Source organism: Ziziphus jujuba, chromosome 9 (assembly GCF_031755915.1).
Source record: "Ziziphus jujuba cultivar Dongzao chromosome 9, ASM3175591v1".
Classification (NCBI taxonomy): Eukaryota; Viridiplantae; Streptophyta; class Magnoliopsida; order Rosales; family Rhamnaceae; genus Ziziphus; species Ziziphus jujuba.
The window spans coordinates 13,755,435-13,827,523 of record NC_083387.1 but is presented as its reverse complement, the minus strand read 5'-3'; the positions used below and the strand labels follow the sequence as shown (position 1 = coordinate 13,827,523).

At 31.3% G+C, this 72,089-nt stretch overlaps 5 protein-coding genes across 10 annotated transcripts; 1 reads left to right on the top strand and 4 right to left on the bottom strand.

Annotated features, from left to right (window-relative positions):
- Nucleotides 1-23,516: 23,516 nt before the first annotated feature.
- Nucleotides 23,517-27,468, bottom strand: LOC107426839 (uncharacterized). Its single transcript, XM_016037136.4, has 7 exons — nucleotides 27,069-27,468; nucleotides 26,870-26,980; nucleotides 26,591-26,725; nucleotides 26,182-26,286; nucleotides 24,942-25,111; nucleotides 24,731-24,830; nucleotides 23,517-24,231 (listed from the first exon to the last, which is right to left on the bottom strand). Exons 1-7 carry the CDS (start codon nucleotides 27,429-27,431, stop codon nucleotides 23,986-23,988), a joined length of 1,230 nt encoding a protein of 409 aa, XP_015892622.2. The 5' UTR covers nucleotides 27,432-27,468; the 3' UTR covers nucleotides 23,517-23,985.
- Nucleotides 27,469-32,204: 4,736 nt separating this feature from the next.
- On the bottom strand, nucleotides 32,205-33,005 carry LOC132805443 (uncharacterized). The gene is made up of 2 exons (XM_060820506.1): nucleotides 32,710-33,005; nucleotides 32,205-32,591 (listed from the first exon to the last, which is right to left on the bottom strand). Exons 1-2 carry the CDS (start codon nucleotides 32,809-32,811, stop codon nucleotides 32,370-32,372), a joined length of 324 nt encoding a protein of 107 aa, XP_060676489.1. The 5' UTR covers nucleotides 32,812-33,005; the 3' UTR covers nucleotides 32,205-32,369.
- A 129-nt stretch (nucleotides 33,006-33,134) lies between these two features.
- On the bottom strand, nucleotides 33,135-36,293 carry LOC107426828 (probable beta-D-xylosidase 5). Its single transcript, XM_016037125.4, has 5 exons — nucleotides 35,490-36,293; nucleotides 35,227-35,396; nucleotides 34,979-35,076; nucleotides 34,086-34,850; nucleotides 33,135-33,979 (listed from the first exon to the last, which is right to left on the bottom strand). Exons 1-5 carry the CDS (start codon nucleotides 36,177-36,179, stop codon nucleotides 33,306-33,308), a joined length of 2,397 nt encoding a protein of 798 aa, XP_015892611.2. The 5' UTR covers nucleotides 36,180-36,293; the 3' UTR covers nucleotides 33,135-33,305.
- Nucleotides 36,294-45,095: 8,802 nt separating this feature from the next.
- On the top strand, nucleotides 45,096-47,979 carry LOC107434638 (uncharacterized). 2 transcript variants are annotated; one of them, XM_016046122.4, is made up of 4 exons: nucleotides 45,098-46,123; nucleotides 46,482-46,730; nucleotides 46,820-46,911; nucleotides 47,023-47,979. In XM_016046122.4, exons 1-4 carry the CDS (start codon nucleotides 45,137-45,139, stop codon nucleotides 47,825-47,827), a joined length of 2,133 nt encoding a protein of 710 aa, XP_015901608.2. In that variant the 5' UTR covers nucleotides 45,098-45,136; the 3' UTR covers nucleotides 47,828-47,979. The 2 variants fall into 2 exon arrangements, with proteins under 2 accessions (XP_015901609.2, XP_015901608.2); XM_016046123.4 differs by lacking the exon at nucleotides 46,482-46,730 and having other exon boundaries at nucleotides 45,096-46,123.
- A 2,732-nt stretch (nucleotides 47,980-50,711) lies between these two features.
- LOC107434631 (uncharacterized) lies at nucleotides 50,712-57,220 on the bottom strand. 5 transcript variants are annotated; one of them, XM_048481178.2, is made up of 16 exons: nucleotides 56,923-57,220; nucleotides 56,769-56,860; nucleotides 56,354-56,484; nucleotides 55,770-56,097; nucleotides 55,563-55,655; nucleotides 55,382-55,472; nucleotides 54,876-54,942; nucleotides 54,426-54,468; nucleotides 53,654-53,825; nucleotides 53,483-53,581; nucleotides 53,278-53,346; nucleotides 52,835-52,973; nucleotides 52,146-52,344; nucleotides 51,565-51,671; nucleotides 51,399-51,435; nucleotides 50,712-51,182 (listed from the first exon to the last, which is right to left on the bottom strand). In XM_048481178.2, exons 2-16 carry the CDS (start codon nucleotides 56,773-56,775, stop codon nucleotides 51,010-51,012), a joined length of 1,755 nt encoding a protein of 584 aa, XP_048337135.1. In that variant the 5' UTR covers nucleotides 56,776-56,860; nucleotides 56,923-57,220; the 3' UTR covers nucleotides 50,712-51,009. The 5 variants fall into 5 exon arrangements, with proteins under 5 accessions (XP_048337135.1, XP_015901601.2, XP_048337137.1 ...); XM_016046115.4 differs by having other exon boundaries at nucleotides 56,769-56,805; XM_048481180.2 differs by having other exon boundaries at nucleotides 56,943-57,220.
- Nucleotides 57,221-72,089: the final 14,869 nt, after the last annotated feature.

The following is a 72,089-nucleotide window of genomic DNA, read 5'->3' as shown; positions in this document are numbered from 1 at the left end:
AGAATTTTATTCTTTGGCCTTAAGATAATTTTTGCCCCTCAATAGATTGATAGATGTCGAATGTCTCCCAGGATACAACAATTACTTCCTGATAATAGTAGCATTCCAAATTCCTAAAAACAATGAACAACTTTGTGTTTCATTCTCTCTCTGTTTTATGAATGAATGATCCAGAAAACAAAAGCAATGAATATTATTTTTTGTTCTTATGTTTTAGTCGTGGAAAGATAATAAATATTATAGGAAAGATTGCATCTTTATGAAAAAACCCAATGCTTCAAAATATACGAAGTGTTAAAAGTCGCTTCATTTCCAATATTAGGCACCTTTCCACTCTAAAGACATGTTCTTTCACTGGAACACTGTTTCTTATTATTTTATTTATTATTTATTTATTTTAAAACAAAACTCTAGAATTTTAAGTATTATGGCAACCAAGTAAATAAATAATATTTATAATTTCTATTCACAAATTCTACAATCCCCACATGAATAGAAATTAATGCAAGATGACTATACAGACATTAAAGAGAGTTTAACGAAAAGAAACTGCATCAGGATAGATAGCTTTTGGCCTTGAATCTTCCATAGTGAATAGTTATTGAGTTTACTAGTCGATCAATATGCATTATGCTTTGAATTGTCAACTTTTGATGTAAACTGTAACAATAACCAACACACAATTCCTTTTCTACACAAAATTTGTTCTCATTGTTGTGTTCATTTTGGCCTTGAACAACCTGGTCTTCATAAGTGCTTTAGAGAATTATGCCTTTTATAATTCTCATAGAAGCGGCCCCACCTCTAGACTTATATAGGTGATTGTCTATAAGAAATATCCTGCCATATTTCACTTGGTTTTCCAAGATATAGACATCATTAAAAAGCATAGCTTATCCTAATAACACGCTGTAGGCAATATTGTTTCACCTTAGAAATGGGAAGAAGTATTTTCTCTTTTAATACTTCACTGTATTTCTTGTGAATCATACATACTTATGTTGTCCCATTGAACCTAGACCCTGGGATCTCCATTCAGCTAGGTTGGGTTTCTGTTTATGATGATTCATTAGATTTAGTCTCTAATCCTATTCCCCTCGATGACTTAGAAACTTACTCTCTAGACAAACATTTAATAAGTGGATCCGCTAGGTTGTCTTTTGATTTTACATATTCAATATTTATAATTCTATTAGAGAGAATTTATCGAACAGTATTATGTCTTCGACGTATATGTCGAGATTTACCATTATACATATTATTTTGTGCCCTACCAATTGCTGATTGACTATCACAATGAATACATATAGCAGGAACAGGCTTTGACCAATTTGGAATATCTTCTAAAAAATTTCTAAGCCATTTGGCTTCTTCTCTAGCTTTATCTAAAGCTATAAATTCAGATTTCATAGTTCATCTCGCAATACAAGTCTGTTTTGAAGACTTCCATGACACAGCAGCACCTCCAAGTGTAAATACATATCTACTTGTAGACTTTGAGTCTTTTGTGTCTGATATCCGGTTAGCATCACAATATCCTTCTAACATAGCAGAATATCTTGTATAGTGTAACCCATATGTCATTGTATATCTTAACTATTTCAAAACTCTAGTTAACGCTTTCCAATGATCTTTATTTGGGTTACTAGTAAATCTACTTAACTTATTAACAACATAAGTTATATCTGATCGTGTGCAATTTTTGATATACATTAGGCTTCCTATAATTCTGGAGTATTCCAAATGATATACACTTTCACCATGATTTTTAGCTAAGTGTAAAGTTATGTCAATAGGAGTCTTTATTGGACCTCCACCATGCTTATCAAATTTCTTAAGTACATTTTTAATGTAATGAGATTGTGACAGAACTATTCCATCTGATGTCTTAGTAATTTAATACCTAAAATCACATCAGTTCACCTAGATCTTTCATATCAAACTTATTAGTCAACATCTTTTTAACAGTTTTAATAATTTCAATATTGCTACCCATTATTAACATGTCATCTATGTATACCCTTTTTGAGTGCTTTTGTAATATACACATTTATCATACTCATTAATTTTGAAGCCATTTATCATCATTACATTATCAAATTTCTCATGCCATTGTTTTGGTGCTTGTTTTAATCCATACAATGACTTAACCAATTTACACACTTTCTTTTCTTATCCTGGAACTATAAATCCCTCTGGTTGTTCTATATAGATCTTTTCTTCTAGATGTCCATTTAAAAAGGTAGTTTTTACATCCATTTGATGTATTTCAAGATTATACAAAGCTGCTATTGCAATCAAAATTCGAATTGATATAATTCTAGTTACTGGTGAATAAGTATCAAAATAGTCCAAACCTTCCTTTCGCTTATAACCTTTAGCCACTAGTCTAGCTTTGTATTTATTAATGGTACCATATGGTTTTAATGTCCTTTTAAAAATCCACTTATAACCCAATAGTTTAGTACTAGATGGAAGATCTACCAAATCCCATGTATGATTTTGCATTATAGAATCAATTTCATCATCAATTGCTTCCTTCCAAAATGGAGCTTCAAGAGTTAACATTGCTTCTTTGAAGGTTTGAGGTTTATTTTCTAGCAAATAAGTCATAAAATCAGGACCAAATGACTTAAATGTTTTAGTTCTCTTACTACGTCTTGGTTCATCCTCTTTTCCTTCATTTGTGTCTCTTTGAGTTTGACTACTAGTAATCATATCCTCATGAGACCTTTTTAGTGAACTATCTATTTTTCCTATTTTGTAACGAAAAATATCTTTAAAAAAAGATGCGGTTCTCAATTCTATAATGGTGTTGACATGTATGTCAGGAATATCAGATTTATATACCAAAAATCGATATGCACTACTATTTTGTGCATATCCAATGAAAATACAATCAATAGTTTTAGGTCATATTTTAACCTTTTTAGGAAAAGGTACTGCAACTTTAGCAAGACATCCCCACATTTTCATATACTTATATGTAGGTTTTCGACCTTTCCATAACTCATATCGTATTTTATTTAATTTCTTATGAGGTAACTTATTTAGAATTGAATTAGAAGTCAATAAAGTTTCTCCCCACAAATTTTGTGGTAAACCAAACATAAGCAACAAAGTATTCATCATTTCTTTTAAAGTACGATTTTTGCTTTTAGCTACACCATTTTTTTTGTAGTGAATAAGAAGTGGTCGTTTGGTGTATAACACCATGTTCTAAACAGAATTCCTCAAAAGGTGATTCATACTCACTTCCTCTATCACTCTTCAAAGTTTTTATTTTCTTGCTTAGTTGGTTTTCTACCTCATTTTTATAATGTTTAAACATTTCAATTGCTTGATCTTTGCTTCGCAATAAATAAACATAACAATATCTTGTACAATCATCTATAAAAGTAATAAAATACTTTTTTCCACCTCTAGTTTGTATATATTTTAAATCACAAGTATTGGTATGGATTAATTCTAGAGGTTCCGTACTCCTTTGCACATTTTGAAACAGGGTTCTAGTTAATTTAGCTTCTACACATGTTTCACATTTATGATTAGAGTCAATCTCAAATTTAGGTAATAAGTCAATGTTCATTAATTTGCGTAATGCATCATAATTTACATGTCCCAACTAACCATGCCATAAATTAAACGACTCCACAATATAAGTAGAAAATTTAACTTTATTATTATTAATAGGAGGTACAATAGTCATTACATTCATTTTAAATAAACCATCAATCAAATACCCCTTTCTCCACATACATCCCATTTTTAATGAGTACAAATTTATCAGCCATAGAGACTAACTTAAATCCATTTTGCTAAGCAAAGACCCAAAAATTAGATTATTTCTTATTTCAAGTACATGAAGAACATTGTTAAGAGTAAGTTCCTTGCCGAATGTCATCTTCAGAACTATTTTTCCTTGGCCTTCAACCTTGGATGTTGAGGAATTTCCCATATAGAGATGTTCTCCTGTGTCCACACCATGATAAGTAGTAAACATGTTCCTATTGGAACATATTTGTCTGGTAGTACCTATGTCTACCCACCACTCTTTGTTATTACAAACCAAATTCACTTTCGAAATCACAGCAGCATGGTTCATTTCTTCTATGTCAATTGACAATTTATCTTCCTCTGTCATGTGTGCTTGAGATTTGTTCTTCTTGTAGTTACCTTGTGCTTTTTGATATCTACATTCATTTGCACAATGACCTTGCTTGTTGCACACAAAACATTTCCCTTTGAATTTCTTTGCATTCCCTTGGCTATTATTTTGCCCAGAATACATTCTCTTTTACCCATTTTTCTATCCATTCTGATACGAACCTAGGACGACCTGCTCCTAAACCCGTATTATATTAGCCCGGATCTTTAATTAAGTTCAAGTTCTAATGGAATGGACCTCAACCCGTAACCAACCTGTGGTTAGAAACCTTGGTATAATGTAGACGCCACAATAGGGGATGGAAAACCTATTGATAAGTCAAACTAAAACAACCAATTCTCTAATGGTGTTTTAGGTGTTCTCAAAAAACAAAGAGATAAATAATCTCACAAGTATTTTTTTTAATCAAATCAAAGTTGTATTCATATTGATAACTAAGCCTTTAAATAGGCTACAAAGCCACGAAATAAAACCCTAGAACATAAAGAAAACCAGCCACCACACATAAAGAAACCTAGTTGGCTGAAACTATACTTCCTTTCCTAATCTAAGTTTGATTAATTAATTCCTTTATATTAAATTAGAAATTAATTAATTTACAATGGAAAGAATAAAATAAAAACCTTCCTAAAGTTATTTTTCCAGAAAAGAAATAAATAAAAGCCAAAAAGTAATGATAGTTTCCTAAAACAAAAAGTAAAAGCAAATTAAGAAACTAAAAATGCTAGCCTTTTTGATCAAGTTGACTTTGATTAATCTTTGACCAAATTGAGCTCCAAATCAGCTTCTAGATGCTTTTTAGGATGCCAAATAAACTGAATATGAAGGCCCACACGTTGCCCATGCTTGGAAAAATAAGAAAAGGCTAATACAGTAAAATACAGTAAAGCCAGCAAGCAATACAGCAAATTCGGCCAAATTCTTGATGCTGTCCGTACAAGCCCTTTTTGATTGCATTTGAGGCTGATTTAACTTGATTCCATGACCTCTTAGGCATATGTATTGAACCCATAAAGCATTGGAACCATTTCATACTTCCCGGACTCCAAAAATGTACCAAAACCGTCACCCGGGTCCGTATCGGCTTCCACCACTTGGATACTTGGAATAGGCTTTGTATCTTCAAGTATGGACAAGCTCTATTGAGATTGATTACCCCCTGTATAAATACTCCCAGGTTGCCCTTAATTCTCTTAATTTGAGCTCTTGTGATTGGCCTAGTCTTCATCCGTGTCGAGTCAGCACCCCAGCGGGTTATCGGTGGAGTGGGCTCGGGCATAATCACATCACATTCTTAATCACATTGGCTTTGGCTTCCAGGTAATGAGTTTTGATCTTCTTTTCAGAGATTCGATTGTCTTCCTCAATTCTAAGATGAACAATTAGATCTTCAAGACTCATTTCCTTACGTTTATGCTTCAAATAGTTCTTGAAATCTTTCCAAGAAGATGGCAGTTTTTCTATAACAACAGCAACTTGAAAAGATTCATCAAAGTCATCTTTTTAGCATGTATTTAATGATGAATCAATTGTAGTTCCTCTACTTGGTTCATAACAGTTTTACAATCCACCATTTTGAAATCTAAAAACCTTCCAACCATAAATTTCTTCATGCCAGCATCCTCAGTTTTATATTTCTTATCCAAGCATTCCCAAAGTTCTTTGGAAGTCTTAATTGGACTATACACATTATATAGTGTGTTGTCCGAACCATTGAGGATGTAGTTCTTGCATAGAAAATCTCATGTTTCCATGCATCCACGGTTACTACAGTTGTACTATCGGTTTCATTCTCATTAAGGATAGGAGCCTTCTCATTCAAAAATTTTGCCAAATGCAAAGTAGTGAGATAAAAGAGCATTTTTTGTGATAGGAGCCTTCTCATTCAAAAAGTTTGCCAAATGCAGAGTAGTGAGATAAAAGAGCATTTTTTGTTGCCATCTTTTAAAATCTACACCATTGAACTTTTTGAGCTTCTCTTCATGATTCGAATTTTGGCTTGTATTTGCCATTTATCTGTTAACAAAAGTTACAGACCAATACTTTAAAAAGTATACTTCAAGAATTTTGCACAAAATAAAGTATCCAAAATATATTAACCAAAAGTAAGATTCAATAATCAAAATTTATATATATAATTTTGTCAAAGGAAATCAATAAATATTTAAATCTGAAGTTAACAAGAAAACCATTATGGCAATATATTTGCTGCACAATTTGATGCTGAATCATACTAATATATATATATTTATACTATATGTATATATGCATAAAAGGAAAAAATGAAAATTCAAAAAAAAGGAAATTCAATGACAGAGAATCAAAAGCTACTTATATTGTTAAATAAATATTAAACCAAAATCAGCATATATATATATATATATATAATTGTTTATGGATAGTGAATCGGATTAAATGAAAAGGAAGCAAGATATTTAAGTATGTATATATGTGCCAATTAGAAGAAAACCAAAGAGTAACAAGATTCAATTGGCAATTTAAAATAAAACAGAGAGTAACACATAGGACTTGATTTAAAGAAAGAATGCATAAATCCTATTTAAAATAATCAATTTATGAATCTAATTAAAACTGTATATGTAAAGGCAAATAATGCATAATATGTGAATAATATATATGTGTTAGAGTTTGGGCCCTGGCCCACATGTGTGAATGATTTGGGCTTTGGTCCCTTTTTTTTGGTTGAGTATTGATAAAATAATATTTATTTAAATAAATAAATAAAATAATATTTTGAAAATAGTGGGAGAGAATTTTACGGGAAACAACTCTTTTGGTGAGAGTTTGAATCTTGCACGTACTTGAAACATTCCTTTCAGTTTTTGAAGGTTTTCAGAGAAAAAGAAATAGAGGAAATACGTGAAAAAACACAGAGAGAAAATTACAGTGATTTTTATAGTTGTAAAGTAAAGGTACACTGATAGTTCGACGAGAAAAGCTTCGGAGGTACTGAATCTAAAAAATTTTGCAGCCGTTGTATCCTGGGAGACGTTCATCACAAAACTCCTGCACCAGTAGGGAAAAATGTCTTAAGGACACTGTGGTACCACACAGGCCTCAATCAGTTTTACAGCAGATCAATTACAAAGACCTACAGGTTCTAATATGTTTAATTATTTTATGTAATTTTATTTATTTTGTATTAATTTTTTCCACATGTATTTACATATATATATCCATACATTTTTCTAACAATCTTAAGATGTTTTTTTGATTTTTATATATGTATATATATGTGGAGAATTTATTTTTATGTTTACTGTGTGTTTCCCGTTGAATGAGAAAAAAAAAATTTTGGTTCAAAAAAAAAAAAATTGGTTCATACTTGTGTGTTTGGGCATGTATATAATATATATATATATATATATATATTTTCTAATCAAATTTGATTTACCTACATATACATGCCATGTTTCTATTTCTCGTATATGTTTTATTTTATGTCTGTGTGCTTTGGCTTTTAATAAAAAAAATTTCATCAAACCTGTGAGGTTTAAAAATTTTTGGGTAATTATTAAATTTTTGTTTTAAATCAAAATTCTTTCCAAAATTGAATTGCCCATGAATTTTAAATGTTTTGTTGAATTTTTAGTATTTTTTGGTCACTGGAAAAGTGAAAAAGAGGTGTAAAAATCAAACCGGATAGCCAAAACCCGTTTACCAGTAAAACAGGTTGAGAAACTCGGTTGGAGGTTGACAACAAGTCAAAATTTGGGCTAACGGTTCGGAAAAACGAGTTTGGGAAAGATTTTAGGTCAGTGGGCCTGAATTTTAAATACAGTTGGGTTTGGCCCAGTTTCAAAGCCCAGCCTATGGTTCGAATAGACTACTGTTCAGCCTAGGCCTGATTCAAACACAGGTCCAAAAGAAACGGCTCAATTGGAAATGGGCTCGCCATGTGGCGAGACGAAACGTCGACAAGTATCGCATAGAGGCAAGGCGACATGCCGCAATGTGGAGCAACATGGACATGCCACATGTCGCATAATGCGAGGCCATGTATTGACCAGGCGTGAAGCCACGTGTCGATCAACAAGTGGGGACACATGCCGACCTGTCACAGGTGACACGTGTCTGCCTTAGTGTCTAACACATGTCACCTTCTGGATAGGCCATGTGTCGACCTGATACATGTGACATGTTGATGTCTCTAGAGGTGACATGTGTCGAACAACATTGGACTTTTTGCTTGCCACATGGAGAGCCACATCAGCAAATGATGATGTGGCATTGTGCCACATCAGTAGACAAATGACGTGGCCTGGTGCCACACCAGCATGTGATGATGTGGCAGTGTGCCACGTCAGTATGTTGATGACATGGCAATGTGCCACATCAGCATGTTGATGACATGGCATCATACCACTTCATGGCAATGACATGTGGCAGTGAACAGTATTTTTGGGTGTATACAGTAATTTTTGTGGTGTATACAGAAGCCCTAAAAATCACATTTTTTGTGTTTTCCTATTGGAAATTGCTTATAATTAGTTTGTTAAGATAGAAAATAAAAACTAATTGATTTCTGTTTTCTGATTTTACAAAAATGGCAAACTTTAAGGGATGGTAGTAAAAGATACTATTTTACTACTTGACTGAAGATGCCCCCCCCAATAATGAAGAGAGTGATAAGGAGACACTCATGGCGGTGGATGCATGAAATAATTTCGATTACTTATGCCCGAATTATGTCCTGAATGGCCTTTATGATGCCCTGTATGAAGTATATTATGGCACGAAATCAACTAAGGAGCTGTGGGAAACATTGAACTGAAAGTACAAGATTAAAAATGCAGGTTCAGGAAAGTTTATTACAGGCCGATTCCTAGAATACATGATGGTGGATGCTAAGCCATTAATGAATTAGGTACATGAGTTGCAAGTGCTGATTCAAGAAACACTTGCTGAAGGGATGATCATGAATGAAGCATTGCAAGTGGCTTGTATGATTGAAAAGTTACCTCCAAGTTGAAGTGATTTCAGGAATTATCTGAAGCACAAAAGAAAAGAGATGGATATGGAGGCTCTTATTAGCAAGCTTCGCATTAAAAATGACAATAGAAAGTCTGATAAAAGAGCTTCGAAGGCCGTGTTGAAGACCAATATTGTGGAGCATGATCAGAGCACCAAGAACAAGATGAAGTCTGGAAAAGCTTCCAAGTTAGGGCATAAAAGAGGAATCTCCAAGAAGGCCAAGTTTCAAGGAAGGTGCTTTAACTGTGACAAGAAGGGTCACAGAGCTACGGAATGTAGGCTGCCAAAAAGGAAAAGGAACCAGGCACAGGTGATGGAGGACATCACTCGAGAGGTTGATGACATTGTCCTTAGTGCTGTGATATCTAAGGTAAACTTGGTGGGATCTAATCCTAGAGAGTGGTGGGTAGATACTGGTGCGACCTGCCACGTGTGTTCGGATAGGAGCATGTTCACTTCCTTCAAACCAAAGAAGAATGGGGAGAAGTTATTCACGGTTAACTCCGCTACCTTAGAAATCTAAGGTGAATGTAAAGTAATACTGAAGATAACCTCAGCAAAAGAGCTGACTCTGAATAATGTACTGTATGTTCCAGACATTCGCAAGAATTTGGTATCTAGATCGCTGCTGAGCAACATGGTTTTCATTTTCATTTAGTGTTTGAGTCAGATAAGGTTATTTTGTCCAAATTTAGGATGTTTGTGGGAAAGGACTATGTCATAAATGTAATGACAATAAAGCCAAAAGAAATGAATAAAGTTAGTACTTTTTCTATTTACTTGCTTGAGTCTTCCATTTTGTGACATGGTAGACTAGAACATGCTAATTTTAATTCTCTGCGGAGGTTAATTAACTTAAATCATATTCCCACGTTTGAAATTGACTGCAGTCATAAGTGTGAAACTTGTGTGGAAGCAAAATCAACGAGGTCATCATATCAAACAATTGATAGAAATAATGAACCTTTGGATTTAATACATAGTGATGTATGTGATTTAAAATTCGCACCGACTAGAGGTGGTAATAAGTATTTTATCACCTTTATTGATGATAGCATAAAATATTGCTATGTATACTTGCTAAAGAGTAAGGATGAGGTTATAGAGAAATTAATTCTCTATTAAAACGGAAGTTGAGAATCAACTCAACAGGAAAGTTAAAGTGATCAAGAGTGATCGTGGTGGAGAGTATTGTACTAAACATGGCATAATACATGAAGTTACTTCATCATATTCGCCACAATCAAATGGTGTAGCTGAACAGAAAAATAGAACTTTGAAAGAAATGATGAATGCAATGCTGATAAGTTCTGGAGTACCTCAGAACTTGTAGGGGGAAGCCATTTTGTTGGTGAATGACCTTTTAAATAAGGTGCCCCAGAAAGATCAGGTAAAGACACCATTGAGTTGTGAAAGGGAAGACAACCCTTCTACAAATATTTACGAGCGTGGGAGTATCTATCTAAAGTCATGGTACTTACACCTAAGAAGGTGAAGATAGGTTCCAAAACTGTTGATTGCATCTTTATAAGATATGTATAGAATAGTAGTGCGTATTAGTTTCTTGTGTATAGGTCAGAAATTTCTAATATTCGTAAGAGAACAATAATGGAATCAAAAAATGCATTATTTTTCGAAGATATTTTTCTGTATAAAGTGGAAGAAGGACCGAGTTCGTCTAAATGAGCTTACGATGTTATCGGTGGTGATGATAACGATAGTGATCAAGAACAAAAAAATGAAGATGAGACTAAAGTTGAGGTTAGACGTAGCAAAAGAGTAAAAGCCAAAAAATCCTATGGTTCAGATTTTCTTACTTATACGCTATAAAATGAACCTCAAAGCTTCCAAGAGGCTGTAAATTCTCCTGAAGGAAATTTATGGAAAGAGGCCATAAAAAGTGAAATTGATTCCATTTTGCAGAATCACACTTGAGAGTTAGTAGATCTTCCTCTAGGTTATAAACCTTTGGGTTACAAATGGATTTTTAAAAGGAAGATGAAAGCAGACGGTTCAATAGATAAATACAAGGCAAGGCTTGTAATTAAGGGATACAAACAAAAAGAAGGCCTTGATTATTTTGACACTTATTCTCCAGTAACGAGGATAAATTTCTTAAGAATGATCGTTGCATTACGGGATCCTACAGTACATCAAATGGATGTGAAAATAGCATTTCTTAATGAAGATATCTACATGGAGCAACATGAGGGTTTCTCCGCTCCAGGACAAGAAAAGGTCCAAAGCAGTGGCATCAAAAATTTGATAATGTCATGCTAAAAGATGGGTTTAAGATAAATAAATGTGATAAATGTATCTATGTAAAAGATATAAAAGATGGATATGTCATTCTTTATTTGTATATAGATGACATACTCATAGTAGGTAGTGACGACAATATAGTCCGAACTACAAAAGCCATGTTAAATTCTAAATTTGACATGAAAGATATGGGGCTTGCAGATGTGATTTTAGGTATGAAAATCACGAGGACTTCGAATGGAATCATTCTTAGTCAGACGCATTATGTAGATAAAATAATGGTAAGTTTAGTAATGATGACACTAATATAGCCAGAACACTCATAGACATGAGTTTACAATTATCCAAAAATAAAGAAGAAGGTGTATCTCAAGTGGAATACGTAAGGGTGATTGGAAATCTGATATACTTAATGAGTTGTTCCAGACCAGACTTAGCCTATGCAATAAGTAGACTGAGTAGATATACGAGTAATCCAAATGAAGATCATTGGAAAGGGATCGTCAGAGTACTAAGACACTTGCACTATACTCATTAATACGGTCTGCACTATACAAGATATCCTGTTGTATTAGAAGGATACAGTAATATAAATTGGATATCAGATATTAAAGACTCAAAGTCCATTCTGCCTCAAAGTCCACTGTGATAGCTCCATCCATGATGGAATCTAAGTTTATTGCATTAGATAAATGTGGTGAAGAGGCAGAATGGCTACGCCAATTTTTAGAGGACATTCCTAGGTGGCCTAAACTTGTGCCAGCAATAAGTTTACATTGTGATAGTCAATCTGTGATTGGTACGGCACAGAATATTATGTATAATGGAAAATCTAAACACATTCTTTGTAAACACAATTTCATTAGACAGTTAATCTAAACTGGAGTTATCTTAATAGACTATATAAAGTCGAAATATAACATTGCAGATATGCTAATCAAAGGATTAAATAGAGAACTAGTTGAGAAGTCATCGAGGGGAATGGGATTGAAGCCCGTGAGTAAAATCGATACGATGGAAACCCAACCTAATTGTCTAGAGATCTCAAGATCTAGGTTCAATGGGACAATGCAATTGTAAAGACTGGTATGGATCACTGTGGGTGGGTTAATCCTCCGTCCATTCCTATGACAAACAGTGATAGAAAGAGGTTGAGCATAAAGTATGCTTTTAATGATTCCTATAAGTTTGTGTGGTAATCTATGCATAATTATGCTGATTACATTGGGAATAGGAATCACCTATGTGAGAGAGAAGAGTGGTCGCTTCAAAAGAGAATTGTTAAGGATGCAATTCTTTAGAAAATCTCGTAGAACCAAGGAGGTGTTCAGGGTCAAAATGAACACAACAGTGAGAACTGAAGTGTACCAGGAAGGAATCATGTGTGAGCTATGTTGTCATTTACACAAAAGATGAAATGATTGAACGATATCGCATCTATTATCAGTCAGTAAAGAAGATGTAGTCTCACAAGGGAAGGTTCAAAGAGTAACATTTACCTATCCTATGCAGGTTTCAACTGCAAAGCTTTACCACTAAAGTCATGTTTGTTTTACAAATCAAATCATTCATGTGGAGGATTGTTAGAGTTTGGGCCCTGGCCCACATGTGTGAATGATTTGGGCTTTGAATCCTTTTCTTTTGGTTGAGTATTGATAAAATAATATTTATTTAAATAAATAAATAAGATAATATTTTGAAAATAGTAGGAGAGAATTTTATGGGGAAACAACTCTTTTAGTGAGAGTTTAAAGCTTGCATGTACTTGAAACATTCTTTTCAGTTTTTGAAGGTTTTCAAAGAAAAAGAAATAGAGGAAATACGTGAAAAAACACGGAGAAAAAATTATAGTGATTTTTATAGTGGTAAAGTAAAAGTACACTGATAGTTCGACGAGAACAATTTCGAAGGTGCTGAATCTGAAAGCTTTTGTAGTCGTTGTATCCTGAAAGACGTTCGTTACAAAACTCCTGCACCGGTGGGCAAAAATGTCTTAAGAATACTATAGTATCACACAAACCTCGGTCAGTTTTACAGAAAGCAGATTAATTACAAAGATCTATAGGTTCTAATACGTTTAATTATTTTATATAATTTTATTTATTTTGTATTAATTTTTTCCATACGTATTTACATATATATATATATATATATCCATATATTTATCCATATATTTTTTATAACAATATGTATATATATAAATAACTAAAGATGTGCACATAAAGGAAAGAACCCAAAATGCAGAGAACTCTAATTGAACAGACGGTAAAATGTGTGTATATATATATTAAGGATAAGAACAATATATACTATAAATTCAAGATTTACGAAGCCAGAAATAATATATATGTGTCTGTTAGATGAAAACAGAGAGACACGTTTCAAATGGCAATTAATACAAATAAGAATTGATTTAAAGAAAGCATAGAACCTGAATAAATTAATCAATTTAAAACTATATATATATATATATAAAGGCAAATAAAACAGAAGGTAGGAGTAGGTGTGTGTGAATATAGCCGTGTTTCTTAATTTCACTAATAGAAGAAGTTTTTTTTTTTTTTTTTTTTAAACAATTGAAATATATGTGAACAGAGTATAAGAAGAAAGAAAACGTCAATGCCAATTCAATTAATACATATAAACACTGATGCTTTGAAAAGTTAAGAATGCAACAGCCGAACTTATCAAGCAATATAAATTAATCAATATATGTGAAAAGGTGCTTGTGTATGTAATGCACACCCATGTGCCTATCAGCGTGCGAAAAAGCAGAGTACAATGAAAAACTGGAAACAATGTATAAAATATGGCACGATTTGAAAATACTATGCAATTAAATTTTGTAACACGACTCAGCCAGGATCACAAAGGTATTAGAGATTCCGAACCAGTCAGTCAAAGTTTCAAGAGCAAACAAGGCAGTAAGTGAAATTACTATTTGGTGAAATCAAGAAAACGCAAGAAAGACAAGAAAATTTTCAACGGGATGAACAAATAGAACAAAGAAAAATTTAGAGTAGAAACATGGAAGATTGTTTTAAGATTGTTGTCCTAGATATGGGTTTCTACTGTTAAATACATTAACATCAAATACACACATATGAGAAAAGGATGATAGAAAAAACTATTAAATTTTAGTCAAGACAAGAATTTGATTCTTTGGCCTTATGATAATTTTCGCCCCCTCAACAGATTGATAGATGGCGAATGTCTCCCAGGATACGACGATTACTTTTTGAGAATAGTAGCACTCCAAATTCCTAGAAACAACGAATAATTTTATATTTAATTCTTTTTCCGTTTTATAAATGAATGATGCAGAAAACAAAAATAACGAATATTATTTTCTGTTCTTATGTTTTAGTCATAGAAAGATAACAAATATTATAGGAAAGATTGCATCTTTATGAAAAAATCCAATGTTTCAAAATAAACGAAGCGTTAAAAGTCGTTTCGTTTCCAATACCAAAAATCATTCCACTCTGAAAATGTGTTCTTTCACTTGAACACTATTTTTTATTATTTTATTTATTTTAAAATAAAACTCTAGAATTTTAAGTATTATAGCAATCAAATAAATAAATAATATTTATAATTTCTATTCATAAATTCTACAAAAACATTATTTTCCATATTTTATTTTTTGAAGAAAATATTACTTTTAATATTTTTGAAAGAAAATTTTATTTTTATTTCTGAAGAAAATATTATTTTGAATTTTTTAAAGAAAATATTATTTTCAATATTTTATTTTTAAGAAAATATTTTAATATTTATTTTGAAGAAAATATATTTTTAATATTTATTTTGGAGAAAATATTATTTTAATATATTTTTAAAAATATTATTTTTAATATTGAAATAATAAAAATGGGATAAAACTATTTGGAAAATATTATAATGGATATGCCAAAAGGGAATACTTTTCAAATTAAAATAACTTTAGCATTTAGTTGCTTTAAAGGAGGTAATATGTTATACGTAATCGTAATTAAATTGAGCAATTGATTGTTATTTGAATAGAGTAAGAAGGTTACTTGTAAGTGTCAAATAGTTTAATAAAAATACTTTGAATGCTACTGACTAATAATTAATACTTCAGTCTGGATTCTATCGGTGATAGTCATCAAAAATGGCATATAGCAATACTCAATTAGCAAAATTTTAAAAAATAAAATAAAATAAAAAGTTCCAAAACAAATTACATACCAATTATTCCATAAAAAAAATATTATTTGGAAAAGTCAACTGATAGCACAAATCCATTAACCATTTTACATATTAGTGTTGATTTCACTTGATGATCGTTATAGATTAAGTATGCGAACCACGTCATGGCTTGCTGTTATCGTGCTCAACTAATTAGGAATATGGCAACTAAAATAATGCATATTTACTTACAGTGGTGTAGGTCAACCTTTTGATAGCCAAAGGAAAAGAAAGCAAAAGCGATTCCTATAGTAGAAAACATTCCAGCCCTTTTTAAATTTTTTAGATATATAGGGTCGTTTTGAAAAAGACTAATGACGAATTTGGATAAAGATAAAATTAGTGAGAATCTAATTTTTTTGAAAAAATGATAACTTTATTTTGTTTGAATATTTATTGTAGAATGGAAAAATATGAGTTCTGGGAATTAAATTCCCATCAATATAGAAAAATATGTGAGAAAGTTGTTATTACCTATATAGGTATCATTTTGAGAACCACAGAGAAAATAATTTTGAAATTTTTTTAAAATACATATTTGTTCTTAATTTATTATACAATATTAAATTTAACTACTTATAAATTTCAATTTTTCTATTATTCACTAAACAGACCAAGAGAAAAATAAATTCTCATAAAACTAACTTCTAGGAAACTAATCTTTAAAATCAATTTAATTCTCAACTTTATCACTTTTCAAATAGGACCTAAGAAAAAATATCCTTTTAAGATAATCGGTCCCCCTAACTAAAACTTTATCTTATCTATACATAATATAATTTTTTATAAGCATTTCTAAATTATAACCAACTAATTTAATTAGTTGATATCAAAATAATTATGTATGAAATGACAAATATTCATGTTTCTAAATTAGCACTCAATATTAATTTATTTTACTTAGTATTTACTAAACTTTTTGCCATTTCACTTTAACATTTTTTGATAATTTAGTTATTTATTTTTTAACCGTATTTTTAATTTATTCTTATTAGTTGAGTTTTTATTTTGATTCTTTTATGTTTTGATATTTGATTTTTGTAGGTGTCTTTCATTTCATTTCGTTAAATTAAATTCATCCTTTTATATTGTTAGTTCTGTTTTTATAATTCATCCAAACTAAAACCCAAATGATGTTTAGGAAAATAAATACTTTCTAAATTTTCTTTTAAAGAATTATACAAAATTATTATAAAAATCCAGTTAAAAATTCTTTTAAGTTGTTAGTATTTCAAGTATTAAGTTCGGGTACTAATTTTTAATTTTTAAAGCATAAAACATTGTCCATACTTAATGAGTTGATTTTGTTTACAAATGGCTCCCTTAAGACACATTTCTGGCTCCGTCCCTATTTTATTTGATATATATATATATATATATATAATTGGAATTTGCTATAGTTATTGAAACAAACAATAAACACTAACCCAACTAGGATTAGTAAAAATTGGAAGCCACTTTAACTATAAAGTACTGAAAATTAGCATAAGATGAAATTAAAACACTAACAATTACCTCTTGAACATGTTTTAGTTTCACATCTATTTTCTAAATCCAAACCAAAACATAGACACCAACGAAAACAGAAAACCACAGAGAAAAGAATTTTAAAAAAAAATTTAAAAATTTAAAAACATTAAGCATCCATCAAAACATGTGATGATCCAATGACCAAATTGTTTCAGTGGAAGAGGCCAAAATACAAATCATCATCCACCTCTTTCTTGGACCTTAAGCCTCTTTCTCCGGTTCATTAGCAGCAGCACCATTCTTGCCGCCTACCAGTGCAGCCAATAGCAGCTGCTCCACTGCCAAAGGAGGACATTGATGCCAGCTTTTTTATTTTTATTTTTTTTAGTTTTTTATTTTTTATTTTTTTTTTTTTTGGGGCAATAATTAGTTCATTAACATCTTTTTCATTCACTTCGGACAAAAGATACAATTGGTAAAAAAAAACAAAAAAAGAATCAGATTGAACCAAAAACACCTACTATTTTGGTGAAAAAAGTTGGTGGAATGTATTTAATATCAAATAGGACTAGATTCATTATCCAAAAAAATACCTATAATTTTGATGAAAAAAAAAAAGTTGGTAGAATGTATTTAATATTAAAAATTTATGAGAAAATTATTCTTTTTGTTTTTTATGAACTTTTGAGAACCTATCAAACTTTGCTTGTGGGGTTTTTTAACTTATCAATTGGTTTTTCCCTAATCAATTTTGACATCTTCACACACCAAAGTTCTTATCCCCTTTATAGACAATGAGTTGAGATTTTTTGCCTTAAACTTGATTTTTAGACTATTCTTGTTGTTCTCTTACATACTTAATTCTTTTAGAGTTAAGTGTATATTATTATTCAAATACTCAAATATTGCACGAGGAATGTATTTGCATCATTAACAAATACTAATCTAAATTAAGAAACACCAAAAATCGAATTCTTAATCCTCCTAATTTAATGTATAAACTTCAAATCGATCTCATTGCAACTTAAATTTAGGTAATAAATACCACATTGATTGAGAATCTAATAAGTGTATTATTTATATACATCAATTCCATCGCCAAGCCTTGTAGCGAGGGCTTGCAACCCAGATCAAGTTGGTATGGATTGGCCTTTGATTCATCAGGCAAAATTGCCAGAGAGTCCCATTTAAACCACATCTTAGCCCAGGGTCAACAACGATACCCATTCACCATGGATGAACAAACCATGACATAATCACTTAAAGAATGATGAACAACGGATTGGATTTGACCCATGACTCAGTCCGAGCCCCAGGTGCTCACCAAGTCTGGCTTGGTGACAATAATTCTATCTAATAAAAGCATACACTGTTTTTTTTGTTTTTCACCTTTTGCATCATAAGAAAACATCTACAACTAATAGAAAGGGTCAATAATTATAACAAATTGAGTTCCTATAATTTGCATGTCAAGAGCAATTCTATCCACCTTTTGAGTATCACATCATGCATTCTGTCAACTTTCAACTACCCACTTGTGAGTATGAATAATAGATCGAGTGAAGGAACAAACGGTATCACACTACATCAATAGGAGGATAAAATTAGATTTTTAATTAAAATCCTCTTATGAGCCACCAAGTTTGATTTTTTATGTGATTTCTAACATTTGGATTGAAAAAGGCCCCAGTTGCTCTCTGACCAAAACGAAAAAAAAAAAGAGTTGAAGTATGCCTATCATACTGAATAATCTCTTTTAATTTTTATTTATTTTTTATTTTGTAATTTTGTAATAAATTAGAGACACTACAACAAATTTTGGATTACCCACAAAATTCAACCTACAAAAATTAGTTTGTCCTTGAATACACCTCTTTAGTGACACAGAAATAATAATAATAAAAATTTTTGTGGCTGGCCAATTGAAAGTAGTAAAAATAACAACAAATTTAAATTTTTTTTACTATATATTTGCGGCGAAAAGGGCTAAATCTTTTGGATCTAAATTCCAGAATTGATTGGGATACAAATGAATATTTATGAATTGATTTGATTATTAAAGAAACGACAAATATATGGTAGTTCTATTAAAAAAATTGGGTAAATTACACAAAATCCCTTTGAACTATTTTAAAGTTATAAATAACCCCGCAATATTACCAACAACCTCCTTAAACTGTTAAAAATTTACAAGTAGGAAAAAAAAAAAAAAGTGTACATCAAAACGTAATTATCCCTATAAAAAAAATCTAAAATTTAAAATTACTTAAATGCTCATAATGGATAAATTTATTTACTTAATATCAATGTTTTTCAAATTTTATTCTTGAATAAAATATTTTTTTTAATATTATTTTGAAGAAATATCATTTTTAATTTTTTGAAAAAAATATTATTTTTATATAGAGAATAAGTTATTTCGATTAAAAATTTAAAGGATGGTACAATGGGAATGCCAAGTATTTTTTTTTTTAACTTACAATAGTTTTTAGCATTTTATTGGGCAATGTGTTGTACACAATCCTATGTAAGGGATTTATTTGTTATTTTAATAGTTTAAAAAAGTTATTTGTAAGTATATCAAATAGCTTAGGGGGATTTGTATAATTTACCCACAAATATATTTTATGAAAGCTACACCTTTTGGTTGATACACCTTCCAAACCAATCGAGCTTTGTCCCTCTCTGACAGTAATAAAATTAGGAGGTTTAGTGGCAAAGAAATTTGTGGTTTATATACAGCCACAAATTTTCTTTCGTGACAGAAACTAAAATAGGACTACAATTGTCTTCTCTTACAAATGAAAGGGATTCATGTGGGATCCATATTTATGGATCTCATCATGGATCCTATCCATTTGTAAGTTTTACATGTGAGAGTACCGTGGGCCCCCACATTAGGCTATATGCCCCTTTTAGGGATGCAAGCATAGTCACAACCTAATCCCATAAACTTTTATCACGCTAAAAGTATTTTAGCCACAAAACTCTGGCCTTTAGTAACAAAATGACTTTTAGCTTAATGAAGAATCCATTGTTGGAAGAAGAGATTTTAACACCAAGCTTGGTTGAAACCCAAGACCTGGCTATCCCAAGGGGACAATTATCTCTTCTTGAAGAAACTAGTAATAATAAACAATAGATTTATGCTTCAGCACTTTCTTGGGTCAGATATGATTTTGGAAACTTTTAATTTCTCTAGGTGAATTTAAAAATTTTCCCTGGTGAATACTATAATGATAATAATAATCTAATGTATACAAACACCCTCTTAACGAACTAGTAATAAACATAAAGTCATTTCTTTTAAGGATTCATTCATATTTTTGTTTACTTTTTTTACCAAAAAAGGCTCTATTATCCAGCTAAAAAGAAAAATAAACAAAAAAAAAAAAAGTATAATTTGAAGATAACGTCCAAATTGTTTTAGTCGAAGAGGCTGAATTAAAACTATCATCCTACTCCTCTTTCTCTTCGACTTTCTACTCTTTCTTCGGCTCATTGGCTTTCTACTCTTTCTTCAGCTCATTGACTGCAACAGTGTAACTCTCACCCATTACTGGTGCAAGTCAAGCTCCAACACTGCCGAACGATGAAATTGATGTTGACTCTTATTTTCCGATTGAAATGAGCTCATTAATGTCTACCCATTACTTTTCACTCAAAGGAAAAAAAAAAAAAACATATATGTTGGGTTAGTTTTAATGTGTTGACAAAGTTTCAAGAGTTAAAATACTAAATAAAAAAGTGTCTGTTTCAGTTAGTACTTTTGCATTAAGAGCAAATCTAATTAGCAACGGTAAGTTACTTAGAGATCTTTTATATTCTTTAGATATTTAAGCACACATTGTTTCACATATTTTTGCTTAGCAAACACTGTTTCACATGTTTTTGTTATTAACTAAGTTTTATAGTATTACTGTTTTTATAATTTGGTTTTAAATGATTTTTACAAAATTTGTAAGAGTCAAAACACGATGTTTGACTACCTTTTTTACTATTGTTCGAACAAAGTGGGGTGTTGATTGAACCACCATCTGCCACATGTTATTTGGAGATGGGTGGATTTAGTGTCCTTCACACAACATTTGATTTTATTCACTGTCCTAGCCAGGTGTCAAATTCCTGGTGGTGGATTTACGCTATTTGAACAACATCCGATGTTATTCGAAGAACGTCCTACCACGTGTCATTTTTTCATTACTTGATCTGGTATTGTTTAGAAAACCTTTGGACACTTGGCCAACACAAGCTTGATTTTGATATGTTGTTTGAATAAATATCCATATGCTTGTTAAAACCTTATCATTTTTCAAGATTATTAGTAAAAGAGAGATAGCGCATAGCAACTGTAGTTGAACCAATGAAGATTTTTAAGGATATATGAGCTTTAGTCCTTTTTGATAAAAGAAAAATATCTTTTAGGTTTAGTTCCATTATTATGGATTAAGAACCATTAGGGTTTCCCACCATTCAAATACCCCAAACACTTTCTCATATCATATCCGTCTTACACTCTAGGATTTGTTGCATAAGTTTTTGCAGGAAAAGTACCCTTGTAAGAAAAATCATGCGGATAGTAATAATGGTGTTGGACCTTTGCAAGAGAGCCCTTACACATGGAACAATTGTGTGGTCCTTGCGAGAAATAGCAGATGCTATATTCTTTGCTTAATTGAGGCCATTATGTCCAAAGTTAGGAAATCATATCACCCTACTATCAGTGTGACTGGAAATGTTGGTCATTGTTCCCTACACTTAGGATAGAACTATGTGATAATATGATTTGCCTTTTTTTAATGGACTTTTAGATTAGAATTGGTGGTTAATACCCATAGTTTTTCCATATAGGGTTCCACTTAAAAGTTTGTGTGCCTAAATTTTTACTTTTCTATCATTACAATTTAGCATTTTACTACTCTTATTGTATCTTCTGTGGGGGGGATTGAGTTCTCATTTTGTGTTGCTTTTATTGGTTATATATATAAAGTCCAATTCCAATGCAGATGCCTGCATTTTTTTTAAAATTCAAACATAGTTATAGATGATAATTTTTTAAAAAATTATCATTTAAAAAAATCATTTTTAGATGACGGTTTCAACAAAAATTATCATCAAAAAATAATGTGTGCATTTTAGAAAAATATAGATTTCCACACTAAAGCTCCGTTGTATATATATATATATATATATGTGTGTGTGTGTGTGTGTGTGTGAGAACTAAGTATTCGTTTGTAAAAATACATAAACTGTGAAACTACAGTTTGAGAGTTTGGTGATATAAAAAAAGCTTTTAGGTTCTTGCAGGTTCCTATTGTCAAGCTAGAAATTTTAAAAACAATATTACATCTAAATCTCTTAAGGTTTGTATTAATTATAATTTAACCTCTTAAATTTTGAAAATTACAACTAGCACTCTTAAAGGAGTGTAAATAATATTATTTCAAGGGGTGTGAATGAAATAATTGGAGGGAAGATGGTAATTGTTTTTAGCTTAAGACGAGGTTAATGATATTTTTTATTCTAGAATGATTAATTTGTATTTAAGTCAAACTTTAAGAGAGGTGTATAAAATTAAGCCAATTTTAAATTACCAATGACTTATTCAATCCCTTTTGTAAGAGTTGAAATACAGGAAAAATAATACTGGAAGTCTGTTATTCATAGAGTGGAAAACATGTATAACTACATATAGGTGGCTTTAAGAGAAGGCCTATATAGTTATCAAATAATTATTGACTTTAGCTAACACATATTTCTACATAGAATAATATCATATAGTTTTACAACTCTTATAACAACATTTTTCTGTGCATATCTAATATTATTTATTCGTTACACTATCATCTTCCCTCAAGCGATATGGGGAAATACCACATTGAGCTTGTCTCGAAGTGACCTAAACCTATGCCTGGAGAGAATTTTGGTAAAAATATCTGTCACTTGATCGATAGTGGGCATGTAACGAACCTCTAGTGCTCATTGAAGCACTTCATCATGAATGAAATGAACATTGATCTCAATATGTTTCGTTTGATTATGGAACACGAGACTGGCAACAAGTGAACTCACTCTCATGTTGTCACACTAAAGTACTGGACTAGTTGGAGAGAACAACTTGAATTCAAGCAATAAGTTCTGGAACCGGGTCATTTCAGCTGCACCAAGAGTAAGGGCTCCATATTCAGATTCAGTACTAGACCGAGTAATTACATTTACTAGACCGAGCAATTACATTTTGCTTTCCAAAGCACTACAAAATTAAGGAATTCCTTAAATACATATAGCATCCACCAGTGGATTTCTTATCGTCAATATTAGTATTAAAAATTCCATTGGTAATGACAATTATTGTTATTCTAAACTGTGTTACCAATTAATAATTATCATATTAGCAGCAAATCCAACGTTGATGCCAATGATAAATAGCGAAACTCCTTGATATATAGGGACAAAAACAAAGTAACTAGAGCATTACTCTAATTATTTAACACAACTTTAACCACCCAAAAAAAGAAAAACTAACACATATTGGATGCCACAGCCAAAAAATTGAAGCATCCACAATTACTTCTCAACGTTTCTTTGGCCCCTTTCTAGCTCGATTTCCCTTGATCAATAATTCAAGTGTTATCATTCTGCAACAATACCATATGCAGCAGCTTTGGAGCTAATGGAACAGTTTTACATGTGCTTGACAAAAAGAGACGACACAGAATGATACATGATGCACATTATATTGGCTATAATGCTTGAAAATTTGTGATTGCATGATACACAAAATTGAAGGAACAGCAACTTGTGAGAAACACCAGTACTTTGTTCGGTCTTCATTACGTTATCAGAATTAGACATCAGCTCCTCAACCAAGAAGAGGCTTATCTCAGATGAAGATCTTCTATATCAGGTAAGAGTGGTTGATTCTCAGCAAACCTCTTATCTGACTGGTTTACCACCAGTTGCCCACATGCCCCACTTATATCTTGACCCATTTCCTTACGAATTGTTGTCCGGATGTTATAGGTACCTCTTAAAATTTTCTGGAATGCAGATACATTCTGTTGGCTGCTGGTCTTGAATTGACTCAAAGTACCAATTGGATTGAAAGGTATCAAGTTCACGACCTGTTTAACAAACAAGACGCATGATGTCAAGAACACAGTACACATGATATAAAAGTTGCACTTGAACATACATAGACATGATTTTTTAAAGTAATTCAACCATTCATTGACTTTTACGCTTGAATATGAAATTATACTAATCTTAAGTTGGTCAAATATGATGCAGAACGTTCATATAACTCATTCCTATACTACCTATATTAGTGACCTTATTTTTTTATTTTTCTTGGTGGGTGTGGGTGTGCGTGTGTGTGTGTTTTTGGGGGGTTGGGGGGCGCTGCGTGTCGGGGGGAATATTAGTGGATCTTATTAGCTGTTTGTAACATGGTAAAAATCTTCCTTTTACAAGGATAACAATTTTCTTAGCTGGTCAGAATTTCTCAAAGTAAGAAAATCAGGCTGGCTTTTCAAACATGTTGCACACACATGAAAACACATCTAAAACACAAAGGTAATATAAGTTTTTCTATACACTTTCAGTTCTTAGATAAGAGCTCACCACTTGAAGAATCTCCAACAACTTGCCAAGCTGGTGTGCATGTTGTTCTTCATCATTCACCCCATCAAGCATTATGTACTCGATTAAGATTTTTTGTTGACTGAAAATTAAGGACCACAATGAGATATCAACAATTTGAAATGACTGCCGAAGTATAGCAGTATAGAAATGTAAGTACGCATAATTCCCAATAGGAAATTGTCCAACAAACCTCTTCCTCTGATACTCTTGCAGTGAATCCATAAGTTTACCCAAAGGAAATGCTCGAGCTGCAGGCATTATCTGACAACGAATATCTTGAACTGGTGCATGCAGAGAAACTGCTAGGTTCAGGCCAGGAAGATCACCATGAAGCCTGTTGATGGCATGAATAATGCCAACCTACACAAGATTAAATGCAACTAATACACTTGTCAATCAAATGACTTTATCACCTCAACTTAAGGTATATATAGTGGGTTTCCTATATTCTATAGATGAGATCCTTTACGGGGCAGAGTAATAATGAGAAGAGTGGGAGGAGGAGCACTTAGGAGAAGGAATCTAAGATTAAGTTCATTTTGCAGTTCCTTATGCATCACATCATCAAAATAAATAATTGTCTTATATTAAGGATAGAAATTTGAGATATGTGCACCTACTCCAAGAGATGGTATATTATAGTCTAAGACACTTGAAATAAGCATTTAGAAAACCAAGACACTAGGAAAATATCTCACCTAGCCAGGATCATAAAGCATAAATATTTAAAACAACTTTACTATTTCAATCAGCTATCACAACGTTCTGAGCTAAGTTTTTGTAATGACTTTAAACACGTGCACTTGTGTGGTGCATTTCAATCATGCATGAAATCCTAAGTTACGTTTAACTTGAAATATGTCACAGACCATGGTGTCAACCTACAGCAGTAATTATAGAGAACAAAAGTTCTACCATTTACAATCACATTGAATGGTCATATTCGATAGACAAAACAATGAGGACACTAATAAAATTCACATCAGAAGTTGCGAGGTCCATAAATCCATGAAAAGTTATGATCTCACCTAGCCAGGCTCATAAAGCATAAAAATTTAAAACAACTTTACTATTTCAATCAGCTATCACAACGTTCTGAACTAAGTTTTTGTAATGACTTTAAACACGTGCACTTGTGTGGTGCATTTCAATCACGCATGAAATCGTGAGTTACGTTTAACTTGAAAATATATCACAGACCATGGTGTCAACCTACAGCAGTCATTATACATAGCAAAAATTCTACCATTGACAATCACTTCAATGGTCATATTTGATAGACAAAACAATGAGGACACTAATAAAATTCACGTCAGAAGTTGCGAGCTCTATAAATCCATGAAAAGTTATGATCTTTTATTCGAACTTAAATGTTCAAAGCACTTAAAATTAAAATCAATCAGAAAGGACCATAAGTTTGTACTGCATACTGTGGACACGGTAATTCTCTTCAGTGACAACTGAAATGGCGATCCTGTCATGGCACGTACAGCTTCCACTACGGCAACATAGTTATTCAATGGCTCCCCCATTCCCTGACCAGAAATTATAAAACATTTCAAACAGGAAGCTTTTGCTGCGAAATTCCTAAAATCTTGAGTGTACATTTTTTTTTTTTTTTTAAATCATAAAAGGTAATAGTATAAATTTTCAAAGAGAAGAAGCAATCATAAGAAATACAGTAATGTACTGTATAAGAAATACAGTAATGTACCCTCGACATCCATAGGAAACTAACCACTCCATGAAACGTCACAAAATCACAACTAAAAGTAACAAGTTTTTTTATCTGCAGTATAAGAAAAATAAAACATAAAACTAAAAAAATTGCAAAATCACCATGAAAACGATATTCCGTATAGGCGAAAAGCGAGAAGCATGAACCAATTGCTCCACGATTTCCCCTGAAGACAGATTGTTCTTAAATCCCATGCTCCCCGTTGCACAGAATTTGCAACCCATCTTGCAGCCAACCTGAAATCAAAACCAACAAATTATAGAAAACCAAACATGCCCAGAAACGATTTAAAAAATAAAAATAAAAATAAAAATAAAAATAAAAATAAAAAAGCCAGAAACGAGGATGTAATCAAGCACCAGGAACACATAGTAATCTACCTGAGATGAAATGCACAAGGTTGATCTAAGACCACCAGGGCGGGGCTTCCCAGCGTATTTACCCAAACGAGTATCGTACCTCATGATCACCGACTCCACGAGAGCTCCATTCTGAGGAAAGCAAAGGAACGAATCTCAAACGCGCATTACTTCAAACACCTGGTGTGCGACACATTATAAGGATCAGATAGTAGTAAACCTTAAGTTTTATAAGGAGCTTGGTGGTTAGGCCGTCGGAAGAGTCGGTTGCAGAGTGAAGAGTGGAGGTCAGGGGCTTGAACTTGGACCGGAGCAGAATATACGCGGCGGAGGGTAGGGAAGGGACTTCCTCCCATTCACCGTTCGGGTTCTGAATCGCGTACTTCCATATGAGAGGAATGAATTTGCAGCTGATACCGGCGTTTTCGAATTCCGACCTTATCTCTCCGGCGTCGAATATCGACCGAAACGACATCGTGCCAATTCTGTGTTTGGCTTGCTCTGTGAGGTCAATTCCGCTCGATTTTCCTTTTTTTATTTTTGTTTTAATTCTTCTGCTCTGGCTGGTTGTTAGGGAAAGCATGCTTGGCTTAGAAAGTTAAACGGTGACGTTTGAGACTCGAGTTTAGTTATTGGTATTGCATTGCTTTATTTATTAATATTAATATTCTAAAATATACATATGGAAAAATAGTTGATAAAAAAAAAAAAAAAGAAGTAAAATAGAAGAAAACATCGTTTAATAGATTTTTTGGGGAAAAAAAAAAAAGAAAAGAAAAGAAACTGCTTTTAAACTACAGCAAACCAACTCAAAATGTATTAATCTTTATAAAATGTGTTATTTAGTTTTTTTTTTTTAACCAAAAATTATAAAAGTAAAGGAATTACTAAGTATGTTTTATATTTTAATATTTGTGTTAAAATATAAAAATAGTTATGAAATAATTAACGTTTTTATTTTATTTTTTTTTTTTTTTAAAAAACTAATGCATAGTTTCGTTATTAATTAAAAGAAAAATTATTGGAGGCTCCTAAACTTGTTATTAGGGAGACATGCCTTGATAAATGACGTTATTGGGCAGCGTTTATCAAAATAAAATAATGTCAATGGGCACCAAGATGCTTGCTAATTTTATTCACCAATTGATATAGTAAACGATGTAAACTCCAAATTTAGTTTATATAATTTTTTTCTAAATCGCTATCTACTTTTGAAGCTTTCCAAAAGAAAAGAAACAATCACCCAACTATTCATCAAATATATTCAATTAATTGTTACAAAGCAAGTGGAAAGTTCATCATTTTGATGGAGCTCCACAATCAAATTCAAAACACAAACTTATAGTTATAATATTACAAATTACAACAATTGAAAAAATGGAAACAAATAAATGACAAACATCAAACATTCATGAATTTTTGTTACGAAATCCTTGCTGTTGGAAAGGATAGGAGGAAGAGTTGCCACCAGCAACATAAGGAGGAGCATATGAAGCAGAAGCTCTGTTAACGCTTCGAGACCGGTGCTCAAGAAAGTCGATATTAGCCGGCGGCTGGAACTCCGATCGCGTTCGACGGTGAGACGAGCCGTGAGATGAATCCTTAGGATTTAAGAGATGGTAGCTCCGGTTGGAGTTTTCAGAGAAACTTCTATAACTATGTTGCGGCCTTTGCTTCTTCATGGCATGGAGAAGATAAGGAATTAAGCCTTCCATTTTGTACTATTTGATATATTGGAATTTGTCAAAAGCTTCTTTGGTGTTGTGTATAAAAATGTATGAAAGACAATGTCATTAGTAGCTTTTATAGTGGGGATATTTAAGAAGAAAATACCAGGTTGATCAACTTTTTCAAAAGGGGGTAGTGGTGGTATATTGTGGGCAATGACTTCATCATCCTCCTACATTTAGGTAGAGAAAAGAATATTCAAAGGGAATAGTGGCATCGTGGTAAAACTGGTAAAGGGACAAGAGGGTCATATCAGTTTTTTTATTTTTTTTTATTTTTTTATTTTTGGGTGCAAGAAGGTTTGCAAATTTTGAGTGAAATTATTGGACACGGACTTTTTCTGTGGTGGTGCAGTTGAAAAAATTTGTCATCAATAGGCGGCTGAGGTTGAAGGGGGGGGACCACGCGTACAGATAAATGGCATTATCAATGAAAACATCCAAAGGGATTCGAACATATTCAAAAGAAAGAAAGAAAACCTAGTGTGAAAATATAGAAATTCGAAAGGAAGAAGTGGAATCGGACTTCAAAATACTTTATAGAAAAACAATAATAATAATAATAATAATAATAAAGGATTATTTATTGACATTAAATAAATAATTATTAATAAAATATCAAATATAGTTTAAATGAATTATTATTAAAAAATTATTTTAAAATTTTAGTATAAAAATAATATAATAAAATATTTTAATTACAATTTACTATATGATAATCGTCATCTATTGTAATAAATAGCAAGATTTAAAATATAATAGTTGTATAGGTATTAAAATATTTATTAAATTTATTTATCAAATTATATATATTAAAATATTATTAATTGATATATTATATAAATTATATAAATTATTGAATCCAAAAATGAATTAAAAAAATAAACCAATTAAATATTATTACATAATTTATAATACCATTTGATCAATAAATTTAATAAATATTTTGACAAGTTTAATATTATTGTTCAAAATAATGTGACATTTATATATAAGTTGTTTATAGATTTTTTTTTTTTTACTGGTTTATTTTTCTATATGGACTTTTAATTTTAAAAAATTTAAAATTAATTTAAATAGGATCAATTAAAACTCGATTATCACATTTAATTTTAAAAGTAATTAAAAGTCATTTAAATTCAGTCAATTAATAATTGATAACTCATATTGTATGGATACAGGTGCTGCTGCTTTTTAGGAAATGAGGGGGAAGGCTGGTCGGTTTTGTCAAGGTTGGTACAACTTTCTGAACGTAAATTTTGGCAGAAGTCTTTGTTGTTTTATTGATACATAATTCGCAAGTTGGGGCCCGACGGCTTTAGCATGATTGGAATCCAATGGTGCTTTGTGTGTGGGATTTAGCGAATTTTTATGTCATAAGAAATCCTTACCTAAAAATTTAAGAAGGCAGACCACATTTAAAGTAATTTTGTGGCACCGAGGAGACCCCATTTGGCGACTGAAAGTAGAATGTTTCCCTTTTTTTTTTTTTTTTCTTTTTACAAAAAAAAAATATATATATATATATATATATTAATATTAAGACTATTAAACTAACATTTCATGTTAATCCTTCCTATGATGACTAGGTTTGCTCATTGTTTCTAACCCAAAAAATGAGACCCAACTAAAATAATAACATAGGGAAGATTTTTTCTTTTGTTTTGATGAAATAATAACGTAGCGAAGAATAGAAACAGAAAGAGGGCTTGAAAATGTGTTTTTGTATTCAGCAGACCCAGATATTACTTTGTACTTTACATTGACCAGCAACTTTTTACAAGCATAGACGCCTTGCACAACTAGATGTAATATGATAGCATATTTCATCTCAAATTACATAAAATCAATGCCAAATGCTAATGTTTTTTTTGGTAAAATAAAATTTATTCAATATATATATTTCTTTTTGTTGTAGTAATTCCAATTCTGTATGTTATTACAACTAAAACATGGTCAAGTCAAACAAGAAAGTTGACCAAAAGTGGTTCCTTATATCGATCCTCTGGTTTTGCTCTTAAAAACCAGTACGTCTTCATCATCGGTTGACCCCTTCCAAGTATGTCTTAAAAACCACTACTTACAAAGCTGTAATTGACATTGCTTCTTATCCTTTTGGAATCTCCATCTTCCTCCACCTTCTCTAATTTTTGTTTTTTTTACTTTCTTAATATTATTACTGTATTTTATTTTTGTTCTTTAGAAACAATTTCACTGCCGAATAATTAAAGTAATAATTGCGTTGTTGCGTTTGGGCTATGACGTTCAGTGCATACACGTTCATTAGTAATTTAATGATCAAAGTTGTAGACATGACATGAAACTAGAAGATTTTTTTGAAATTCCTTTTCCTGAAATTCTGATTTGTAAGAAAACAGGATTTCCCTAATGATTGTACATTCCTCCTCCCTTTTTCCACTTCCATTTTATTTTTGGCTTTTCTACCTAACATAAGCTATGTAATAATAAATGAAAGATCAGAAACAGAGAGGATTTAAAAAATGTGTTTGGTTTTCTTGTTTGTTAGAGTAATTTCAACTTTATTTGTGTATTACAACCAAAAAGACAAAGTCAACTCATACCTATTTGTAGAAGTTGCGAGTTCGAATTTTGGATAAGTCTCATTTGAATTTTGATGTGAATTCCACATATTTAGCACTGTAAAAGAAGATGATAAAAATAGCCAAACGATGATAGATTAGGCAGCTTGTAGACTCCTATATAGTTACAAAACTATAACTATTAATGATTGACAGTTTTCTAAAATCTTGACCAATAATACTATAAGAAGGTCCATTTTTTATTTACCAACCACAAAAAAAAAAAAAAAAAAAAGAGTCAAATAAAAAAGTTGACCACAAATTGTAAGACAAAGTCAAATAAGAAAGTTGACCATAAATTGTTCTTTAAATCCTATGGTTGTGCTGTCAAAAACCACTACATCTTGATCAAACATCATATGTCTTAAAAACCACTACTTCCAAAGCCAGCTATGATTGACAGTATTATACTTCTTATCCTTTTTGAGCTATCTTTATCTTCCATCAGCCTCCAGGTCATTGCGTTTCTCTCTTCCTCTCTCTCTCTCTTTGAAAGTTTGAAAGTTGCTTAATATAGACTGGAAAATCTAATTTACTCCAGGGAGTTTTATTATTTTCTTTAACAAACTAATGAAAACCATGTCAGATCCACATGTGCGGTTCCATCAGCTTGTGGGAATAGGGAAATATACTCCAAATAAAGATCTTTTTCTTTATTATTGTATTATTATTATTTTTTTTGGAAATAATATTTTTATCATATTAGTATTGAACTACCTTATTTTAAAAAGTAATTATTTATTAATTTTGTCTTACTTATTCCATCTTTCAGTTAATATTTTAAATAATGTTGTATTTCATCAATAATAAACACGAATAAGAACAGAAAAAAAAAAAGGACAGAAAATTGGATCCTCTTCTTTTAATTTTCTATCTTACCATTTGGGTTTTTAACCCCCAATTTTTATTTTATTTTATTTTTTTTTGATATTATTGCCATTTTTTATTTTTAGTTTTTATTTTTGTGGAAACAATCTCCCTATGGAAAACATAAATTAAACCAAACATAGTCATTCTGTAGCAAAACAGTCTTTCCACATTATCTTCCATTTATCTTTCTCTAACTGAACATATAATAGAACAAGAGAATTTAAAGTTAAAAACTCAAGGGCAAAAAAAAGAATTAGGAAATTACCAGCTTACATGCACCATTATGCTATAACTTTCTCATGGATAATCTTAAAAAAAAATTTCCTAAGGCGAAAATATATTACCACCACAGATGCATTTCCACACCTGTAGATAGTAATTCTCTTCCAATGCCATTCCATTTGATCGAACTGATACTTCAACAGGGATGCAAGGCTCACAGAGATTGCATTTTGACTTGCATGTAGTTGGAAATGACCCTCTGATAGATTTTCCAGCTATTCCTTTAAATGGCTCTGGGTCGTCTGTCATTGCGATCCCAATGGCCTAGAAAAGAAGTTTATACAATTTTTTAATTTTATTATTATTATTATTAAATAATTTGTGATATTTCCCATTTGCTTTATAAGGCTCAGAATGTAATAAAGATGGAACAGAAACTCACAGGTGAAGGTGATGGAGATCTTGCTATGGACTGAATTGTGCGACCATGAATGAGCGTGGTTATCACTGATACTACTTTTCTTGCTTTTGCTTCTTGTTGCATTTCTTGAGGCAAATTATCAGGTCTAGTAAATCAGGCAAAAAGAAAAGACCTGAAACTTAGTTTACCTAAAGAGAAAGCCAAAGGAGTTGAAGCAGGATAAGTAAGAAGATATAAGTTTGGACCTCCTTTTTCTCTACCTCCATAGAATAGAAAGCTTTAAATCCTCCCCATGTTCAAAATCTTAACACAGTGAGTGTGATATTGAATTGGTCGCACAAAAGAAGTGAGCAAGAATGAAATGTTTGGAGGGTGGTTGAAGCTTTTAGGTAATCTTACTATAAATGACTATACCATACAACAGTACATATGCATATATCTTATAATAGTAACAATAACAACCACACTGCATAACAGATAGCTATAAAAATTACATACTTTATCATATTTTAGCCTTGACATAATAAATATAGAGAGCCTTCCAAACACAAACTATGTCTATTACTACTTATGACTCTTCCGATAGCAAATTAGCATTACTAATGCTGCTGGTGAACTTATAATGATACTTGTCCAACATCACTTTTTCCATCCTTAGCAAGCCTCACATTGAGATAGTGCTTCACTTGGCGCTCACTTGGAGAACCAACCAGAAAACAATGCTGTCCAGTGACCAATTTCCTCTTCCCTTCACTATCCACAAGGCTTAGTCTCTTGCAAACATCAACTTTCACCGTCACGAACCCTGTTTTCCCTTTTGTCACCTCTGTTTTCTCGAATCCGACAAGCTGCATAATTGGAGCACCAGTTACATCCGCTGAGCTTGGCGGTTTCCAAAACACCAGCACCACATGGGATCCATCTCTCCATCCGCAGTTCCTTACGCCAATAACAATGTCAAACGTTAAGTTTTGGCAGTTTATGGTTGAGATATCGATTGCTTGTCCCTTGGATACATGGTTTTGTTGGATGTTGGAGTTGGCAAACAGAATATTATGTGTGTTTGGAGTGGAAATTTTTTTGATGACTATTGTGAGAGGTGCTGATTTTATGAACTTGGTGAATACTGAATAGCTAAGACCATGACCGAATTCGTATAGTGATTTTCCAGTATAGAATCGATAGGTTCTACCAGGGAAGTTCGTGCTAGTGTTGGCTCTCATGTTCATGTCGCTCATTGGCACTTGATCTGAGTATTGTTGTGGATACCATGTAAAAGGGCTTCTTCCACCTAACAAGTAGATTACGTATGGAAATTAATACATGATTCTCAAAACATTACAAATTTGAAACTTTGTTACTTAAATTTTAAAAAAGATGAAAGCAGAGTGAAAAACCTGGATTGTAGTCTCCAAATATGACCTGAGCTATTGCATCTCCACCGTCTTGGCCTGGATAGCCTACCCACAAGATTCCTCCAATTTTACTCAAATTTTGAGCAAAAGAAATGTCAATAGGACCAGCTGACATAACAATCAGGATGACTCTTCCATTGGTAGCATTAGTTACTTGCCTCACAAGCTTTTCCTGAAACCCTGGTAATGTCAAGTTCTCTCTGTCCAGCCCTTCTGCTTCAATAGACTGATCAAGCCCCACCACCACAACAGAAATATTGGATGCAGCTGCTACCTTGGCTGCTGCCTCAATGAGGCTCTCATCGCCACACTTTACATTGCTGCAACCGGGCTCGTATTTGATGGCAGGAACATACTTCTGAAGCCCTTGTAAAGGGCTAGTGTAGCCACAAGGTATACCAGCATAGTTGCTTATCATAACAGTAGTGGCATTGGCATTGGGTCCTATAATAGCAAAGTTTTGGGTGGAATTTCGAGATAAAGGAAGAATTCCATTGTTGTATAGCAATACTATCCCTTGCTTTGCAGCATCAAGTGCTAAAGTCCTGTGATCATTGGTGCATACATCAGCAGGACCAAGATTCCCCAACGGAAGCAGTTTGGGGTTCCCATCGAAGAAGCCGAGTCTCAAAAGGACAATGTAGTTGTATATCAAAGCTTGATCTACAACGGATTCTTCTACTTTTTTCAACTTAACAGCATTTGCTGTATATCTTCCAAGGTACACCCCACAGTTCATGTTTAAACCTGTGTGATAATTAAACGCATATCAACATGTAAATGTTTGATCAATTTTAGAAGTTTCGAAACATTAGAAATTTGACACTTAAAAAAAATAAAATAAAGAGGTTAATTAGAACTTGTCTTGTAGAAACCTGCTTTCAAAGCAAGGGCTACCGCGTCCTCTGGTGTTGCAGTGTAATTTATGGATTTGTAATATACTTCTATGGAGTCGCAGTCGGAAACAATGTATCTGCTCATGGACAGCAGGACAAAAATACAATCAAATCTATTACATCAAATCAATTTCGGTCATGTTTTTTCTTTCTTGAAGTTTGGATCTTGTTTTGTTAAAAGCAAAGATACAAAATTTTAAAGACAAAAAAATTTTAAAAAAAATTACCCATCTAGACCCCACTGGTCTCTTACAATCCCTTTGAGTAGATCAGGGTCAGCACAAGTTGGAATTCCATTGACCCTGTTATATGAACACATAACACTGCTGACATGTCCCTCCAATACACAGCTTTTAAACGGTGGCTGATATGTATCTTCCAAGTCCTGCTTTGTCACCTGCAACATTTTAACATAAACTCTTAGAATCAAAATTATTTTTAGTCCTCCAATGGTCCTATCCAATATGATAAAAAGCGATACAAGCAGTACCTTTGCATCGAAGTGAAATCGATCGACGCCTTTCCAATTATCAAGATCATAAGCGGTATAGTGCTTGCAACAACTTGAAACCTTCAGCTTACTACCAGCAGTAGCATTGCCTCCCTGATCACCTATTTCTTGTAGACCCTTCACATAATTCACTGAATATTGTGATACAACAAGAGGATCCTCCCCTGGCGTTTCTTGTCCCCGACCCCATCTCGGGTCTCGGAACACATTCACATTAGGACTCCAATACGTCAACCCGGCTAAACCAGTATTGTACATTGCTCTAGCCTCGGTTGACACAACCTGGCCCATCTTGTACCACAAGGATTCATTGAAAGTTGCAGCAGATAGGATGACCGCTGGGAAACTGGTGGCACCGGGCACGGTGGCATTGAAACGAGTACCAGGACCGACGTTTGAGACCCCGTGAAGGGCCTCGGACCACCATTCGTACGCAGGCACACCTAGCCGGGAAATGCCAGAGGAGCCACTTACTAGCTGTTGCACTTTCTCTCGGAGAGTCAGACGAGAAACTAGATCCTTTGCTCTGTCGGGGTAAGATAAGGAAGTGTTGCAGAAGACGAATTTAGATGTTGCTGAGAGAGTCGGGTCACATGCGTATTTTTGAGTCGCAGAAGGGACTGCCAGAAAAAGCGAAAGGCAAAGAGATAAGAGAATTTGGTACTTCATTTGTTGGCAAAGACAAAATAGATATGCTTCTCTTTTTGTACTTATATTTTTTTGGTTTTTAGAGATAACAAAATGCAGGTATTTTTGTGCATTTATAGCAAATGGAAAGATTGGCCTGAAAGCACTCTGCACCTGTCATATTCCTCTTAAATATGGTGGTTGCTTGGGGATTGAGAAAGAGATTGCTAACAATATCCATTAGTAGTACTGCTTTTTTCTGTTTTAGTAGGATATGAAATTTTTGATGCTTAAGCAAAGCAAAAACTTTTTTTCTCTTAGTGGGACACTTAGGTTGCATGGACCAACAAACCAAATCGAAATCATATTGCTATAGTATTGTCCAAATTATCTCCATGGAACATAATATTTGCCATATACCTTAAACATTATGCTTTTGGAAAATTATATATATAACACATATTGATAATTGCTTTAGTTTAGAAAGATTTGTGCGTTCAAATTTTAAAATATCTAATATATTCTGAATGAATAAAATTGAATATGTACAAAACCTCTGTTAATGGAATATTACGTTGTATTTGACAATCCCATCAAATATACTTATATATTATAAATAGTACTGTAATTTTGGCTTGCTCAAAGTGTAATCATATTTCATAATTAAATTGCTTCATCATGTTGCCATATCAACAAGTAAGTATATTGTTGCCATATCAACAAGTAAATATATTCATATTTGAAGCAAGCCACATGATAAATTGTGTGTTTGTGTGTGTGCGCGTGTGAGAGAGAGAGAGAGAGAGAGAGAGAAGAGAAGGTCATTCAAGAGTGCCTTCCAAGACAGTTTTTGACGAAAAGCAAGATCAGGAGGAAGCCTACGAAGGTACACGTAGCTAACCATATATATGCCCTGTAAAAGGTAAAAGGTATTTTGCTCAACAGCTACTAATATGTGCTTCAATCTTGTGGTATTTCGTCAGATATACATAAGTTGTTTAAGAAGTGACACGGCAAAATGATGTGCCATTACTTTGTAGGTTTATAACAGGTTTTATTTTTATTAAAAAATTTCAAATAATCAAAAAATAACATGCCATAGTTTTCATGTCACATTGATATATATATATATATATATATATATATATTTTAATCATTTACAACAATTTTTATTTATTTTGATGTCTTGAACTCACAACCTCTTAAATAAGTGTGGATATAAATAGTTCACCAATTAAATTAAACTCATTTAAACGTGTCACTTGATAATTAATTTGATATTTGTAACACTAATGTAATTAATAATTAAATAGCAATATTATAACTTATAATTTAATATAAGTCTAAAACCTTTTTTGGCATGGTTTCTAGAATGATGCTTCTGAACTTTAAAAGCTCAAAAGCACGTTCTGGAGATTTTAAACAGTTTTTTGGAAAAGCTTTAGAGTTGTTAACCAAAACCAATAAAATATAACTTCTCAAAAACCTTTCTAAGAAAGTAAAAGTAAAAATTATCCCAATTGGAACCTATAATCTCTTCCACAAACAGCCCAACTCAATACCTTTGATATTAAGTAATATTGCCGAATGGACACACTTCAATCATTCACCACAAAAATAAAAAACGCGGACACATTTCAATGTATAGCCAATGAAAAAAGTGCGTATAACTTTGTGACCATATTCGTCTATAAATATGGAAACACTTTACATTCAATAGTTATATAGGTAATATGATATTGCAACTAAGTTATTTGTAATTGAAGACTTAATAATTATTTTGTAAAATTCATATGTTCCACTTTTTGAAGTCTATAAGTTGTCTAAGTTTATTTTCGTATGTGGGCTTTTGTCATTACACCGATAATATGATGTAATTTTTATACGTATTAATTTTTTTTTAATATATCTCTTCAATATAACTGTTTACATATCTTTTATCCGAAAAATAGATATAATTATTGTTAAAAAAATTATATAAAAATATATAATATACATAATAGCAAAGATAGGGGCATTCAGATCAAATAAATTACAAAAATCAAAAAAGCTAAATTTCAATAAGCGTCTAAATAAAATACAGAAAGCTTACATAGATACAATGTGGACAAATAAATAGTAAATAAAATACAATAAAAAATAATATATTTATAGAAATATTAAGCCTACAAACATGAAATATGAAGGATTTATGATTAAGTTCGGGGTTGTGTTCCACATGGTATCCTTAAGATAGATTTGTCCCTCATCGATATCTAAATGCTTCTATATCTCAGGATACAATGGGCTAATAGAAGTTTCATATGTTACACCTTTGAGCTCCTCTCGGTAAACTTAAAATTATTTTTTCCTTGTCACACGGAAACCTATAGTCACTAAGAGTTTCTAGACAAATACATAAAAGAAAAGCTCAAGAGCTTCTATTGAAATCCCACTTATGAAAACGAAGAATGAATGTCAATTTATAGATCCATTCATGCAAGGGTATTCAATTCGCTATTTAATTTTACTAATTAATTCTATAACGCCTAAATTAATTTCATAACATTTCAATTGATTCTAAAACATTTCAATTAATTTTATAATGGTTAATTAAATTCAAAAACTGTTACTTAATTAATTCTCCATAACAATCAAATTAATCTGCCATTAATTCATTACCATCAAATTAATCTGTCATTAATCCAATTTATCTAGCCTTATATAAAAGCCAATACCATTACAAATTTCATTTATCATTTAATATGGTATTAAAATACCATGTTTTTTCAACAATCCCCATATGAATGAAATTGAAAGAGTGACACAAAACAAAATTAGGAATACAAATATTAACTTTGGTGATAGAGTTATACGGTGGAGACCTACATAGAATAAGTAAATGTTACCTTTTAAACTTTTTCTTATGAGAATATATTTATTGTATTGACTAGAGATAGATGTGATGTCCTTGAACTTTCTATAATTTGTGTAAATGATTATATACCTCACACAGCAATCTTCCTGGCACATTTCTTTTCTCATTATTATGTTTGATTTGGCCATAAATATATTTTAGTTCTGCAAGAGTTTCTAAAGAATTGAGTCCCACAATTCTTCTTTAAACCAGCCTCATTTCACTCTTACATAGATGATTTCTTATTTAAAAATAATCCGCATTACTTTGCTTGGATTTTCCCCCGAAGCATAAGGATCATAAAAGACATATAGCTTATCCTTTCCCAATGAATATCATTGTTTCATCATAGCAATGAACATCTCATAGTAATCTAAGTCAATCCTTACAATTAGTTGTCCCATTAAGCCTAAACTTTAGGATCTCCAATCAACTAGGTTGGATACGTATCCATTGTATCAATTGTTAATTTCAAGGGCTTCAATCCATTCCTCTCGATGATATTTTCAACTAATCTCTTTCCAACTCTTTCAGTAGATATGCAATGTTATATTTAGAGTTTACACAGTTAACAAAAACAACTCTAGTTGAAATTCATTGTCATTCAGCCTCTTCACTATGTCTATCCAAATAATGAACTGATTATGGATTGAACTTACTTTTCCTTTCTAGTGATTCTCATCATCTACTCAGTTTGCTAACTTTATAGATTATGTCTGATTTTGTACAATTCAACAATTACATTAGGCTTCCAATCACCTAAAATATTCCATTTGAGATATTCTTTCATCTTTATTGTGTTTTTCTGTATTTTTGGGATTTTAAACAGATACATAAGAAACCAATAAATACTACTATTTTGTGCATATCTAATAATAATACAATCAATGGTTAAAAAAACCCTAATATTTCACCTTTTACGGTGTAGGTACAACCATTAGATATTTCCATATTCACAAGCATTTCTAGGAAGGTTATCCTCCTCTCCATGAAGTTCTTTTCCTTTACTTTAGTGTACCTTAAAAAGTAATTTCCAATCAAATCGCTTCATCCCTGCATCACTTTTACATCCACCATTTCTTACATATATTTGCTTTTAGCAAATGCACATAACAACAATCACCAAAAAGGTGCTAGATGAATTATATAAATTCCAACAATTCTTGAACAACTTACACACATAGCATGGGCTTTTAAAGCAAATATACAAAATAAAATTCATTTTTTCTCATTAGCCTCCCATGTCTTCCAAAACAAACTTTCATAATTTTTCTTCAAATTAATTATAGTCTGCTTCATGGTTCCATTATGAGGATATTACCTAATATTCACTTTCTCATAGCAATCCCATGTTATTGCTCATATACTAAACAAGGGTCAATCATTAAAGAAAATTAAGCAGCTTATTCATCTTTCAATGTATTTTACTCCTGTTGTCTGTCCAGAAACTCTTTAATCCAAACCTTATCAAAAAGAATTCTCTCATATAATCTAAAACACACATTAGCTTTCTATATCAAATTCACAAAAATTCAAATTTGGCAAAAATTAATAAAAAATTAAATTTTATATTTATTTATATATTTTTAGTATGCGATAATGAATTTAGCTTTCTATATCAAATTCACAAAAATTCAAATTTGGCAAAAATTAATAAAAAATTAAATTTTATATTTATTTACATATTTTTAGTATGCGATAATCAATTTAAATTTAAATATGATAAGGATATTTTAAAATTTATCCAAATTAAAACATAAGAATAGAAATTTTAAGGTTTTAATAAGGAACTGCTATTCTTTTAAATGAAAGCATATCTATCACTATAGAAATTCTATGCCTATGTTTATTCCATAAATCAAACAAGCCCTTAGAATGTTGCACCTTTAAGCTTTTCTCAACGAATTTGAAATTGTTTTTCCTCTATTACACTGAAACTTATAACCACTAAGAGTTTTTAGACAAAGAAATTAAAAAGAAGCCCGAGAGCTTCTATCAAAATTCCACTTACAAGAAATGAAGAATGGATGTTAATTTACAGGCTCATTCATGCAAAGGTATTCAATTAGCTATTTAATTCTGACAATTAATTCTGTAACATCTCAATTAATTTCATAACGTTTTCATTAATTTCATAACAATCAATTAAATTAAAAAATAGTTACTCAATTAATTCTTCATAACGATCAATTAATGTATCATTAATTCATTACAGTCAAATTAATCTGCCATTAACCCAATTTGTCTAGCCTTAGAAAAATCAATACCATTACAAATTCCATTCGCCATTTAATATGATATTAAAATACTATATTTTCCCAACAATTATCACATCTGAATATCCAAATTTTAACAAAATTTTCATAACCACATGTAATTTATCAATAATAATTACATATAATTGCGCTTAAATGCATTGCCATCAGACTTTGTTACATATGTGAAAACAACTATATATACAGTCCGTCTATGGCACGAACGGTCCTCATGCAGACCACAGTATTGGTGACAGTTTTTCATAGTATTGGTGACGATTTTCTAAGAAACCGTTGTTAATACTATAAAAAACCGTCACTAATACTGCGGTCTTCATGCGGACCATCCTCACTATAGAATTTCCATATATATATATATATATATATATCTTTTTTTATATCAAAAAATACGTATAAATCATTTTTTCTTGCAATTGACGAAAATTGATTGAAGACAATAAAAGTGAAAAAAATGATAAGTAGAATCCCTTGGAGCAGTTCAATTGTTGGTAATTACCCCCCAAATCTTAATTCAAGACATAATCTAAAATCCCCTTCCCCAGCTTCTCGAAAATAAATAAATAAATAAATAATAAAAAACGATAAAGTAGAGCGATGGAGGATTATTAGGTATTTGAGGAGCAAGTGAAAGAGAAGGAGCTGCAGGGTGATTAACTGAAGCATTCATTTTGGATAGAGAGAGATCATTTACTAGTTGGTGTCCAAGCAATTACAAGGAAAGTGCGGTTTGGGTTTTTTTTTACTAATTGGTGTCCAAGCACTTACAAGGAGAGAGATCATTTACTAATTGGGTTTTTTTTTTTTTTTTAATTTAACTGATTCTGTGTCAACATAATTTTGAAGTTGAGTTTACGAAATTATGAAAAAATTCCATAAACTTATATAGACCTCATTTTAAGTTTTTGATTGGCATTTCTAAACTTTTAGTTAATTTATATATAATATAAATTTTGTAGGAACAAATTATATTTTTCGAAGTCATAGACTTTGATTTGTACAAATCATTGTACATTGGTGGTCGCTAATCTTGCCGAGAGAAGTATGAATTTGAATGGAAGGGAAATGACCTACAATGAAATAAGTTATGGTGTCCTTGGATTGGATTCAAATGTTAGGAAAAATGACTACTTCTCATGTTCCACAAAATCATGAAGAAGTTGAATTCATCATAACTCAATTTATTGAGTCATGGTTCCAGCATTTAAAAAAATAAAAAATAAAAAATAAAAAACAATACATATATATATATATAGGATAAGGATACGGTGCGAACCAGCACCAATACTTACAGTATGATATTTTTTTTTTTAACATCGATTTGATGCTGGTCACATGCGGATATATATATATATATATATATGTATATTTATTGAGCCATAGATGTTGTTTCCATTTCAACTAGCTCGACTTTTGATACTGTCCTGATTTATCATTGAATTAACTATCGTTGTCATCTCTCACCTCACTCATTGTTATTTATTTATTTTTTTTTTTCCTAGTGAAAAATTAAAGTATATGTTTTAATTTTATGCATGTTTATATTTTAAAAAATAGAAAATAAAAAAAACAATTGTTGCATTTTTTATTAAAAAAAAGAATTATTTTTTTGAGAATATAAAAGAGAAAAAAGAGGGAAAAAAAAAATCTTTAGACATATTTTCTTTCTGTCAGACTTTGGTTGCAGCAGAGTGGAGGGACTAGGAGAGGGAGGGGCTCCTAAAATGGCACGCATTGTAAATCCAGCTGAAGCCATTTCGAAAGTCTACAAAACTGTTTTGAGATGAATGAGAGAAATTTTGAACCTGATATTTACACTTTTAACTCAAAAAGTTTTTAAAAGTCTACTTCAAAAAATAAATAAATGAAGGTCTTTAAAAGTATTTGACTTATCAGATTTTATTTGGCATAATTTATGGGAGTATTTAGATCATTTTTAATAAATGCTTCAAGCTTTAAATGCACATTTAATCAATAAAATTTGGTTTCTTCAATACACTTTTGAAGAAGCAAACGAAAAGGCAAAACTAAAACAAATACTATGCCAAATAGGGCTTAAGTGTGCTATTAATAACTAGTGATGATGATTATTAGCGAAATAATTACTGAGATGGTAATTGTTAATTAGCCATATTTTTATTCTAAAAAAATCACATTTGGAAAGAAAATATTTTATGTCATCAGTGATATGAATTCTATTGATGACTGTCATAAATAGTAATAAATAGTATTTTTTTTTTATGACAAATGTCATTTTTTTTTTAAAAAATTATAATAGTTAGAGTACTCAAATATCAATCTTATTTTATAAGTTCTATAAAAAAAAATTGCTATTTATCACCAATGATGATGAATACCAATGAGACCATTGCTTCTATGGCATTTACTAATTGGTTGTATTTAATTATACATTAATTTTTTATTCTATAAAATTAATATGGAAAAGTAAACTTTTTAAAATAGATACTTAAATTGATAAATCATAAATAAGACGAATTGGTAGTCATAACTAAATAACATATCTCTTGAAATTTTGCAAATCATCATGGATCCTTAATGGTGATAAAGGGTAAAAGTAGTATTAAAAAGCTTTAATTGAATGTTTAAGACTTTGTTGAGTGCATCCATAATTTATAATTTCACAAAAGTTTTTTAAAATCTATATTGAATACTCTCTCTTTTTTTCTTTTTTATTTGAATACCTTTTTTATTTGAATAAGAGAATTCAAGCATAGGTTTTTTTTTTTTTTAATCAGTAGAGTTGTTCAAATCCATGGCCTAATTATGGAGGAAAATATATTTATTTAAATTAATAATTAATTATAACTAAGGACAAAGCATAAAATTGTTAAATTGTAGTGGATTTGACAACTAATGAAAGTATATATAATCCCTGCAAAGATAATCCGGATATAAAAAGCCATAGTTCAGTAACCGAATTTGAATTTCTCTACCCTTAATGTAAGTAAATCCATAAAAGTGTATATAAAATTATTAATCTTTAACTATTTATAAAGTCTGTGTTGTAGTTACCATAGTTAGTAAACTCATGAATAATACACATATAATATGCATATGTATGTATTTTTTATTAAAAAAAAAATTATATTTCGTATTGACTTCAAATGTACAGGGAAAAAAAAAAAAAACTCGTCTTTTCAAAGGAAAAAGTTAAAAACCCTTATTACCATATTATATAAGTGGAAAAAAATATTTTTGATAAATAAATAATTTCAATTACTTTTTCTAATATCATAAAAAAATTTTATATAAAAAAGATTTTTTAATTTTTTTTTGCTTGGATTTTAATTTTATTTGTTTATTCTTTTAATTATTTACTTTTTTATTTTAGTATATTAAACAATAGTATTATTATATTTTTATAATACATATATATGTATATATATAATAATTAATATTTAATATCCATTTTTTTTTATCCCATATTTTTAATTTATAACGTATTATATACATACCTAATTTATAAATTTCTCATTTACATATTATTTTGACAGAATGTTTTCTATTTTTAAATAAATAAAATAATTTATATCCATATATATCATTTTTGTATTTTTCTTATTCCATTTTTTTTTTAAAACATTTATTGTTCCATATTTAACTATGTACAATATTACTATATAAGAAATGAAATGGAACCAGATAAAAAATAAAATAAAATTATTGGATCTAACCTTTAATGCAACCTAACAAGACATGGAAAGTTTTGAGACCCAAGAGCCCACAACCAAGTATGACTAATCAAACAACCCGAAACCCGCTTTGAATCCCTTAACGGTTTTAACGACCTTGTTCATCTCCCACCTTCCATGTCGATTTTATTGACTTTCCAGAACCTATTACACCCTCCAGCAGCCGTTGATAGAAAACAAAACCGCGTGTTTCAAATGCTATTACCTTCCAAAGACCAATCTAGAAAAAACCCAAACGATTTTTCATCAGCCACCTTTATCCTGTATCATTCTTTTGAATTTCATCATCTCCACGTTCCAAATCTCGATGACCCAATTCAGATTTTTAACCTTTTAATCCAATTTTTTTTGCATTTTTTTTTTTTTTTGGGGGGCTTTTTCAAGGAAATGGCGAGTTTGAGTTCTGGGGTTCTTGTGAAGCTTCTTGAAGAAATGGGAGTCGACGAAAAAGAGTCGAAGAACGAAAAACCCATTTTGCTGCAAATCAGGAGCATAATTCCTGTAATGGCAGACAGTAATCTCTGGCCTAAGCAGGGTTTTTACTTGAAGGTTTCGGATTCTTCACACGCCATGTTTGTGTCTTTGCCTCAAGAACAGGATGAGTTGGTTCTTTGCAACAAACTACAACTTGGGCAGTTGATGTTTGTTGAAAAGATTGAGTCAGCAAATCCAGTACCAATTCTCAGAGGTATTAAACCCATTCCGGGTCGACATCCTTGCGTCGGAAATCCAGAAGATCTTGATGCCATTGTTAGTTTCCTGAAAACAGATGGCTTTTCACAGATGGAGAAATGTGGCGGCGCGGAGAAGAAAAAGCCACAGGAAAAAATTGGTTCTCTAAGTGCTTTGAAAGCCCAACCAGATGAGAATATAAAAGGCTTAAGGCCTATAAATTCTGATGCTGATGGGAAAAATTCTAACGTAATGAAAATTTCAGGAAAATGTAGCTTCGGTTTTATTGACAAAGACTATGATATTGCCGTTGCAAAATCTTCTCCCTTGTATTCTCAAGCTATGAAGAGAAGAAGCTGGAATGGTGCAGAAATTTCAGCTATCACAGTAAAGCATGAAATGAAGCCAACTGCTCGAAGCCGTAGTGCTTGTGTGCGTCTAACTTCTACCTCTGTTCTCTTTGAAATATTTAGATGATGTTGGCTATGTTTTAGGATCAGTGAGCCTTTTGCTCTTTCTTAGTCCAGCATAAACTGGGACAGTTTTTGATTCATTTTTCTCTCTGTTTTTTTTGTAACTGAAAAATATTGTTCAGTTAAAAGTTAAATTGAAACATAGTTGGAGAAAATATAATTGGATATCTAGGCTTAACCAAACTCTCTAATTTGCTGATTAATTCGTGAAGTTACAAAAGAGCACAAACCCTTATAAATAGATTTAATATATCTAGGATATCTAGTCTTTGTTCTGTTTTTTAGCTTCTGCCTCATTACTCTTTCTGCATTTATAGGCTTCACCGGTTCGATCCACTAAAAGCAATAGCTCAGATGAAAGTTCATGCTCCAAAACAAAACGAAATCATGCTGGTCTAACTTCAAAATCTGTCAAAAATTCTACGAAGAGTATGACCTCCTCTGTGTCCATGAAAAGCTGTGAGAAGAAGTCCCTAGATACAGCAGTGATATCCAATAATAAAAATTCAGTAGAATATAAAATACAATGGAACTCCCTCCCCTCTAACTTAGTAAAGCTTGGAAAGGTAACTGGCCTCGCTTAGTTCACTAAACACTTGTTTTTCTACTTATATATAATGCCTGTGTTGAACTACAACCCTCGGTTGCTGTGCAGGAGCTGCAAAGGCACAGAGATGTTGCCCTGCTTGCTGCGGTTGAGGCTCTACAAGAGGCTTCGGCGGCGGAGAGATTGCTTAAATGCCTAAGGTAAGATTGTCTCTGTGCTAGAGCTTCTTGGTTGTATTCAATTGTTCATTTTGTTTCCCCGACTTATGTTTTTATTTTATTTTTTTCCCTAATCTTTTAATGTTTTCGCAGTAATTACTCAGAGCTTCATTCAGCCAAGGGAGAGAAGCAACAACCGTCAGTTAATACGTTTTTCAACCTAGAAGAAAATTTGGCTAACACCAGATTAATTGTTCAGTCATTGACAAACATAAGTCCAGCAAGAGCTAATGACCATAATGATCCAAACAGCCATGCTTCCATCCAGAAAGCATTGAAACTCGCAGTCGACAGGAAGAGAAATGCAACTGTATGGATCAAAGCCGCTTTGGCATCCGATTTAACACCTCCAGCTGCCCCTGAAAGTGTTCCAATGGGGGCTAAAAACTCAATGAGAAAACCAACCATAACAACTTGTAGCAATAAACCAAGAGGAAGCTGCATAGTCAAGAAGCAGAGAAACAATGGAGATGTTCAAGTTGGTTTGACAGCTGAGAAGGACATTTCAGATGATTGGATAAAAGGAAGTTGTCTGTGTGCAGCGGCAGAACTGACAAATTGCTTGCATGAAGAATGTAGGAGGTGGTTTTTGGGTTATGCTGAGAGTTATTTAGATGACGTTAGGAACAAAACCATTTCAACGGAATCAGATAGCTTGCAAGTAGCTGAGATGATGAGGCAGATTAAGAAAGTCAGTGACTGGTTGGATTTGATTGTCCAACAAGATGCAAATTCTCCAAAACTTGGATCCAGAGAGGTTTCAATGTTGGAAGATTCTGAATTGGAAGCTTGTAATAGAGTGAGGAAGAAAATATATGGTGTGCTTTTGAAGAATGTTGAGAGAACTGCCATTGCTTGGGAACACATGAATGCAATGGTTGAAGTTGCGCAACATTGAAGTTAACCTTTATTTTTGCAAAACAAAAAAAAATTGTAAATGTTCTTCTTCTTCTTCTTATTTTTTGTGAGAGTGGAAAAATTGTAAAGATTAAAATGGTCTTAAAATTCTCCTTGTAAATCGTGGATTTGGAAATGTTATTTGTTTTCCTATCTGCTGTTCTACACACTTTTAATGAGATGCCTATGGCTAACTCATCATGGGTGAAAAGTGTACCAATTGATTTAGTGGCAGAGCAGGCTTATCCAAGAGAAGAATCTTGTAAGCTAACCATTTGAAAAAGGCACTCATTCACAAATCAATATTGGACCCACTAGTTTTTTGTATTGGCTACATTTATAAGTGTTGGGTTCTTTTTCTTTCTCTTTTTTAATTTTTAAGACAAGTTTTTATTTATTAATATCCAATAACATGAATGGTTGTATTTGATTTGGATTGAATATTCAATTTTTAAGTCAAAATCCAAATTACTTCTTTCTTATTTCCTAAACATGCTCAGCTTTCTGAAGGCATACAATAAGTTCTAAAAATTATCCATTTCAAACTATCTAAATGATGATGTAACAACTGTCCAACTAGATTGTGAATTTCACGGTTTTAGTTGGATTGCACCCCAATATTTGGATGCCTTCAAGCATGTGATATGCAGGAATTCCAAATTGAATGTGGTCTTGATCTGGTCACTCAGATTTGTCTATAGATTCATTATTCAACAACAAACCAGCAATGTCAAAATCACTACTGAATTGATGAATATTTATCAAGCTTAAATGATAAATATTGCCTGATCGTTACCCTTGTACACTAAATTAGGCAGTAATATATTACCCATTCCTTCTAAAACAACAAGTTCAAGTACTCTTTTCAGTCTTTGGCTTTGCTATTTGATTATATAAATTCAACAGACATCAGCAGCATTAATATTGAGAATCTTCAGAATAATAATATTGAGAATCTTGTTGAACTGTGTGGAAAAAATAAAATAAAATAAAATAAAAGTAGACATATTGGATTCCTCCAAAAGAAATGTGAGCAGAATGCAATCTTTAAAAGCTTATATCAAGAAGAGCAACTCGGCATCATTTACATCACATTTCACTCTTCCTTTTTAAGTATTTTGGTCTGTCAATTTCACTGAAAGTCTGCAAGAATGAAGGTAGGAGGCCAGTAAATAATCTGAGAGGTAGAAGTAATAAAGTAATTAGCAAAATCTGGCCATTAGAGAATCAAAGATGTTGAAACAGATAGTGAGCATGAAGTAAAATTTCCCATGCAAAGGTTTTGCTTCTTTAATTTCTTAATGTCCTTAAATCCAAAAGAAAAAGAGAAAAATAAAAAAACAACAGAATAACTGATAGCCCAAGCTGAAGTAGTACGGTTTGATTTCCATGTGAAATAAAAGCAGTAACAAGAATAGAGTGTAGAAGAAAACTACTACAGAAACACAATTCTACTTGGTTAAACTTGTGATTGGATAGAGTTGTTTTTTTTTTTTTTTTTTTTTTTTTTTGGGTTAATAAAAGATTGGTTAGAGTTGTTGATTACATTGTAAACACTCATGGTATATATATATATATATAAGTAATATAATATCATGTGATTTCATATGTTTTCCCTTCATATAAAACATGTTTCTTCTTCTCTTTCTTCCATAACATGTGTAAATATTCATACCAATCTATCTTTACTCAGCAAAACAAAAAGAAAAAGCAGTAAAGTATGCCAGACTATGATCCAATTCATCTGTACAGCTGATACATCCATACGCATATATATATATATATATATATATATATATATATATATATATATATACATATATATATGTTGGGATGGAATATGAAATACATGATAACGATTTTTAAGTATTTTTGAATGAAATATAATTTTTTAAGCGTTATTTTTAAAAATAAAATTTAAATAAAGAAGATAATTTTTTTCAACATAATCAATTTTTATAAGGGAACTAAATATATTAATAAATGGATTAAATAAGGAATTAATTTGATAGCAAATATCTTATAAATTTGAAGTTTAATTATATTAATTTTAAAAAAGAACATAAATGATATATCATAGTTGATGAATTAATATAATATAAATGGATAGATCTACGGCTGACGTAGCAGAACCGTAGTAGACCTATTTTTTTAAATAATTTCTCTATTTTCCTGTGAGTGCACTGCAAAACCCTAAACATATTTGAAATTTTCCAAAATTAATTGGAGGGGAAAAAAAAAAAAAAAAACATCATTAACGGAGTCTAGCACATAGTAATTATTTATACAAAAGTAAAGTTTTTCAAATTGCAAGGTATATGATGTTTAAAACAAAACAAAAATAAAAAATAAAAAAAAAATTTAACACACCCCCAAACGAAAAAGACAAATTTTAAAAGGCAGCAAACTCTAATTTTTGCTTCGTTTTCTAGAAAATGGGAAATCTTGTATACCAGTGTCGAAATGGATGCCTGTGTACGCATTGATGCCTAATGCCTGTTTCAAATAACTAGGAAAAGGAATTTATTTATTTTAAATGTTAGTGCCTCTTAATTCACCGTGAATCTCAACTGTGTGCTTTGCTTTGGACTTCAAATTTTCAACAAGTCATATATGGGCTTAAGTCCTTTTTTTTTTTTTTTCTTTAAATTTTATTATGGTAAGATACGCCATTGAGTTAGCCAACCAAAGGATGAACTGAACTATTTAAAGGCTGTACTGATTTTTTTATAATAAAAATGCAATACTTTAAAAAATAATAAATTAAAAGGTATTATAATGATATTTACCATAAATAGATTAATAGTTCAATAAAGATAATCAAATATACGATTTTTTTTTATTTTTTTTTATTTTTTTTATTATTATTATTTTTTGGTCTCAGCTAAAGAAAATAAAAAGATCTTTTATGTCATTACTTGCCCATAAATTCATATGAACAAATCGATTAACTCAATATGCATTTACATTGCTATGCTCAGAGCAAGACCACAATGGCATGTGTGTAAAGTGTGGAAGTGCAAAGTTGACAATACCTTCTGCACCTATCAACAACAAGAACCAGCTGCTCATAATAAAATCTATAAATTCAAAAGCTTTAGCTCTCAAGAGTTTAATGCGCAATTAGTTTAGCCAAAAAGAAAACCCCATTAGTCTAACTTCTGAAAAGTGCATGTGTTATTGTTAGTAGTCGTCGTCCTCATTGGAGAACTCACCATCGCTATCTTGCTCAAATATCTCATATTCTTCATCACTGATATCGGCTTCTTGTGTTCTATCACCACCTGGCTCAGTAGATGGAAAACTACCAAAAAGCTCCTGTAAATGGACTCTTGATATGCTCTCCACATTTAGATCTGAGTTACATATAGGAAATTTCATTGCAGGTCTTTGAATTTTCTGACCAGCAAGCATCAGTTTGTCTCAAAACTATAATTTTCAGAAGCACTGGCTATACGGTTCCCTTGTACAAAGGGCAAACCATTGATAAAACAAATCTGATGAAAGTTTAACGGGGCAACATCTACAGTATCTCTTACTTACACAACTAGTGAGCATAACAAAAAGGATACATGAGTCTGATTGTAGAGAAATCTCACCATCCTTGGCCTACAAACAAAAGAACATGGTACAAACAGCAAAAGAAGGCATGAGATGTAATGAGACTCCACCAATGATGTAGAGACAGACTATTAAAAAGGACATAAATCAGAAACATAGAGAAAAGAACTAAATTACCTGATGCAATGCCTCATATGCGTTTGTTGCCTCTTCTGCATCATCAACCTCAACGTCATCTTCCTCGTCATCTTCACCATTATTGGGTTCCTCAACATCTTCTTGACCTATAAGCTCACCACTTTTTTATTCAGTACCATTCAGAATGAACATTTTTGAATTAGAAAGTAAAAAGAATAATAATTCTTGCTTCAAAGACCCACACATTATTTTCCCCAAACAGAAGCCTTACTGTATTACCAGTAGGAGACGAAAATTTTCCTGTAATATTCTAAACAGCTTCATTCAGCATGTTTAGAATTAAATACACTTCAATGACATATTAAATGCTCAAACTATTCAATACTTTGTGGAATTTTTCACAAAATAAAGAAGCATGTGCAACTAAATCAAAATATTAATTACAACAGGAAATACTAAAGAAAGTTAATGAAAAAATTTCAGATTTAAAATATCTAGTGGTTTTCTAATTCTTAACCTACATTGGCTTGGAATTATTCACAAAGTAAAGAAGCACATGCAACTAAACAAGATCTTAATTAGGACATGAAATGGTATAGATACTCAGTTGTTTTCTTAACCTGCATAGGCTTGTTGGTGCTCCTCTTCACATAGTTTTGTATTGTCCCTATTGCACCTCTTCTTGGACTTTTCAAAGCTTTCAGTAGCAGCTTTTAGTAAATGTTCTGCACCAGGTTTAGGATATACTGATAGGAACCTTAATGCAACACGATGTCTCAAGTTATCAAGCCTGAGATTTGAAAACCATCCTGTTGCAAACTGCAAGTGCACAATCCAAAGAGAAGGTGGGCACAGACCATGTGAATTCAAAGAGACTAAAGGACACAATCAGAAGATCGACAAAGATCAAATTACAAGTACGATAAAACCATTGAATTTTGAATTTACAAAAAATAAAAAAAAATAAAAAGGAAAAATGGACCCATCCATTGTATGATCCTTTTGCTCAAAATGAGAAAGAAGATGGTACACTCGAATTGTATAATTTAAGTGCTTATTACTTGCCAATGAACCAATGTCCACGACTGGTAGGTCACAAGGTTTTTTTCAAAAAAGTTGGTATTTTGTGGTTTTCCCATGTCACGCTTTTTCTAAGAACCTGGCCACTGTCAAATGGATCAGTCAAACAATCTATTAGAGAGCCCACTTCCTGTCTTATTCATTCTTGTTCAGCTCTTAATTGGAAATTATGTAGAATAAATTGTACATAAACTAAAAATATCCAAGTAGCTTAATATAAGAAACTTACAGTGCAAGTTGTTTGATTCTGAGGCTTTCTTATCTCTTGTTGTATGTAATCATCTACAAGTTCAAATAGTTGTAATGAGGTTTGGCACTTGAAAGGGAAAACTCGAAATGCACATATATCATCCCATCTATGCTTCATCCTGATTGAGATCCAACAAGACAAATCCAACAATTTGGCAGAGTTAGATGGTGTGAAACACTTCCCAGCAAAAGAGAAAAAGACCAACCAAACTAAAAAGAGTTTTTAAAACCAATAATCCAGAAGAAAAACATATGAACTGTGAAAGAGTATCAGAAGAAAAGCATTTTCATTTTTGGAAATCCATCTTAGTTCCTAGATCATTAGGAAGTCGATTAACATCCGGAAGCCTCTCTCTATCATAACTAACCCGTAAGTTAGATTTAAGTTCAGAAACTAAAGGATAAGAACTCCGAGAAACTTACTGATTAGCTGCATTAGCATCACAATAACTACGTATTGATGGGTGTACTCGAAAATCAATTCTTTGATACCTGTTAAAGCAAATATTGGAATGTAAGAAATATAAAGTAATGGCAATAGGATACATAGTAATTATTACCCAAAAACCAAAAAAAAAAAAAAAAAAAAAATATTATGCTTAAAAGAGCATAATGGTACAGCTCTGACATTTGAGAATTAGAATCTTTGCGAGGATCATATCCTTTTCTGATCCAAAACCTGAGAAATGGTCCACTTGAAAAGTAGTATGCAACTCTAGAAAGAAGCCTGCAAAAAGAGAATGAGTTAATCCACCACCATAAGAATCTAATAACAGATGATAGTTTTGAGGCAGAACACCTTCTAAGCATATGACCAGCAAAATTATGGCCCTTATCAAGCAAGCGTTCAGTTAATGAATCCTTAGGCCATATAGGCTTCTCATCGAACAGTTTAGATACAGCCATCTGTAGCTCCCACTGTTCTGAGCCTTGGGGTATGTATTCCTCCCAATTTATTCTCTTTGGTACCTGTAAGAATGTTAAGTATAACAGAACCTACATTGATATAAGTTTTTATTCATGCCCCACATAAAAAATATAATTAGACTTTTTGCCAGTACTTGATAGACTTCACGATGAAATATGTGGGAGTGGGAGGAACCCAAAAACTTAGATGACATCCTCCTAATCAGCATAAAAGATAAACCATAAATGACACTTACAAAGCATGGTATTCTCATTAAAAATAATAATAATAATAATAAATAAATTTAATTTAATTTTAAAAAATAAGGAAACGATTACTACTAAAATTTGAAGTATGCAACTCTTTGACATCATCAAGCAAAACAAAAGAAACCAGAAAAAGCATCAGGAAAAGAGTAACCCAAATTAAATAGTTAAGCCACGCATCCATGAGGTGAGTGACTTTGGAGACTTTTATGTCACCAAGGTTACAATCTTAATTCAGTCTATCACTACTACAAATCAATACTAAAATTTGTCTTAACATAAAATTATCACATGTTACATGCACAAATAAGTGAGTGAATGTGGAAATTTTGGCTCCAAATATGTCCATAAATCTGTGTATTTTATAGTCTAGTATGTAAATTAATGAATTAGGATATCCTTGATGTTAAAATCAATAGCAAGAACAGGCTCCATGTCCATCTGCACCGCATAAAAACAAAAAATGTGTCAGTTTGGCCATTATGTAACTTTTTTTAAGATAATACACCATATGAATAACCAAAATTGAAAATTTGGTAAATCATGTTGATTCAGTTTTTTAATGGAAACAAAAACGTGACACAAAGTTACTTGCAGAATTAGGGAGATGAACATTTCTATATAATAGACTTACATTAAATGATTATAAAGAATTACATAACTCATACTGATAGCAATTAGAACAGATGTGAGATTTTAATGAGATATCTTCAAGATAAGCATGCTTACAAACCTTACAGGTACCATACTTACAAGCCTCAGATAAATGAAAGACAGTTTATATAGAAAGTTAAATTGCCTAAGGGCCTTTCGATTGTATTAACAAGTTTGGTTCCAGCATATATTACCTCCCATTCAGGTTGTACAAGTCCTTCTTGATTCTTCTTTGAACTTAATATCACTGATGGCCTCAACCTGAAAAATGATAACAGAAAATAATTCAAGCAAAAAAAAAATTAAAAAAATTTAAAAAAAATTAAAAAAATAAAAACATGTTTTAAAACTAAAAGGAAAAGCACGTTTCTCTCTGCTTGCTCCCCATGTTATGCGTGCATGCAAGTATACATGTTTTTATATGTACCTCTGTCCTGTTTCTAAATCTTCAACTGAAGCCTTGATCTTCTTAAGTAAATGTATCATGATTTATTGCCCCATTGTGCATCATATAGTTTATAAAAGGAAAGTTACTTATCCTATTTACCAAAAAAAGTAATCTATTTTTTCTTCATCATTCACAAGCCTTTCCTTTGAGCAGTGAGTAGCACCAAAGCCTATAGTGAGTACTGTTCAGTCTTTGTTGAAACTTGTGGAAAGCATGCAATACAAACAGATAAAAATAAGTATAATATCTTACACTAAATTTTCAGGGACATCCTTGGGTGAGAAAATTGGAGGCACTAATATCATCACATCCTCCTGATCACCATCCAGAAGTCCACCCTTCTCTAGAAAGTTAATAATAACAATAACAAAAAAGAAAAGAAAAGAAAAAACTAATATTCAAGCAGTAGAAACAGGGAAAGGTAAATACTCACTAAAATGTGGCTCCTCCATCTCCATCCAACTTCTCTTTTTCCTCCGGGAAACATCCGCATGAACACCAATGACATGCTGGTAATCTACCATTCCTTTGAAGATACAAAACCAGAAAAAATCAATCAGTTCAAAAATTGTAAGAACAGAAAGGAAAATATTAATCAAGGTAAACCAGAAGAAGCAACTGCTAAATGGCGCACCCTTACCATCAAAGTGATAAGCCTCAAGTATGCGGGCAACAATATCAGCACAGAGGTTTGTTGGATTATCTTCAGATATTCGTGCATCTTCTTTAGAAGATGTAACCAATCCATTTTCAGGATTACTTGAAAGTTCCTTATCACCAATATTAGTTTCATCTGGCAAACTAGTCCTGTTGGAGACCTCACAACTTTGTCCGTTACTACTAGACTTGTTTTTAGATATTTTAAGCAACAAACTGTTACAAGGACGAAGGTCTCCATATGCAGGGTGTGAATACGGATCTTCAGGGCGAAAACGAAGCTCCAACCTATTTGACTGAGAGTTATGAGCCTGTGGGTAATGCCAAAGTAAGAAAACGAGCCGCACCCATGCCAGAAACCTTGAACTTTAAGCAAGCTAATACAACTAAGCAAGTATAAATTTGTCCTTGATATTCCTTATTTACAATTTTTATAAAATGATATTAGCTTATACCTTAGAGAGCAGTAAAATTCCCAGTCACATTGATACATATAAATCAAAAATCAATATCAACGACGAGAACTTAAAACAAAGATTCAAAGATACCCATTTGCATTTGGCGAACCTTATGGATTCCTTCAGTTCCACCAAGAGTTTCAATTGCACGGGACATAGACGAAGGATATCCAGGATAGTGGACAGCAAAAGCTTCAGTGTTTGGTAGAAAGCCAGAGATTGTGCCGTCTTTTATCTCTCCTAAAGTAAAGCGTAAGCAAAAATCATTAAAACTAAACCGCAAGCAATTCTTAAGTGCAGCAAAAATTGATCTTTACCAACAGAAAGTAACTTGAAGTCAGCAAAAACATATATATATATATATATATATATATATATAGTACTTGTTCAGCAAAAATCCACACAAACGAAAGATTCAAAGAAAAACCATAACCCTTTAAGGTATGTTTGGTGCTAAGGAAAATGTGAAAAATAAATAAATAAATAAAAGTCACCCAGAAACACAAAGAGGAAATTAAACTTACTATTCATTTTTTTTTTTTTTTGGCCGAAGCTCCTTCGCTGACAGGAGAGCAGAGAGAGAGAGAGTCAGAGATGTCTGATTCTTATTAAGGCTCTGTTTGAAAATGTAAAAACGGTGTTAGAGAGAGAGAGAGAGAGAGAGAGAGAGAGAAATACAATAGAGGTGTCTTGGCTACTTGCGTTGTGGTGCTAGTGCCGATGGGAATGGCTGGATACCATCGCAGTCGTGGACTTGGACTTCGTCTTCTTGAGTTTCCGCTTGTAGGTTCCGGTACGGATTAGAGAGGAGAGAGAGAGAGAGAGAATCGCGAGAGAGGGAAAGGACAGAGACAGAGAAAGGGTGTGTGTGTGTGTGTGTGTGTGTGTGAGAGAGAGAGAGAGAGAGAGAGAGAGAGAGAAGAGAGGATCCAATAATTTTTCTCCCAAGAAATTCCAATTTTCCTGATGAAAATAGAATTTTACATTTTAGTTATACTGCTTCCTCTCAATCTTCCTTTCTATTTTTTTTCCAAACCTATTTTATAACCAAACATGGAATTTTAAAATCCTTTACTTTTTTTTTTTCCTTTTTTCCAAATATTTTCCAAGGTTCAAACAGAACCTAATAGTAGGGGGAAAAAAATCCCATTAGTTAATATATATATATTTATATATATATTTTGTTATCAGCTAATATGATTTTACTATTGCCATTTCTAAAATTTTATATTAACATATACTCTTTAATAATAAATATCAATTTTAAATCCAAATTTTAGCTTGATTTTTTCAATAATATATACTAAAATATAGAATTGTTAAATAAAATATTTTATTTAATCAAATGTTTGGATACATGGGTTTTACTCAATTTTACTTTTTAATAATTAAAAATTAAAAATTACATTAATAAATAGGATGGGCTCTACAAACTTTATTACTATAGGTTCATTATCAAAATTTATCAATTATTTTTTTTTATACTAAATTTAACGTGAAGAATGTAATCAATAAATTTTACAATTTATCATTAGAGAATGGCAAAATGCTTAAAAGGAATTGATTTGTTGATTAACAAATTATCAATACAAACACTAAAATTAGGGCCATGACCATGTGTAAATTGTGTGATCACATAAGATCCATAATTAGGGCACCATAGATGTATAATGAGTTATACATATATATTTTTTATTTAAAGAGTTTTTAGAAATTTATTTTGTCAAAATTAAATAATACAAAATTTAAAGATAAAACGATCCAAAAAAAATTATAAATATTAGATGAATATTTTTTATTTGAATCATAAAGCATATTAATGAATAAATTATTTTTTTATCATTTTTGAAACCCACGTCGGTATAACTAAGGCAACCCATAACAATGCATAATAAGTAATATCTGTTAAAAGTAATTGATAAAAATATATTTATAATTTTATATACTATTTTGTGAAAAGTGATTGACTCAAAGAATAAAATACATATTTGATTTACGTGTAAGTAGCTAGTCTAAAATGCAAGACCATATCAATGGTTATTGGTTAAAAAATAAATATTCTATTTAGATCTAACTAGTTTATATCAAAATCAATAGTTTTAAGAAATTTTTTCCTTCTAAAAGAAATCAAAGAGAAAGAGAGAGAGAGACAGAGAGACAGAGTACCAAAAAAAAAAATCCATCTTCTCTATAATTATGTAATTTACAATTTTATTCACATGCTTTTGCTCTTTTTTATAAATAACATAGTCATAAAAGTTGTTGTCAATGTGTTTCGCTATTTTCTTTTACCTTAAATTAGGTTTTATTTCTTCGATTGTCTCTATTTACTTTTATGTTTGTTTTATTTTGTTTTCTTGTTGCCTCTTTTTTCTTTTTGTCTTATAAAATTAAATACATCTTAGAAAACAATTACTTGGATATGAAAATTGAAAGACAAAGAGAAAAATTGAAGAGTTAATGTAATCTTTAAAAAGTGCTCTTGAATTGATAAAAAAACCAGAAAATTTAGACTAGGAGCTCATTATTATTTGTTCTTTATATTGTGTTTATAAACAAATAAAAGAAATTAAAAAAAAAAAACTAGAAAAGGGACAGGAAATTCTGGCACCACTTAATTGCTACCACAATTGTATTGCTCTTTCTTGTTTCTTGCGTCTTCCCCTTTTTTATCTTTTTTTTCTCTATCGTCTTGAAAAAGTTAATAGACAAAGGTGAATCAATAATCAATGATTCTTTGTCAGAAGCTTCTTTTTCATTTTGATCATCATATCTTGATGCAACATCTTCAATTTCAACGAAAAATCCATAATATGACTCACGTCAATGCTTATGATTAACATGATCGTGTTTAAAATCCATAAAAAAAAAATATATATATATATATATATATATTGAAATTAAAGAATAAAAAACAAAAACAAAAAACTTTAACAACTAAACATAATATGAGAGACTAAAAACTAACAAACTATTGAATACCAAAATTTTAAATAATCGAAAGGTGTCAATTATATATTTATAGTCATATATGTTTAACTTATTTGGTAAATAAAATAAAATCAAATATTAAATGTGAAAGTTTATCTTAGTATATATTATTATAATATATATTAGGCCAAATTAGATCATAATTCCGTTATTATATATATTATATAATATATAATTAGCCAAAGAAAGCCACAATACATTTTTGTGAATCAACCATGATAATATAATATTATATTATATTATAATAATAATATATATAATTTTAAAAAGATAAAAATATATGTTTAGTAAATAAGATAAAATAAAATATTTTAATTATTTTAAAATTATTACTATATATAATAATATCAATTGTTTGATAGTTATGGAAAGTTATATCAAAAATTAATTTTATATATATTTGGTTATATCCATAAAAAAAAAAAAGATAATGAATAATAAATGATAAATAAAAATAATAAAAATAATAAAATAAAATAAAAAGATGCTTTTGGAGAGAATTTGGAAGAATGACACGTGGCGCGTACGTTTCTTCTTTCATATATTATAACGATCATATTGCTCTTTCTTACATGCCCTTGATCTGAATAATCTCTTGCATCTTTTCCTTTTTATCTTTTTTTTATCCATCATCTTGAAAAAGTTGATAAATAAAGATAAATCAATAATTAAGGATTCTTCGTCAAAAGCATTTTCTTCTTATTGAAGAGTTTCTACATCATATCTTAATTCAGAATCGTCAATTTCAACCAAAATTTCATAGCATGGCTTACTTACATGCCTATGATTAACACCATCATGTTTAGGATCCATCAAAGAAGAATAAATTAAATTTAAAGAATAAAAACAAAAACAAAAATTAATAACTAAAACAAAAATATGAAAGAATAAAAACTAAGAAAATATTGAATACTGAAATTTTAAATAACCGGGAGGTGTCACTTACTAATATATAGCCTAATATATTTAACTTATTTGATAAATAAAATAAAATTAAATATTAGATGTCAAAGTGCATCTTAGTAGACATTATTAAAATATATATTAGACCACAATTAGGTTATAATTCTATTATAATATATATATATATATATATTTAGGACATAGTTCCGTTATAATATATATTAGGCCATCTAATATTAGACCATATACATGTATAATTCCGTTATAATATATATATATATATATATATATATATACAGGGAGTTTAGGATAGGGACCAACCACACACAAGCCATGCGGACAAAAAATGTGATAAAAATGGCACCCGTTGGATGTGCACATCTGGCAGGAATGACCCAAATTGAAGGGACTTTCACGTGTGAATTTTTGCCCCCCTTCTCCCCTTCGCACCTTTACCTTTCTCTTCTCTTCTCCTCTTCACCTGTGCTTCCACACTTCCACCCACATGGGCCAGCGACGTTGAACCAGCTCCATCTCCAGCTCGCACGCGACATTGAGTCACCACCATCTCCAGTTCCCATGTGACATTGAGCCACCCAGATTATCCGCTGCTTCCACCAGCTAGGTATTGGGTTAGGGTTCTCTATTAGTTAGTTTTTTCCAACAAAATTTAATATTTGGACCATTGATGAGATCTCACATACTCAATATTAAAATTCTAGATTGTAGCTAAAACCAATATTGTATGCATCTGTGTATATTGACTGCTTTTGCCAATTTACGAAATGTTACTTTCATGTGTTTTGGATTGGGCATTTTCATCATTCAACAAATTTTAAAGTGTTTTGGCAGATAGAAAGGATGTAATTTAGTAATTATGATCATTGAAAAGATTTAAAAGAGTACATCCATTCATGCTCTTCTATTTGCTCAGGCTCTGTGTATTAAGAACTCATATAGTTAATAGGCTTGGTAATTACTCTTTGTATCTCCATTCGAAGTTTCTGCTTCTCATTATTATTGAAAGAGTCAGACCTTCTATCAATGCTTGAGCTTTGGGGTGTCCTCTATAGATAGGTGCTGAAAAAATTATCTTTTTTATTTGTCGAAGCAAAAATTGAACTTTTTTAGTTGTGGAAGAAAAAATGATGAAGTGTAAGGGGGGCTGAGAAGAAAAATTATTCATTCCATTTTAGCTCGTAGCATCATTTAGAATTTTCCTATATGGTTAATTTTGGTGGTACCAGGGATTGGATTTGGTAGATGTAAATACTCTCTATGGTTGCCTTTATATGGTTCTATTTGGACCATCTTCAATGCTATTGTATACTTTAGAAAGCATTTGTTTTCAGAAAAGAGATTAGTATTTTTCGGACGACTTTGTTTTGGACATTTTGCAAAACTAAACGAATATGGTTATGAAGAAAAGATTATGGTACCACCAACCCAGCTTCGAAACTCTAAGACTCGGTGACGATTCCAAGTACCATGAATGAAAAAGAAAGTAGGAATTAAAGATCAGACTGAATAAATGGGAGAGAGATCTAGCAAAGTACAAGTGATCCAGTAGTGCAAGAAACCCATGAGACAACACCACCAATTCGAATTGCTTATCTTGACATCTCTACTTAGACTACGTTGCATGCCATGCGATTCCCTCATTCTAAATGTCTATATACACATTATAGTGATATAAGTAATACAAATATTACGAACGAAACATGAATGTTTATTACCACCAACTCTCATTAGTAAGGTTCATGTACCTTCTTTATGATATTTTGCCTTCTCATAGCATATTTTTGGTTTGGTAAAAAATCTGTTTTTTTCTTTTTGGTTTGGTTATTATTTTACATCTTTGTTTTCTTTGGGAATATGAGATAGGAAGCGTGTGTCTGCCATGCACTCAGCGTGTATGATTTTGATTAGGTGTTATTATATATGCCAGTTTAGGTGAGGTGAAGTGTTTAAACTAATTCTTTGGATTAGCAAGAAGCATTTTTTGTAAGATATGGTTCATTCTATCCTTTCTTAGCATACATCATCAATTAATTTCAATACTCATTCATGTAGAAAGGTTGTTGGTTTAATATTTTTTAATATTTATTTGTTTATTTATTTTGAAAGATATGGCTTTTTATAACTTATTAAATCTTGCCTTGTCTTCTTTCGAAGACAGAGCTGGGGATTAGTTGTGTAAGCATGTCAACAAGTACTAGTGATGTTCAACCGATTCAGATGTGCTCATATGAACAATATATGCATCTAAAAACACAAGGACAGATAAGAATCCAAATTATCAATTCTGGAAATGCTTAGATGAAGAATAGGTTGTTTATAATTGTTAATGTGTTGAATTTTAATTTTTTTTCGCTTATAAAATAATTAAATTATATATGTTTACTTGCCATAGGAAAAAGGATGTGGTGAATTCATTTGGGCAAAAGAAGGGGAAGCTAAACTAGACAAAATAGATATGCTTATTGGTGAAATTCATCTTTTATCTTTGCAAGTGGAGAAATCGAATAATATTCTTAAAGCAATTCAGAAAAATACTTTGAGGAGCAACCAATATGACGTTAAGACTGTTATAGTTCTTGTAGTTTTATTATTTATTTTCTTTAAAATGTTTGCCTAGTAATGTAGTCAAGTAATATATGTGTCTATTCAGTTTGTAAACTAATTATGTACTAAATTTTACTGTCTAGTCTGAGTTGAAATGACATTTGCTAAAATTTCAGTTTGAAACTAATAGTTTTAATTTACAGGTTGATGTTGATGAGTTTGATGCCATAGCACCTGCAAGGAAAGATGGGAAATGACGAGCTGTTAAAGGGAGCAAGTATAGTGGTGCTGATAGGAGTTGAATTGTACCATTAACAAGTTTTAAATTTACCAGAATATAAAATGTTGACAATGTACTGATTATTGGTTGGATTGAAATTTTTGTAGCCCACTATCTTTGAAAGTGTAACTTGGATGTTTATGTTGTGCACAAATTGCTGAAAGGAATAAGAAAATTGTTGTTGCATTTGTATTCTTTTTGTCTTTCCAAGTTATTTTTAATCAAAAGATGTGTACTGCTAGATAACCAACAAAAATGCATTGTTGGCATGCCTATAAATAACACCTGATAATTTGCTAATATTGCAGTACTCGATAGAAAGAAAAGTATATAGGAACAATAAGATCAATAATAATTGATATTTCAAAAGTAATAAACAAAATGTACACCTATTACACTCAGCTATAGAGTGAACAATATTTTCCATCAAATACCATATGTTGAATATTGAACTTGAAAATGAGAACAGACAAACTACTAAACAAAATCGATATATATATATATATTTTGTCCACGTGCAGCAACAGCACATCACTAAATACTGCATATTACAATACACGGCACTAGATTGATCATTCCAATTCTTGCTGACCAGAAAAACTAGCTTTCCTTAAGGCACTAAATATTGCATTAGTGACACGTATTTTAGGTCCTCTGTAACATACATTGCATGCTGACAAGAAAAATGGAAAATTGAATCAGCATCCGAACTTTTAGGTCCAAGTCCACTGGTGCTACATAAAGAGGAATTTTTTACAATTTCATTCGGAGAATTTTCAGCAATGAATAGTAATTCAGTTTGTTGAAAATAAATAATGCAGATTCTAGTAGTTTAGACATTCAAACTCAGTTTGGTTCTTATCACCAAATTATCACCAAATTGAAACAGGACACATAAAGGAATAAGAAAATCTGATAACAAAAACCAATTGTGAGACTAGACACTATTTCTTATCTTTACTAATTATTGTCAACAACCAAACAATTAATGAAGCTAACAAAAACCTCACCTTAATGCTGATCAAGACACCAGACAAAGAGCTCACGTTCTGCATCTTATCCAAAATTCATTTAGTGTTAGATAAAAAATGGACAGAAAAATCACAAATTTTATATAAAACAAATACTACTAGCAGCACAACTTTTTCTCCAAGTTGATGCAAGTTACTTTATCACATCCAGGGGGGTCATTTTAAATTGTTTCTCATACAGTCCTGCCAAAACGAAGTAGGTTATTAGATGAGCAGCATGTTAGTTCAAGAAAATGTTGAAGACGATAAGGGAACTACTTAGTCTTATAGCTGTAGAAGTAAAACTATCAGCTTTAGACTCAAAGTCCAATGCTTGTTCAGGATTTTCCTCATTTTGTAAGAACCTACATAGATTAGCAGCATGGTTTGTACAAGGTATGATCATTCCAATTCCATAAGATTAATAAATAATAAATGTATCATTTTCTTACAGATTGTTGAGGACTGGACAGTTTCTTTTGTCGTGCGATTATCCAATTTTTCCACATCCATTGCAACGTTGACCTTTATACTTTGCGGCATTTGTTGCCTTCTCTTTTCCCTTTTTTAATCTTCGTCCACATCCATTTTCCCTCACTTGAGATGGGTCTTTCAAAGCTTCAAAATCATGAGCATTACTACCTTTTTCAGAAATGCCTAACTATTCGTGTTGATAACGACGGAGTTAATCTTGTCTAACAAACCATCATTCATAATTCCACTTGCCTCTTCATTTGTTATGGCTTTATCAATGACTTCCGAAGCAAGTTAGAATAGTTTAACTCGCCACATCAACATTAAACTACATTTTCCACTTATCCCAAGACCTTACTTATCGGATATTACTTGAGATTTTGGAACTGTAGTTTACCTTTTCATGACATATGATTTGGCAAAGCAATATTACCAAAGAGTCGCAAGAATGCCAAAATATGTTTACATGAAATTCCTTCACTCTTAAACTTCTTACAAGTATAAGATGCATAGTCCAATACTTTATCATAAGTAATTTCCCGAACTCTACGAACATCATCGTTTGGACTACTCTCGACCACATACAATTTGTGAGTATCATTTTCACAAACAAATTGTGGCATTATTAGTAAGCTATGCCACAACTCATCTTGAAACTTAAGGAAAATTTTACGTGTGTAAATCTCGGCCATTTGCTTTTCCATTTTCAATGGCAATTTCAAAACAGGCTTCTCATTAATATCAATATGATCAACCCGTAACTCTTCGTGACGTTGATGTGCAAGTGCTCTATTAAATCGAAGTATGAAATCCATCAATGAGTTTTTTTTCAAAACATATTTCTTAATAAATGCATGGGAGCTTTCTACACGTTGGCTACTTGACATTCCAGCTGAGAATATACGATTAACATATGCAAGCACCCATCTTGAAAGTATCTTAAATATTGATTTTAATCAATCATTGTCATATAGGCTTGCCTTCTCAATGGTAGTCACCCATTTTCTTTCAAACTCTTCAGGGCATTTTGCTTCCCAAATGCATTGTTAGAAGTCCTTATAAAAATCTCTATAAGTGATTGCATTTAAATATGTAGAAAACTTCTCAAGTATGTGCTAACTACAATACCTATGAAATGTATTTGGTAAGCTTTGAGCTATAGCCTTTGTCATTGCAGGATCTTGATCGGTAATTATCATCTTCGGGTTATTAGTAGGCATGCTATCCTTTAATAGCTTAAACAACCAAACAAATGATTCAGTTCTTTCATCACTTAAAAAAGCACATGCAAAAAGCACCGTTTGACCATGATTGTTAACCTCAACCAAGGGTTCAAATATCATACCATACCGAGTAATGTTATAAGTTGTATCAAATACAATTACATCACCAAAACATCCATAAGCTCTTCTAGACACCGAATCAGCCCAAAAACAATGCTTCAATTTACCATCATCATCCACATCTATTTCAAAAAGAAGCATGGATCCCTTTTTTGCTCGGTTAGGAAATATTCCTTCAATAGTTCTGCATCTTGTCCTTTTTTTTCATTATGCAACTTAGCTTCATAGTTATAGATATCCTTCTTCGTACACCTAATATTCTCTATACCTCCAGCTTCAAATTTAAGAATACTTATTTGTTGGTGAGTTGGCACATTTGCTGCTGAAAACATTTGGGTTAATGATTTTCTAACTTCAGACACACTACGATGTGACCTCAATAAATGCACTCTTCGCGGGGTTGATAATGGATGACTATGTTGTTAAACAAAGATACTGATGGCATATTTCCCAAATTTTTACCTCACCATAGCAAGTTTTATCTTACAAGTTTCTTCTGTGATACCCCGACACCTTTTTTTCTCACCGTTCTTTATAGAAGACACTTCTTCCTTATAACACACAAATTCTTTCCTCACAACTTCATTCATATCTTTACATCTCTTAGTGGAACAGCTATGAACACTAAACCCTGCCTCTTTTGCATAGTTAATGTAAAACACATGTGCCTTATCTATCGATTCAACGTATTGTCCAATTTTTGGTTTGCAGTTTTCTGACACTTGGGAATGTAAACATCATCAATGGATTTCGAACATGATCGTAAGGATATTTCTTCAACTCCTATAGGATCATCATTTTCTTCTACCTGTAAATCATTCATGTTTCCAATATTGCAGAACTATTTGCAATCAAATGAGCTTTTTTTCGATCACCTTCTACTAGCCAGCAAAGCAAAACCATAACAAACTTTCATCAATTAACATGGTTTTAAATATTAAATTTTCAGATTTCATGCAAATATGTGAACAAAAAAATTAGAAATAAGCTTATCTCTTCCAAACTCATCAGAATATAAGTACGTAAACAAAAATACTTGTAAAGTATTTACTAATTAATCACTGGAAAATCTATGCATTTATTCTCAAATCAGTTGTAGATATATGAATTGCATAAATTGCATACAGACCCAACGTGCTAGCCATCATAATAGACTTGACCAAATTTCTGCTTCGTTCTTTGTCTTGTTTCATCATTGGATCCTATTATTATTATTAGCAAAACTTATTATGATTTTTCATGCCTTTCCAGATTCCCTCTGTTGCTTGTACTTTTTTTGCATTTTGCCATACATGTCAGTCTATCTTATACTAGATAGCTTATTTATGTTTCTACTGAACTTACTCTTCCAAAAACTTGACTAATTTAAGAGGTCCAATAGAGTTGCTTTAATTACATTTTATTATTGTTTCTTTTAATTAATACTTTGATTTGCCCTCTATCCTATAGAAGAAATGGAATACATGTAGGTTTATTATAAAGGAGAATAAAGTAGCAAACCAAAAATTTAGCCCCCAGGTTTCTAATTGGGTAGCAAGCATGAATAACAGAGATACATACATACATACATACATACATACATACATACATACATATACATAGTAGTAATGTCGGCTCTGTAAAGGTAAATAAGATCATAATGAATAAGTGGAAGGAAGCAATGGCAACTAACTCAAACTCCATCGACTACTCTCTGAAATGGCCTAAATGGTGGTTGGATCCTGAACGCTGGCTGGAACGATGGGTTGGGAAGGGTGGAGGTAAGCTGAAAGAGGAATATAGGTTGTGAATCTTGGAAATGGTGGAACATACGCTGGTGCAAGCTAGTCCAAACTGGTAAGTGTGGTGTGATTTGGCATTTTGGCAAAGCTATTTTGGAATTTTAGCAAACTTGGTGCGAGTTGGTAAAAGGAATATAAGTTGTGAGTCTTGGAAAGGGTGGAAAATAAGTTGGTGTGAGCTGGTCTAAGGTGGTGCGAGTGGTGCAATTTGGATTTTTGGCAAAGCTATTTTGGAATTTTGGCAAACCTGGTGCGAGCTAGGTGGAAACGGAAATCCAGTTTGCTCACGAGCGAGAAGGGGAGAAGGGGGGCAAAAATTCACATGTGAAAGCCATCTTCAATCCTGGCGCTCCCATTAGATGTGCACATCCAACGGGTACCATTTTTATCACATTTTTTGTCTGCATGGCTTATGTGAGGTCAGTCCCAATCCTAGACTCCCTATATATATATATTAGGCCATATATATATATAAATATATAATTTTGTTATATTATATATGTATACTAATTAGGTCATAATTAGGCCATAAAAATATATATATGGTAAATAAGATAAAATAAAATATTTTATGTATTTTTAATTTATTTCAAAATTATTACCATATGTAATTTTATCAATTATTTAATAGTTATAAATATTTATATCAAAAATTTATTTTATATATATTTAGTTATATACATAAAAGATAAAATAATGAATAATAAATAATAAGAATAATAATAACGATAATAATAATAATAACAACAATAATAATCATCATCATAATAACAACAACAATAATAACAACAACAACAACAACAACAATAATAGTAATAATAATAATAATAACAACAATAATAACTATAATAACAATAACAATAAAAATAAGAATAATAAAAATAATAACAATAATAATAATAGCAACAATAATAACAATAACAATAATAATATTAATATCAACAACAATAGCAATAATAATAACAACAACAACAACAAAAAGAATAACAATAACAATAATAATAACAATAATAATAACGATAATAATAATAATAATAACAAAATTAATAAAATAAGGATAATAACAACAACAACAACAACAATAATAATGATAACAATAATAACAATAATAATAATAACAATAACAACAATAATAACAATAACAAAAACAATAAGAATAATAACAACAATAAGAATAACAATACTAATAATAACAACAACAACAATAATAATAACAATAACAATAATAATAATAATAATAATAATAATAGTAACAATAGTAAGAATAACAACAACAACAACAACAACAAGAACAATAATAATAATAATAACAATAATAAACAACCAGTAATAAAAATATTAGTATAGAGGAAATATCGAAAGTATGATTTTATAGAAATATCGATAGAAATGTCAATATCGATAGAAATGTAGATAAAATTATAGAAACTGTAAATATTTAATTTAGAATACGATTTTTACATATAAGATAATTAATATAGTAAAATAATATAAAAATATAATATTTATTAACACCAAAATATAAAAAATTTAACAAATAATATCAAAATACATGAAATTTTCAAATATAATTTATCTTATCTGCATTCCCTTAATATTATTATTTTTTAAAACCTTATCTCTAAATTTATTTATTTATTTAATTTTTACTTTTCAGGTAAGTTATTAGATGTTATTGTTTTTTATTTAAATTCAGTGTAAAAGTAGTTTTGATAAATTATAAACAAATTAAATTTAAATTTATGAAAAAATATAAATTCCAACGTGAAAATTATCACCATGGAATGAAAGCTTTTTAGCACCAATCAAGAATCACGAAGAATTCTAGAATAGTAAAAGAAGCATTAAAGCTTTTCAGCACAATGGAAGTAAATTAAACAAAATTTAAAATTGCTTTTGAGGTCTAAGGAAGAAGGGAAACTAAAAAAAAAAAAAAACAAAACAAAAGGCCTGTTTGGCCAGCTGTTTTCATAACAGTTTTCTATTCTTGAAAACAGAAATTTGTTTCCAAAACAATCTTATAGCTGTTTGGCCATTTGTTTCTAAAAACAAATTCAGAAAACAAGTTAAAAAAAAAAATTGGGAAAACATCAAAACGATGTTTCCACCTGTTCTCTCACCTTGGCTTCTATACTGTTCTCTCACCTTCGCCGCTCAACCAGCTCCTTTACTGGCCTTCAAAACATTCACTGTTTGTCGACCCACGCACACCAGCTAACCTTCATTGAACAGATCTCAAATAGCCTGCCGTTCCTTCAACAAATTTCGAACAGATCTCTGCTCAAGTTCACCGATCAGGTTTTCCTCGCTTCTCAAATCTTTCAATACTGGTTGGATTCTGTCTGTTGATAAATTGTGTTTGTAGTTTTGTTGGATTTTGGTTTAGTTGCTTATTATTGATTGTGAATTTTTCTTGGTTAGCCTTTGAGTCTCATACCAATTCCACGATACTCTGGAACTTTTTTTCTTCTTCTTCTTCTTCCTCCCAACGTCTTCAATGGAACTTCTGTCTTTTCCCTCTGTCGAGCTTGCCATTCCTAAAATTTTTTTAAAAAAATCAAATTCAACCCAACTTGCCTAGAAGCTTGCTCCTCCTCCTCCTCCACACTTCTGTGAAACTTGGTAAAATTTTCAGATCATGTGCGATTGAGATGTAAAGGGTGGTGCCCAGTTATCAAATTCAATTTTAAGTCCTGAATATGATATGTTGAAGAATAATTATATCTAAATGAATGAAAGAAAAACTTATCAATGCTAAGTCGGATAGTTAGTTGGCTAATTATTAGTTAACTCTAGTTAGGCTCTGTCTGATGTATTATTATTATTCGATCAAATTTTGCTATTACTTCCTCTGTTCTTCATTATTCTTCTTAGTGTTCTACTTCTGTGTACATAAAATACTTGTCTATTAGGGGCTCCTCAAGTTTCCTCTCAACAAATCATTTTCGTAAGATTTTTAAGTTTGTTAGTCAAGTTTAATAAGATTTCAGGGAAGTCATCGATCTTGTATAATTCTGCTGTAAAAATAATATATATATATATATATATATATTAATCATTTCTATTTTTTTTTTTTTGGCTCTGATATATTAATTGTTTCTAGTGATAACTTTTAAGCACTAACTGGTAGTGATAGTGCCAGAAACTAGTATAAAGTTGAAAGCACTAACTGAAAGTAATTTTAAACCATTTAATTACGCACCCTCAACAGATCAGTACTCTTATCAATTAATCTAATCTAGAACCTTAATTAATCATCTAATCTACAACCTTACATGCAACTTCATAGTATTTAACATTCTTTTTGTACTCTTTTAACTTTTGTGAAACTTGGTAGAATTTTCAGATCATGTGCGATTGAATTTCATGCAAGTGCTTTGATGTTGAAAAGTCAAACAGATGTTCTGTGTGTTTTGGTCTGTGGTAGCTTCATTGAAATTTCATAAATGAAAGCATCCCTTGTTCTTATACTTTGCTCACAACCCCGAAAGTGGGTGCAAACCTTTCCTTTTTGAAAAATTCTATTTTTCTACCTACTTTAATTGAGTGCATAGGAAAAAAAAAATAGTGAGTTTTCTTTTCTTTTTGTTTGGTTATTTTGACTATGAGTTTTCTATTTTAACAAAAACCAAATAAACCTGACAGCTCCTTCTGCTGCTGCTGCTGCTCAGCCTGCTAAGCCTGCCAAGCTTCCTTCCAACTGTCTAATTCAACATATTGAATTAGAGCAACTTTTTGCCATATTGAATTTCCCTTTTCTATGCCTTTGTTTTTTTGGTGATCTGGATAAAAAGCTATACAGAAAAGAATAGTTTTTATATAAAACACATATTCAAATGTGAAGTGCAAGTGTCGCCTAATAGAGACGTGTGGACACCTTTTTTGAAACATATATATACATGAAACCGTGTACACATACATACATATACAAACAAAAGAAAAAAAGATAAAGGATGGGATGTTTTGACATGTGTGTGTATACATATATATATATATATATATATCTATGCATGGAGCCAAGAAAAAGTTTGTGTGGCAAAACAAAAGACATGTGGATACCTTTTGCCATATACATGTATGGAGTCATGTGCCTTGGTGACAATTTTCATGTTTCACATGTTTATATATATATATATCAAAAAAGAAAAAAAAAGAAAAGAAAACAAAGCATATGGAACCGTGTGCTTTTATGGATTTTGTCCAATCTCTACATGTATATATATAGGTGGACATTTCTTGTGGTGGATTTCTTTTAGATATATATATATATATATATATATATATATATTATTATTTGGATGAATGTTTATAAGTAGCACTAAAAAAAAAAAAAAAAGAATCTGTAGAAACTGGCAAAATTTTGATTTTCACAGAGTTCGATGATATAAATTAAGAAGTGGGTCATTTTTGTGGGGGAAAAAAAAGAGTTACATATAGAATGGACTAACAAAGACATGCAAAGAAATGGATAGGAAACAGGAGCTAGAGATATGAATGT

What these genes read in the sequence shown, in the direction of transcription:
- LOC107426839 (XM_016037136.4), bottom strand. Translation starts at nt 27,431, where the DNA reads ATGCTTTCCCTAACAACCAGCCAGAGCAGAAGAATTAAAACAAAAATA. An exon ending in CCTTGTGCATTTCATCTCAG is followed by an intron (nt 26,726 to 26,869) that starts GTAGATTACTAT and finishes TTTTGATTTCAG; the next exon opens with GTTGGCTGCAAGATGGGTTG. An exon ending in CAAGAGTATCAGAGGAAGAG is followed by an intron (nt 24,831 to 24,941) that starts GTTTGTTGGACA and finishes CTTAATTTTCAG; the next exon opens with TCAACAAAAAATCTTAATCG.
- LOC132805443 (XM_060820506.1), bottom strand. Translation starts at nt 32,811, where the DNA reads ATGCAACAAGAAGCAAAAGCAAGAAAAGTAGTATCAGTGATAACCACG. An exon ending in GATCTCCATCACCTTCACCT is followed by an intron (nt 32,592 to 32,709) that starts GTGAGTTTCTGT and finishes CTTCTTTTCTAG; the next exon opens with GCCATTGGGATCGCAATGAC.
- LOC107426828 (XM_016037125.4), bottom strand. Translation starts at nt 36,179, where the DNA reads ATGAAGTACCAAATTCTCTTATCTCTTTGCCTTTCGCTTTTTCTGGCA. An exon ending in GACCAGTGGGGTCTAGATGG is followed by an intron (nt 35,077 to 35,226) that starts GTAATTTTTTTT and finishes GTCCATGAGCAG; the next exon opens with ATACATTGTTTCCGACTGCG. An exon ending in ATTTGGAGACTACAATCCAG is followed by an intron (nt 33,980 to 34,085) that starts GTTTTTCACTCT and finishes TCTACTTGTTAG; the next exon opens with GTGGAAGAAGCCCTTTTACA.
- LOC107434638 (XM_016046122.4), top strand. Translation starts at nt 45,137, where the DNA reads ATGTCGATTTTATTGACTTTCCAGAACCTATTACACCCTCCAGCAGCC. An exon ending in CTCGAAGCCGTAGTGCTTGT is followed by an intron (nt 46,124 to 46,481) that starts GTGCGTCTAACT and finishes CTGCATTTATAG; the next exon opens with GCTTCACCGGTTCGATCCAC. An exon ending in AGATTGCTTAAATGCCTAAG is followed by an intron (nt 46,912 to 47,022) that starts GTAAGATTGTCT and finishes ATGTTTTCGCAG; the next exon opens with TAATTACTCAGAGCTTCATT.
- LOC107434631 (XM_048481178.2), bottom strand. An exon ending in TATTGATTTTAACATCAAGG is followed by an intron (nt 53,826 to 54,425) that starts ATATCCTAATTC and finishes TAACATTCTTAC; the next exon opens with AGGTACCAAAGAGAATAAAT. An exon ending in CATATGAGGCATTGCATCAG is followed by an intron (nt 51,436 to 51,564) that starts GTAATTTAGTTC and finishes TTTTGTTTGTAG; the next exon opens with GCCAAGGATGGTGAGATTTC.